Source organism: Perca flavescens, chromosome 15 (assembly GCF_004354835.1).
Source record: "Perca flavescens isolate YP-PL-M2 chromosome 15, PFLA_1.0, whole genome shotgun sequence".
Classification (NCBI taxonomy): Eukaryota; Metazoa; Chordata; class Actinopteri; order Perciformes; family Percidae; genus Perca; species Perca flavescens.
The window spans coordinates 18,651,363-18,721,458 of NC_041345.1; the positions used below are offsets into that span (position 1 = coordinate 18,651,363).

At 39.3% G+C, this 70,096-nt stretch overlaps 1 protein-coding gene across 1 annotated transcript; it reads right to left on the minus strand.

The window, feature by feature from the left end:
• Positions 1–1,601: 1,601 nt before the first annotated feature.
• On the minus strand, positions 1,602–53,020 carry LOC114569463 (alpha-2,8-sialyltransferase 8E). Its single transcript, XM_028599278.1, has 7 exons — positions 52,773–53,020; positions 25,930–26,004; positions 25,721–25,795; positions 16,491–16,635; positions 2,427–2,539; positions 2,217–2,309; positions 1,602–2,143 (listed from the first exon to the last, which is right to left on the minus strand). Exons 1-7 carry the CDS (start codon positions 53,018–53,020, stop codon positions 1,681–1,683), a joined length of 1,212 nt encoding a protein of 403 aa, XP_028455079.1. The 3' UTR covers positions 1,602–1,680.
• Between the last annotated feature and the right edge of the window lie 17,076 nt (positions 53,021–70,096).

Below are 70,096 nucleotides of genomic sequence, written 5' to 3' on the forward strand. Positions count from 1 at the left end.
GATGTCATCAGAGACAGTGTACATAGGCTACCATTATGAATTGGGGGACAGAGAAAGAGTAGGACAACATAGGACTTTAGGAGACTTTAGTAGGACTTTGCAAGGCTTCCCCGGTTAGTTTTTTCACAGAGTCTGTTAAAGTATCATCCAGATGTTTGCATGTGTGGTCCACTCTGTAACTGTGGGATGCCCTGCAGCAGAAAACGCAGGAGAAACCTAGTGAAGTGGAAGGTGCAGTAATGGTAGCACAGCTGCACTGAATATGGCAATAGAAATATCGAACTATGAGGCCAAATAAAACAGAAAGATTACTATAAGAATTGATAGAGTGCTGTGCAAAACTATGCTACTAAATCAGTGGATCATGAAGTGTTCAAGCCAAATATGCGGTTTGCAAAGAAATACTGCATTATAATGATTTAATTGGCAGGTTTTGAAACACTTAATATCTCAAAGACACTAAATCATGAAAGCTCAGACGTCTAGAAAAAAACTTTTGAATTTCACTCTAGCCACTAATTACAAACAAATCAGTTTTCCCGATAAATATTTGTTCACTTTAACTTCATTTTTCCTCTCACCTCGTGCTGTTCATGAAAAAATTAAATCACAAACATTCACATGATACTAAAACAAGTTTGGTCATCTACATAATATGCATTATTTCTCTGTATAACAAAAATCACTGTTAAGACTTTATAAGTATGAAAGGAAAAATTCCCAGGTACACAAGAAGTGTTGATGCAAAGCAAAAGATCCCATAGTCAGTTATATCATCAGTAATTGATTAACACCATAGCTTTATTTGGACATTTTCAAAGCCTTTCATTTTAAAATCCTACATCAGAATGCTCTGATATTATCCGAGTGACAGTTTGGGGTGGTGTAATATCACTCTGAAGTGAAATGAGTCTGGCTAAACAGTAGGGTTTCGTTTTTCAACGTCAACCCTCAGAAAGGCCTAACAAGGGATAACTCCGTCCAGATTCCAGTGGAATATTTGTGGTAATAAATGCAGTTTAAGATACACTAAAGATTGTTTACATAATGTTTTATACAGCCTTATGATAGTTGCATCTTCATTTCACTACAATGGGACACTCAGCGTTCACTGTTAGTCCAAGCATCCATCTTGTTTGAACGCACTTTATCCGTGTCATCAGCCAGTGGTGGACATAAGCTGTTTAAGCAGCAGGGGCAAAATAAAGGGCATCTTGTTGACTTATAACAGTAAAAGACTTCATGTTAAGGTCTGAACGGAACCCATTTAGGCTATCCATGAGCATTAATATATAGAGGCAGGAAAAAGTACTTTAAACCAGCCTTTATTAATTATTATTGCAGAGATGGGGAACAGGACCTACCTTTTGTCTTCTGCATTCACCTTACCCATGTCTCCTGTTCTTTCGAAACTTTCCCCTAATGGGATTCTTCAAGGCTTTTTTTCCCCCTTTCTCAGGATATATTGAGGCTACAAAATTAGTTGAGTTTGCTTCTGTTGCAATTTGTTCTACCTTTTTTCATAAAATGACTGGACTAGCAAGCAAGAAGGTACTTTTGCAGCTTCTTTATTTTAACATGGTAGTATCATCAGCCAAAAGAATCATTCAAAAGTATATGAAAGATTTCACAAGTTACTGGGCTACAAACAAGGCACTTTGCTCCTGTCCTGTCAGCTGGTCAACAATCTCCCAGGTGAAGCCTGAGCACCCCCTGACTGTGCAGCCGCAACAAGAGGTCAAACTCAGCCGGCATGGCGTGGAATTTTGCTTTAGTTTGTCTGTCATCGTAGTAGTGGTTAGTCAGGGCATAGAGTCCATCTGGGTGATTACTGAAGGGCCAGAACCCGTACAGATGCACGTTGGCACAGTGTTCCAGCGCCAGGCTGGCCATCATTATGCCGGTGCTGAGCCGTACTGCTCGTAGGCCTTGGGAGCGCCAGAAGAGGGCCAGACTCTGGAGGTACTCAGGGTTAAAAAAGATGGGCCTGGTGGGGCTTTCAAAGTCCTCAATGCTGTAGACGGCCCGCATGCACACAGGAGTGTTGTGGCCAATGGAGAAGGCGGGAAGGAGCAGCAAGGAGTTGCCGTAGCAACGCAGACTCTCCACGAACTGACGACGATGCCCCATTAGAGCCCCATACCTGAAGATGAAAAATATTTAATAAACAATGTGAAGGAACGTTTTAAGGTGCAGTGATTCATCATCTTGCTCACTTCTCTATGAAGATGCTTGGGTTTGCTGTCACAAGGTCTGTCTTGATGCCCACATGTTTCTCATAGCTTTTTTCCAAAGGAGGTAGGTTGCACCTGAAAAAGCAACAAAGACAAAATAGAGATTGTTTTATGGAATTTTAACAAAGATGAGTTAAAATTAGTTATGTGTTAACAGCCGTTTTAATTTTCGACACTGGACACCTTTCTTACCTGATAACAAATTGAGCGGAATCGATCATCTTTCCACAGCCGCTGTCTGTCAGGATCCCTCCGTTCCCAACAACAGCACACGTGTCCCATGTTTTATTTGGGAACGGATGCTCCTGGAATCAACACCAACAAGAATGGCATAACAAATGACTTAACAACAAGAACAACATATACCGAATATAATGTAGGGGGCGCGGGGCACAAAGTAACGCAGGGTTAAATGTTAGATGGTTGCACAGGGTAGAACTGGATGTGCTTCAGGGCATGTAATGACATTGCCATTAAACGTGTTCCCGCCAATTTGGAATTCTGTTTACTTCCGCTGTCTCCGTGAAAGAGAAGAAATTGTGTTTTGGCGTCATGTAAGTATTTTTTTTGGTCAGAAGTATTTTTCGATTTCTAAAGTGTGTGAAAGTCAGTGTATCTAATCTTATATTGCCTTGATCACAGTCCTCTTGGCTAAAACATTGTACCATTTTAAAAGATGTGACCATCGCTTAGCAAGTGCTAGCCAGTCCTGAGGTAAACGCGTCACAGTGGGGCTAGTTGTAACGCGGTGTTACAACTAAGCCGCACCTATAATTATACTACAAAAGGAGCCATTTTTAACTCACAAAGTCTTTTATTTGCATTAACGTTTCAAAATCAATATTTTGAAAGTATTGAAGTACAGCGCGAACAACTATGTATTGCATTTCTTTTGTCCTCAGAATGAGAATTGTTTTATTATTTTTTACATTTTTTTTTAATAGATCCATAAATTAAACTATTATATTATGCATAGTTTAGTAAAGAAGTGTTTTATACAGTTTTATTAGGTGTATAGCACAATGCTATTGAATTATTTGTGTTAAATCCAACTTTTTAACAAGTGTTACAACTACCCTCTATCTGTTACAACTAACTCCGCATATAGGGCAGGTTGTAACATTTCACCTATCGCCACTCTCGGTGGAATTGTTCAAGAACGGTAGGTCCTATAAACAAACTTTCAGTGCACATTTGTAACAGAGATATGTATGTTGCTTGTATAAAAATATGAGCAGCAAAACTCGAATGGTTTGAGAAATATTTAGCCAAAACCAAAAAGTGTTTCTTTGTGCCCCTGTCAACGTATGTTGAAAACAGTATATTGAAAAAAAGTCATATTATAGTATGTCGACGAAAGTGATAAAAAAGGCATAAAGCATTTTGAAAAAAGTCACAGTATAGCGTCGGAAAAAATGATAAAATAAAGTCATATTATTGTGTGTGGGGAAAAAAAATATGTCGAAAAAACTTATGAAAATGTCATAGTATAGCACGTGTGCTCACGTGAAACTTTCATGTGTGCACATGAAAGTTTCATGTGAGCACACAAAACTTTTGGGTGAGCACATGAAAGTATATTGATGGGCCATGACAGTGAACGCTAGAGAAATGACTACAGTACAGGAGTTAGTTGCACTATATTTTAATCTACGTCTTCATTATAAAGACATTTCTGCTTTGCGTCGTCATGACATGAATTTCAAAACTCAGCACCAAAATGATTTATTATTTTTATTCAGGAATTCAACTGCCACGTAAACCCGTAAATACAAATAAATCTTTAAAATCATGAACTCAATGTCATTATGAAACACATAAAACAAACACAAAGTGTTGGTCTGTACAGTTGTGCTGTTATAGTTATATGTAATTTGCTGCTAGCATGCAGCCTGACGTCTGATGGGACGCCAGCCTAGAGCCTCCATTTCAACATGAATGAATGAAAAATAGCAATGTGTGTTATCAAAATTCGCTGTTCTGTTCTATCAGACTATAACTACTCGAGAGTCTGCTCTTTAGACAATTAGGGCAGGATTTGGGATTCGGGACAATTGCCTGGATTTCGGGTCACCCTAGACTCTTAGACAAATTGAAGCCTTTTGGCATCTATATAAACTCATCTTTAGCCGCCATCCTTTCGAACCGGAGTTCTTTGCTGCAGTGCTGCTGAGTGTGGCGCTGTTCATAACAGCACGAAATGGGTTTCAAAGTGGCGCACATGAAAACAAACCTAAAGTTTAGTTTCATGTGCTCACGTGAAACTTTCATGTGAGCACATAAAACTAAACTTTAGGTTTTGCGTGCGCACATGAAAGTTTCACGTGCGCACATGAAAGTTTCACGTGAGCACATGAAAGTTTCGTGTGAGCACATAAACTAAACTTTAGTTGTTTTTTTGCTCATGTCCCCTTAGGGGCTCCGTAGTATAGTATGTCAAAAAAGATTTTTAAAAGTCATAGTGTAGTAAGTAAAAAAAAGTCATAGTATATGTCGAAAAAGTAATAGTTTAGTATGTTGAAATAAGTCATAGTACAGTGTATCAAATAAAGTCAGTATGTAGCCTATAGTACGTTGAAAAAAGTTATAAAAACGTCATACAATAGTAAGTTGAAAAAAGTCAAAGTATAAAATGTTGAAAAAAGTAAAAAAAAAAAGACTTAGTATAGTATGTCGGAAAAAATCATGAAAAGTCATAGTATGTCGGAAAAAAACTCATATGTCGAATAAACTGAAAATGTATATGGCGTGTTGAAAGAGATCATAAAGTCATAGTTTGTCAAAAAAAGTCGAAAAAGTCATAAAAATGACAGTATAGTGTTTTGAAAAAAGATGTTGAAAATATTAATAGTATAGTATATTGAAAAAAGTAGTACACTATGTCAAAAAAAATGAGAAAAACGCCATAGTATAGTATGTCGAAATAATTCATAGTATAGTAAGTCGAAGAAAAGTGATAAAAACGTTTTTCATGTAGAAAAAAGTCATAGTATGTGAAATGTCGAGAATTAAATCGAAATGTCGAAAATAAAGTCAACATGACGAGAATAAAGTTGAAATACTTTATCAAAAATAAAGTCGAACTGTCGAGAATATAGTCAACATGACAAGAATAAAGTTGAAATACCATTTCGACAATAATGTTGAAATGTTGAGATTAAAGTTTAAATGACGAAAATAAATTCAACTCCATTATCTATATATAGGCTATGGGTTACATCCTTGGAGTGCCACGCTCCCCTGAGCTCCACTCCTTCGGGATCAAACCATTTGATCAATTGTCTTATTTTGTCTTGTTATACAACATATCCTCTCTGTATTGAGCGTAGATGTAACCATTAATACCCTTGCATCTGTCCATTACAAGCTATTTCAGTTTGCGCGAATACGGCCACCTCTTCCAAGTTTGTGTGGTTTCTCCTTCTGAACAGACGCAATTTTCAGCACAATCTCTTCAAAGACTGTGTTTATGCGCTAAAAGAGAAAGAATTTCCTTGTTATTAAAACTGATTCTGAAGGATAATTTCACAAGTTCATATAGGCCTTCCCAAGACACAATAATTTTGTAGAAGACTAGTAGTAGTTTGGTTTAGTCTCAAAAGTCCAACTTGATTCTTGAAATATCAAGTTTTTTCTCTTTTATACTCGACATTTTGACTTTATTTTCAAAAAAGTATTTCAACTTTATTCTTGTCATGTTGACTTTATTCTTGACATTTTGACTTTATTCTCAAAAAAGTATTTCAACTTTATTCTCGTCATGTTGACTTTATTCCCGACATTTCGATTTAATTCTCAACATTTAGACTTTATTCTCGAAATGCAAAATAAATAAAAAATCTTCCTCCTTATTTTTTTCCCCTTGATGTGGCCCTCATGCTCCGTCGTACAAAGAAGTCATAGTATGTCAGAGTATAGTATGTCGAAAAAAGTCATAGTATAGTATTTTGAAAAAAAGTCATAGTATCGGGTGTCGAAAAAAAACAATAAAAAGTCAAAGTATAGTATCTTGAAAAAGATTTAAAAAAAGTCATAGTATAGTAAGATGAAAAAAATCATAAAAAAGACAGTATAGTATGTTAAAATAAGTCATAAAATGTCATAGTATAGTATGTTGAAAAAAGTTATAAAAAAGTCATAGTGTGGTATGTCAAAAAAGTTTTAGTATAGCATGTCAAAAAAGTCATAGTATGTCATGAAAAGTTATAAAAAAGTCATAATATGTGCAAATCAGACATAAAAAGGATATTTCCTCTATTGTCCAAATAAAATGCATGAAGAAAACAATTTTGAAAAATGTCATAGTAAAGTATGTTGAAAAAAGTCATAGTATATTATGTCAAAAATAGTCATAAAAATGTCATAATATAGTATGATGAAAAACGTTATGAACAAGTCATAGTGTAGTATGTCAAAATAAGGAAAGAGGCCGACTCATTAGCTCAATGGGTAGGTGTGTACCATTAAAGCTCAATTCTAGCCACAGCTGTTAAGGTTCACCATGCAGAATCTCTTTCCTCTATTGTCCAAATAAAATGCCTAAAGAAAATCTTTTTAAAAAATGTCATAAAAATGTCATAGTATAATGTTAGAGTATAGTATGTCATAAAAAGTTATTAAAAAGTCATAGTTTAGTATGTCAATAAAAGTCATAAAAAAGTCAGTTTAGTATGTTGAAAAAAATCATAAAACGTCATATATAGTATGTCGGAAAATGTCATAGTATAGTGTGTTGGCAAATAGTCATAGTATGGTATCTCGAAAAAAGTCATAGTATAGTATGTCGAAATAAGTCATAAAAATGTCATAGTATACTACGTCAAAAAAAGTTATTAAAAAGTCATAGTATAGTATGTCAAAGTAAGGAAACAGGACACCCCATTAGCTCAATGGGTAGGCGTGTACCATTAAGGCTCAATTCTAATCACAGCTGCCAGGGTTTGATTCCAGCCCTGGACACCCTGCTGAATGTCTTTCCTCTACTGACCAAATGAAATGCATAAAGAAAATCTTTTTGAAAAATGTCATAGTATGTTAGTATGTTAAAAAAACGTCACAAAAATGTCCTAGTACTATGTCAAAAATGTTATAGTATAGTATTTCATAAAGCTATTATAAAGTCAGAGTATAGTAAGTCGAAAAAAGAAAAAAGAAATCATAAAAGTCATAGTACAGTATGTTGAAAAAGTCATTCAAATGTCAAAGTATAGTATGTTGCAAAAGGTCCTAGTATATTATGTCGAAAATAGTCATTAAAATGTCATAGTTACAGTGTGTCAAAAAAGTCATAGTTTAGTATGTTGAAAAAAATCATAAAAAGTAGGGCTGTCAAACGTTACATTTTTTAAACGTGATTAATTGCTGAATTTCTATAGTTAATCGCGATTAATCGCATGTTTTATCACATGATTAAAATTCTATTATTTTGCATTTCAGAAGATACACTGGTAAGAATTGCTTTCCATTGTTAATATGTACTTAAAAACATTAAGTACATATTAACAATGGAAAGCAATTATTACCAGTGTATCTTGATTGGGAATCAAATGAATGCAAAGAAAGTTACTTTATGAACTTGACTTTAAGATTTGTATTAGTTTATTATTTATTTACTGTAAACAAAAGAAGAAAAAAGAAAAAACGAAGGGTACTAAACAACAGTCAGGCACTTGTTTATTGTTAAGGCCATGGTCAAAATTAAAGATTTAATAATAATGTAATAACTATAACAATAACACCAGTAAATTGCTGTTGAACGACAAAAACAACCACCAGATGGGAAAATGGTATTTTACAATTACTGTGAATGCACCTGTTGTAAGTGACCGCACTGTCTGTGTTGTTTAATTCCCACTAGAATCAACCTGAGTCACGTTAACTGTAGGCCTACTATGCTTAGCTCGTAGGTGGTAGCTCAAGCTTGACGTGCTTCGGTGATATTTTAATTCGGCTTTACACAATGTGCATATGGCTTTCAACTTGTCTACGAGCCGTCTGGGAGTTTTGGAAAATAAAAAGCGCCATTCAGAATTGTGTTGCTGCTGCATTTCTCCATCATGCCTGCAGCCAGCAGCAGTAGGATGTGTTAGGAGAACGTATGGAAGCTTGATGATAAGTAAAGGTGCAGCAAAGGGTCAAAACAGTAGCCTGTTAGGCACGACGTAAAGCTGAGCAAAGTGAAAATAAATTAATAAATGGCGGCATGCGATTAAAAACAATGTACGCGTTATGCTCGGCCCTTAATTGCAACGCGATTAACGCTTAATACTGACAGCCCTAATAAAAAGTCGGAAAAAATAGTAAAAAGTTGTAGTGTGGTATGTCGAAAAAAGGTCATAGTATAGTATATCAGAAAAAGTCAGAGTATAGTATGTCAAAAAAAAGTAATAAAAAAGCTATAGTATAGAATGTCAAAAAAGTCAATATATAGTATGTTGAAATAAGTCATAGTATAGTGTGTCGGGAAAAAAATCATAAAACGTCATATAATGTTGGAAAAAAAGTCGTAAAAAGGTCATAGTATAGAATGTTGAAAAAAGTTATGAAAAAGTCATAGTACAGTATCTCAAAAAAAAAAAAGAAAAAAGGACACCCCATTAGCTCTATGGGTAGGTGTGTACCATTAAGACTCCATTCTAATCACAACTGCCAGGGTTTAATTCCAGCCCTGGACGGACTAATGTTTTATAAAAATGTCATAAAAAGTTATGGTACAGTCTGTCGAAAAAAGTACTTACTATACCGTAAATTGCGCTGTAGCGAAGCGGTACTTGTGCTATGATATGGCTGAGTGTAGACTGCGATATTCCCACTGCTGATGCTATGACTGTTTGAAATGATCCTGATGCCAATATTTGTAATGTAGTGAGAAGTTTAACAACTGCTGGAATGGGATGTGAACGCTGAGTGGGTGATTCAATGTCCTCTTTGATTTCTTCCAGTAACTCTAATATTGCATGGCTGCTTGATCTGTAACGCTAAATGATGTTGTGTTCACTGACCAAATGTGATTCTTATGTTAAAAACATTTTCAGCCTCGCCTATGTCTTCGTCTTCGCTCAAATTACTGTTGCCATTTCACCAGCGGCATAAAGGTCTACGAGGAAACTCGATTGCGGCTGGTTTAGACCTGCTTTTAAGAGGCGGAGAATTTCCCCCGCAGAATAGAGACGCGCTCTTACTGACAGTCTTTGTAAATACCACGGAATATATAATTAGGTGCACTTTGCGCTTATCCTCCCACCTTTTTGGGTGGAACTCCCACTTTCCCCCGTCCCTCCCACGAACGCATATTGAAAGCACAACTTGTCTCTTCTCGCTCATGTGGCAGACAATCTGCGATTTTACCCAAGTGCGCCCTGTTTGTAAATAGCCCGCATCGGTTACGTCCATCTTTGCGACCAATTAGCGCCTGGAAACAGGCGCTAATTGATTCAGGCTTGATAAATCTAGCCCAAATAAGTCATAGTTATAGTATGTTGAAAAAAGTCATTGTATATCCATCCATCCATCCATCCATCTTCGTCCGCTTATCCGGTGTCGGGTCGCGGGGGGAGCAGTTCCAGCAGGGGACCCCAAACTTCCCTTTCCCGAGCAACATTAACCAGCTCCGACTGGGGGATCCCGAGGCGTTCCCAGGAAAGGTTGGAGATATAATCCCTCCACCTAGTCCTGGGTCTTCCCCGAGGCCTCCTCCCAGCTGGACGTGCCTGGAACACCTCCCTAGGGAGGCGCCCAGGGGGCATCCTTACCAGATGCCCGAACCACCTCAACTGGCTCCTTTCGACGCAAAGGAGCAGCGGCTCTACTCCGAGCTCCTCACGGATGACTGAGCTTCTCACCCTATCTCTAAGGGAGACGCCAGCCACCCTCCTGAGGAAACCCATTTCAGCCGCTTGTACCCTGGATCTCGTTCTTTCGGTCATGACCCAGCCTTCATGACCATAGGTGAGGGTAGGAACGAAAACTGACCCGGTAGATCGAGAGCTTTGCCTTCTGGCTAAGCTCTCTTTTAAATCCTAACGGTGCGATAGATTGAATGCAATACCGCACCCGCTGCGCCCGATTCTCCGACCAATCTCCCGCTCCATTGTCCCCTCACTCGCGAACACAACCCCAAGGTACTTGAACTCCTTCACTTGGGGTAAGGACTCATTCCCTACCTGGAGAAGGCATTCCATCGGTTTCCTGCTGAGAACCATGGCCTCAGATTTAGAGGTGCTGATCCTCATCCCAACCGCTTCACACTCGGTTGCGAACCGATCCAGTGAGTGCTGAAGGTCGCAGGCCGATGATGCCATCAGGACCACATCATCTGCAAAGAGCAGCGATGAGATCCCCAGCCCACCAAACTGCAACCCCTCCCCACCCCGACTACGCCTCGATATCCTGTCCATAAATACTACAAACAGGATTGGTGACAAAGCGCAGCCCTGGCGGAGGCCAACCCTCACCTGAAACGAGTCCGACTTACTACCGAGCACCCGGACACAGCTCTCGCTTTGGTTGTACAGAGATTGGATGGCCCTGAGATGACCCCCTCACCCCATACTCCCGCAGCACCTCCCACAGTATCTCCCGGGGACCCGGTCATACGCCTTCTCCAAATCCACAAAACACATGTAGACCCGGTTGGGCATACTCCCAGGCTCCCTCCAGGATCCTTGCGAGAGAAGAGCTGGTCCGTTGTTCCACGACCAGGACGGAATCCGCATTGTTCCTCCTCAACCCGAGGTTCGACTATCGGCCGAACCCTCCTTTCCAGCACCTTGGAGTAGACTTTACCAGGGAGGCTGAGAAGTGTGATACCCCTATAATTGGCACACACCCTCTGGTCCCCTTTTTTAAGGGGAACCACCACCCCAGTCTGCCACTCCTTTGGCACCGTCCCAGACTTCCACGCAATGTTGAAAAGGCGTGTCAACCAGGACAGCCCCTCCACACCCAGAGCCTTGAGCATTTCTGGACGGATCTCATCAATCCCCGGGGCTTTGCCACTGTGTAGTTGTTTGACTACATCAGTGACTTCCGCCCGGGAAATCGACGACAATCCCGACATTATCCTCCAGCTCTGCCTCTAACATAGAGGGCGTATTAGTCGGATTCAGGAGTTCCTCAAAGTGCTCCTTCCACCGCCCTATTACCTCCTCAGTTGAGGTCAACAGTGTCCCATCCTTACTGTACACAGCTTGGATGGTTCCCCGCTTCCCCCTCCTGAGGTGGCGAACAGTTTTCCAGAAGCACTTTGGTGCCGACCGAAAGTCCTTCTCCATGTCTTCTCCAAACTTCTCCCACACCCGCTGCTTTGCCTCTTTCACGGCAGAGGCTGCAGCCCTTCGGGCCCTTCGGTACCCTGCAACTGCCTCCGGAGTCCTCCGGGATAACATATCCCGGAAAGACTCCTTCTTCAGTCGGACGGCTTCCCTGACCACCGGTGTCCACCACGGTGTTCGTGGGTTACCGCCCCTGAGGCACCTAAGACCCTAAGACCACAGCTCCTCGCCGCAGCTTCAGCAATGGAAACTTTGAACATTGTCCACTCGGGTTCAATGCCCCCAGCCTCCACAGGGATGCACGAAAAGCTCCGCCCGGAGGTGTGAGTTGAAAGTCTGTTGGACAGGGCCTCCTCCAGACGTTCCCAATTTACCCGCACTACACGTTTGGGCTTACCAGGTCTGTCCAGAGTCTTCCCCCACCCTCTGACCCAACTCATCACCAGATGGTGATCGGTTGACAGCTCTGCCCCTCTCTTCACCCGAAAGTGTCCAAAACATACGGCCTCAGATCAGATGAAACGATTATGAAATCGATCATTGACCTTGACCTAGGGTGCTCTGGTACCAGGTACACTTATGAGCATCCCTATGTTCGAACATGGTGTTCGTTATAGACAATCCATGACTAGCACAGAAGTCCAACAACAAACACCCACTCTGGTTTAGATCAGGGAGGCCGTTCCTCCCAATCACGCCTCTCAGGTGTCTCCATCATTGCCCACGTGTGCGTTGAAGTCCCCAGCAGAACAATGGAGTCCCCACTGGAGCCCCATGCAGGACTCCAGTCAAGGTCTCAAGAAGGCCGAATACTCCGAACTCCTGTTTGGTGCATATGCACAAACAACAGTCAGAGTTTTCCCCCCACAACCCGCAGGCGTGGGGAGGCGACCCTCTCGTCCCACCGGGTAAACTCCAACACAGCGGCGCCAGCCGGGGCTTGTGAGTATCCCCACACCCGCCCGGCGCCTCACACCCTGGGCAACTCCGGAGAAGAAAAGAGTCCACCCCTATCCAGGAGTATGGTTCCAGAACCAAGACTGTGCGTGAGGTAAGCCCCACCAGATCTAACCGGTAGCGCCCACCTCCCGCACCAGTTCCGCTCCTTCCCCCACAGAGAGGTGACGTTCCACGTCCCCAGAGCCAGCGTCTGCCGCCCGGGTCTGGTCCGTCGAGGCCCCTGACCTTCACTGCCACCCATGTGGCATCGCACCCGACCCCAACGGTTCCTCCCACAGGTGGTGGGCCCATGGGATGGAGAGGGAGTTGCCACGTAGCTTGTTCGGGCTGTGCCCGGCCGGGCTCCGTGGCAAACCCGGCCACCAGGCGCTCGCCGACGAGCCCGCCGTCTGGGCCTGGCTCCAGACGGGGGCCCCGGGCTTCCTCCGGGCAGGGTCACTCCATCTCTGCTTAGCTTTTGCATTCGGGTTTTTGAACCATTCTTTGTCTGGCCCCTCACCTGAGACCACTTTGCCTTGGGAGACCCTACCAGGAGCACAAAGCTCCAGACAACACAGCCCTCAGGTTCACAGAGACACACAAACCTCTCCACCACGATAAGGTGATGGTTCACGGAGAGGTATAGTATTTTGAAAATAGTCATAAAAATGTCATAGTATATTATGTCGAAAAAAGTTATGAAAAAGTCATAGTAAAGTATGTCGAAAAAAGCCTCAGATACAGGACACCCCAGCAGCTCAGTGGGTGGGTGTTTACCATTAAGGCTCAATTCTAATCAGCAGCTACCAGGGTTCTATTCCAGCCCTGGACCTCATGCTTAAAGTCTTTCCACTATTGTCCAAATAAAATGCCTGAAGATAATCTCTTACAAAAATGTCATAGTACATAGTATGTCAAAAAATGTAATAAAAATGTCATAGTATATAGTTTGTCAAAAAAAAGTCATAGTATAGTATGCAGAGGTGGTTAGAGTAGCCAAAAATTTTACTCAAGTAAAAGTACTGTTACTTCAGAATAATATGACTCAAGTAAAAGTAAAATAATTACTTACTTAAAAAAGTAATTGGTGAAAAAACTACTCAAGTACTAAGTAACTGTTGAGTAACTTCTGATGTATTTTTTAACACAAGCATTCCATCAGATTGACAAAAATACAAAATAATCACCTTTAGGCAATCCAATCAATCAAAAAATTAATTAATTAATTGCAAAATAGCTTAAATTAAAATAATCCAGGTAAATTCAAGTACTTAAAAATAAAATCAATAAAATAATAATACATAAAAATAAATAAGCACAAGTAACACAAATTTCCAAACCTATACTTTTTTTTACTGCAGGCAGAACTAGAACAAGGTAATGTAGCTGCTGTTTGGCACTTTTACTAAGGTAAACATGCTTTCAATATGAGGCCAGAGACCTGGACTACAAAGCAAGATTTGGGGTTAACGAGGTAACTTCAGGTTCAACCCAGGGTTTTCTGTATCACGAAGGTGGATCACTTGTTACCGGGTTCAATCGCCGTGGTCATTTATGCTGGACACCTAACCTGGTCGGGAGCAGGTTAAGTTGGAGACCAGAGATCAACTGGTGTAAAAGCACCGCCTACTGACCAATCAATAGTCGATTGATAACGGCGGCACCGTTCTTAGAAGATCAGGCGGACCTCGGTGCGCAGAGAGAGAGAGAGAGAGAGAGAGAGAGAGAGAGAGAGAGAGAGAGAGAGAGGGGCGCTCATACAAAAAACATTTATAAACCGACAGCCCCGTTAACATTCCCTGATGGGTATATTTATATTACATACACGTCATTGACATTTTAAAAGGCTTTTTAGAACAAAGAACGACTTTAAAAAAATCTAACACCAAGTAGTGTGTATTTTCTTAGCCTCCCCTTTCGAATGCAACATTCAAATTACTAGACAAAACATTATATCCTGAGAAAAGTGGATTTTGAGAGGTATAGCTCCAGAGCTGTGTCTGGGTTCTCGGCAGTAAGTCGGACTCGTTTCAGGTGAGGGTTGGCCTCCGCCAGGGCTGCAGTTTGTCACCAATCCTGTTTGTAATATTTATGGACAGGATATCAAGGCGTAGTAGGGGTGGGGAGGGGCTGCAGTTCGGTGGGCTGGGGATCTCATCGCTGCTCTTTGCAGATGGTGAGGTCCTGATGGCATCATCGGCCTGTGACCTTCAGCACTCACTGGATTGGTTCGCAGCCGAATATGAAGCGGCTGGGATGAGGATCAGCACCTCTAAATCTGAGGCCATGGTTCTCAGCAGGAAACAGATGGAGTGCCTACTCCAGGTAGGGAATGAGTCCTTACCCCAAGTGAAGGAGTTCAAGTACCTTGGGGTTTTGTTCACGAATGAGACAATGGAGTGGGAGATTGGTCGGAGAATCGGCGCAGTGGGTGTAGTATTACATTCAATTTATCGCACCGTTGTGACAAAAAGAGAGCTGAGCCAGAAGGCAAAGTTCTCGATCTACCGGTCAGTTTTCGTTCCTACCCTCACCTATGGTCATGAAGGCTGGGTCATGACCGAAAGAACGAGATCCAGGGTACAAGCGGCCAAAATGGGTTTTCTCAGGAGGGTGGCTGGCGTCTCCCTTAAAGATAGGGTGAGAAGCTCAGTCATCCGTGAGGAGAGCTGCTGCTCCTTTGCGTCGAAAGGAGCCAGTTGAGGTGGTTCGGGCATCTGGATTTATTACAGTAAAGATATTACATATTGGACCTTTAAAGCTCCCTTCTAATCACAGATTCCCTGGTTCAATTCCAGCACCAGACACCCTGGTAAATGTTTTTCTGTTTATGACCAAATAAAATGCCTGGTTTAAAAATGTCATAGTATAATATGTTGGAAAAAATCATAAAAATGTCATAGTATAATATGTTGGAAAAAATCATAAAAAGTCATAGTATGGCATGTCAAAAAAAGTCAGGGCATAGTAAAAAAGTCATAAAAATGTCATTGTATAGTATGTCAAAAAAGTCAGAATATAGTATTTAAAAAAAGTCATAGTATAGTATGTAGAAAAAAAGTCATAATATAGTATGTCGATTTAAAAAAGTCGTGGCATGGTATGTCTAAAAAAGTGCAGAATGTCAAAAACTCATAATATAGTAAGTCCAAATAAATTATAAAAAAAATAGAAACGCCATAGCATATTATGTCGAAAACACTGTTAAAAGTAATAAAATGGAAATTAAAAACCACACACAACCAAAACAATAAATAAAATGGATGTAAACAAAATTGCACTTCAAAAAATATGAAACATTAGGCTCAGACATAAAGAGTGATACATTCCTTAACAGGCAAAACTGCCAGTTTGGACCTTTGTAAACAAAAAGTGCAAAAGAGATGAAGCAGATGCCTCAACAGGCCATGTGCAAAAAGCTTTCACAAAATAATTTAATTAAGTGAAAGTGAATTGCAGTGTATGTCTACATCAGGGTGTGCACCAAAGGACAGGAGAGAGACCAATTCCATCTTTTTTTTTTTATTCCCCCAACTCTCAACTAGCATTTTCTCTGGCTATACTCCTCACGCGGCTCTTTTGCTGCACTCTGGGGTAGGCTACGCCAGGAGTCCCGCCTCCCCACACAGGGACCATGCGGCTGACAAGTGACTGACATGAGGGTTCACTCCTCGTTACGCTAACCGTCATGGGTCACAGATGCACCTGAGTGGTCATCCAGTCTCTTTGGTAGAGAGAGAAAACACACTCTTAATTGGAAAAGTATTGTTATTGTGAGGAGGGTGGAAGGTGCGTGTCTTATAGGTGTTGTTGCACTGTGCACATCCTCCAAGATTGCTCCAATGACTTTCAATGTAAAGGAAAATGTCCTTTAACATTTTGATATTTTAATGTTTTTTGTAGCTAAACGTATGCAGAAGTTAGAGAAGACCAAAAAATGTACGGAAGAAGAAAGTTGAATTGTGTGCTGCTCAATCAGCATTCACACACACAATTCACACAATAATAAAGAATAGGATGACACAATGAATGCAAAACAACATACTTTTGCAAAGGTGCTGAAAATCTCTGGGGTAACCTGGAGGGTCCTCTTCTTTTCTCCGTCATATACAAGCTTTGATCCCACTGGAGTGTTGGCCTGGGTAATCATGGCCTTGTCAAAACCATGGCACTTGCTGTTCAGCTGAGTTCTGGGGAACCACAAGGACTTTGTTAAATAACATACAAGATGGTCAGGAGTGTTGGTAAACAGAAGGCTTCATAATTTGCCAAAATCATTAAAGCTACATTTTGTAAGAATTTCTCCCATCTAGCGGAGAAATTGTATATGACAACCAACTGAATATTACTTTCTAGCCCCTCCCATTCTGAGCGTGTTTTAACTCCTACGGTGGCCGTATTATTCCAAGAAGTACGACTTCGTCCGTGAGTGTTCCTTCCATAATAATAGTTTTACGTTTTCATTATTTTGGTACCATTTCATTGCTAACATCAGCTATCAGGTTCCCAAACAAATGCAAGCTAATGTTAGTAAAGTATCAGTGCAATCGTTATTCTGTATATTGTACGAGATTAATAGTGTAAGGCAATGTTTACAGCGTAGGCTACATATTTTTCTCCGTGAGCAGAGTCAGAGATCAGTTGATGTGACGGAGGTGCGAGGTAAAGCTAAAGTCTTTGGTCTAGTTGCTTTGCCTGTCGTGTTGTCGTTTTAATTTTCTTTTTAACTTCCTTGGCGACTCTGTTACATGTCCTCGAGAATAGGCGTGATCCTCCATCTTCAACAGGCTTTCAAATCTGCCAGCAGTCGCTAATAATCTCCCCCTTGCATTTCTCACGATGCCACTGAGTGTAAAAGCGTGAAAGGTGGAGGTATTCCCTCTTTGGCTAATGTATTTTAAAGATGGAGACGCAACATGGCTGCCGCCATTCGAGCCACTCGCTCGTATGTATTCTGAATGATTCTGAATGGCAGATTCTACGCTTACAAGAATACTTTGATTAGTTGGTGGAAGTAATTACACATGAATGAGCACATATTTGTGAAAGAACAAAGGAGTTTTTGCTAAGAATCAACTCAAAACATTACACAATGGAGCTTTTAGAGTTAAATAAATAGGCAATTTGTTTAGGTTATAAATAAATGTTTTTTAAGGATTTTAATTCCATAAAAAAAACCAGGTGTGTGAAAGCAGTCTTGGATCCTTCAGGTGAACTCCCTCTGTTTTACCATAACTCACATGACCTCAAGATGTGTTATATTTTGACCATGTGGTTAACAAAAGATACATGGTATAGGCTACTGTAATTATTTGGAGGGGATTAGGTAGGCCTACTCATCATCGGACTCATACTGTAACTTTTGAGTCAAATTGAGGCGCTCGAGAGCAACGACGTGTAACACGCTTTTTCCGTGAGCTCTGCATGAAGATGACAGCTGACTAAGGTGTATCCCTAACATCTTATGTCATAGTTGCTGCAGTCTCTTTTTCCTTTTTTATTATTTTCTTGAACGCCTGCGCCCATGTCCAGCAAACAAAGGCCTAAGTCTGCAGCTAAAACCTCGGACTCTACTGTGGCGGGGCCACCCATGGACACGATGGCCGTTGCTAATGGAGGCCATCAAAGCCTCCGAACAAACGGTCATGGCCAAAATAGAAGACACTGTGACTACACTGTTGACAGACCTGCACGCAAAGATAGAGAACCTCTCTAAAGAGCTGCATGGAGAAATAGCCATAGTTTGCTCTGAAACACGGGAAACTTTGGAGCGTAAGCTACAGGCTACATCAATACGTAGCCTGGAAGACAGCGCTAACCACTACTCCGACCAGGTCGTTGAGCTAGAGTCACAGCTCTCTTCGCTGTCCTCCCAAGTCATGCAACTAACATCCAAGACGGAAGATCTAGAGTCAACGCAACGCAGAGATAATTGCTGTGTTATCGGTGTGGACGAAAGCTTCAGGGATATTCGCATGGAAAGATCAGTGGCTAAGCTACTACAAGATTCACTGGGACTGGACTACACTCCGACACTTGACCGTGCTCACAAAAGCCTACAGCCTAAACCCAAGCAGGCGGATCCCCCGCGACCAATTGTTGTGAAGTTTCACTGCTTTCAAGAAAAGATGGACGTTTTGAGGAAAGCATTTCGCCAGTGCCCAATCCTGCATAACAACAAACAGATCTACATTTATCCAGACTACACCGCTACCGTGAGGAAGCGCCATGCTGCCTTCAAAGGAGCAAGGGAGCTGCTGAGACACTGCCCCAACACTCGGTTTGGCCTTTTGTTACCCCGCTATTTGTTTTTGAGAATCACTGCCCCGGATGGAGAACGAAGATCGTTTGACTGCCCTGATGAAGCTAAGCAGTACATTATCGAACACCTACAAACTGAGGATACAGGTAACCGATAGACTGTAAAGTTCACTCTCACATACTTATTAAACATGTAATCCCATAAAATGTCAAGTACTGCCAGTTTACCTCTCAGCTGAACAGCAAACTAAGACGTGACAGCGTTGAATGTGTGCATTAACCATTATGTCAGTATCTATTCAGACAGGGGGTTTACTTGTAATCAGAGTGCAATGGTCAATAATTAAGGTATTAAGGTGCAGACAGACTGTTTTTTCTTTTCACCCTTTTCCATTTCCACCATTTAATTTCTTTTCCTTCATTGATTTATGAAACATTATACGAACCTCACTCAGAGTGGACTTTTTTTTCTTCTATTTACTTAACTAGATTTTCACTTATTCCTTCAGTTCTTGTTTGTGTATAGCACTACGTAAAGTAACCAACTCGGAATTCTCAATCTTAGAGGATCATTATCTCTCTACACTGTTTTCTTCGTGCATAGTTATTGTACGGTTTAGATAGACACCAAGTGTTCTTGTTCGATGGTATGCTCAACAGGCAATGGAGCAACCTACATGGGTGGGCTAATAGCCCTCAAGGAAGGGTACCAAGAGTTTTTTGTTAACTGTTTTCCAACTTTTCAGAGTTGTATTTTAAGTTTGCTTGTACTGTATGTTTGTATTATCAGATCCAACTATTTTTTCAAGGGCTTGAGAACAAAAAATATCTTTACAAATCCAATATAACATGACATCACAGAGACCCTGGCTCTGTCTCTTTCATCTCCTGGAACATTAGAGGCATGGGCAAAGCAGTTAAATGCAACAAGATTTTTTGTCAATCTGAGATCATTTGGCTCAGATATTATACAGACACACCTGAAAGTCAATTATTATAATTAAATCATCACAAGACTAAGAAATAATTGGATCGGCCAGGTTTAACCACAACTCAAGGGGTGTGGCAATCTTCTGTAGGAAGGGAGTCCAATCAATAATACCAGAACAATCCAAGACCCCAATGGCAGATTTGTCATATTAATTGGCAAGCTTTACAACTCTCCAACTATCCTGGTTAATATTTACAGTCCAAATTGGGATGACCCTCAATTTTTCACTAAAGTGATTGCATCCTTACCTGATGTTAACTCCCATCAGCTCATTATAGCTTGAGACCTGAACTGCGTACTATGTCCACAATTAGACAGATCCAATCCCAAGCTGGACATCCAACTGTCCAAATCTGGAGGTGTCCTTGATTCTTTCATACACTTCTATAGTCTTGTAGATCCATGGAGGAAACTAAATCCAGACGCAAAACAATTCTTTTTTCTCACCTGTTCACAAAAGTTACACAAGGATAAACTATTTTCTTATTAATAATAATCTCCTTCCACATGTTACCAATTCACATTACCATAGTATTGTAGTGTCAGATCACTCTCCTGTGCAGTTAAACATTCACTTTCCAGAAAACATCCTACCACTACAAACATGGTAACTTGACGCCTCTCTATTATTATGCACCGAATTTTAAAAATTTGTGGCTGAACAAATAGACCTTTTCTTGAAATAAATGACCGTCATAATTTCATACGTGGCACATAAGAATAGAGAACGCAATAAACTCCTTTTAGACACTGAGCGGTCTATAACAGACATTGACAAAAAATGCGCAATATATCCCACACCAGAATTACATAAAGAGCGTATCTTATTACAAATGGAATTTAATAACCTTTCTACTCATCAGGCAGTAAGAAATTTGTTTAGAACCAAGCAAAAAATCTACGAACACGGTGGGAAAGCAGGTTGAATACTCACACACATCAACTGACAGACAGCTAGCAATTCCCAAATTACAGAGATTAACGTTGGTCCGGGTGTAACCACAGGTGACCCAAAATTTATAAACAGCCAATTCAAAAACTATTACGCAAATCTATACCTGTTAGAGACGGCTACGAATACAAATAAAATGTGATCCTCTTTGGACTCTCTTGATGCCCCCACTCTTAGTCCAGACATTCGACTCTCCCTTGATCAACCTCTCACCATCAACAAGATATCATAGAACCTCTTGCCACTGCAATCAGGGACAATGAAGGGATCAAGGGCATCACGAGAGGAAACACAACCCATAAGACTGCGCTCTACGTGGACAACTTGCTCCTTTTTGTCGCCAACCCAAGCCGATCTATACTTCACCTCCTGCAGCTACTACAGGAATTTGGGAGTTACTCTGGCTATAAACTAAACTTATCAAAAAGTATACTCTTCCCTATAAATGATATTAGCAGAACACTAGACTAGACAAGCCGGGAACTATATTCTCAGACAGGCTTGCTGCGACCATATCACTCCGCCAAAGTAGTATATTCTTCCGCCTAAGAATATAGTTCCTGGTTTGTTTAGGGATAGAAGGTGGCTGTGTCTCATGTTTTTTGTACACGCTGTGACTCTACAAATCACAACATGTAAATAGGAACATGTTGGCGTTATTTTGTCACTTATTCGGAGCAGTAGGATTGCTGGAACCATTCACCTGCATGTTCTGTGCTGGCCTGATGCCGCTGGAGCCGTCAGACAGCCTTACAGCATGCACGGAGATGAGAAGGGTATGTATCGACTTATCTAACTCTGGGGGTTACGGTGAATAAGCTAAATTCCGAATATGTCGGCATGTTCCTTTAAGTACCTAGGTGTACATGTAACCAGCTCATGTAAAACACTTGAGAAGGCTAACTTTGATAATTTACTAGAACACACAAAAAAGGATCTGGAGAGGCATTAACGCCCTCAAGATGACAATGCTACCTAGATTCCTGTATTTGTTTGTAAAAATTCCTGTCTGGCTCCCGGCCGCCTTTCAGGAGATGGATCCAGGAGGTGCTATCTTTACTTCAGCTAGAAAAGATTAGACATACACTGAAAGGTTTGTGTGACACATTCAATAGAGTGTGGACTCCCTTCATTGAATATGTGAAGGAGTTGAATCTCTAACAGCTCATGTTATCTAAGCGCTCTCTTTAGTCAACTGTCTGACTAGCCCATTGATATACCTCTGTAGAATTGGATCTTGTTTATTTATTTTTATTTATTATTTTATTTTGGGAGGGTGTATGGGGAGGGCGAAGGGGAGGGCATCAATGTGGGACGATGTTTAGAGTTTGTATGTTTGTATATGTATGTATGTATGCTCATTTCTGTATGGTTGAAAACGCCTAAAATAAAGTTATACATTTTTTATTTTAATTATATAAGAAACTTGTTGATTTATGTGCCCCTCTTGAGCATGGCTTCATGTACTAATCCTGGACCTGGCTTGTAGACAAAAAAAAAAAAAATCACCAAGGTGCTCGTCCGCCATAGTGCCATGAATTGCGCAATGGTCAAATCAAATATGGCCGCCATTGGCTATGATGAAAATCTATCTTTGTTGTTTCTGAATGTTTATACACATATAATACCTCTAATACCTTTATTTTTTGACTAATTATGGTATGTGGAATTAATTTCTACCATTGATATGACCATATTGGGTGATTTTGACCTTGAAAGGTCCTGGTCATGGTCATTTTTCTATTCTGAAGAATCTCAAAAGACTTTCTTTTCTCTCATCTCTCATCTTGGAGTGTCACTGTCAAAGACAGTGATTAAAGCACACATCCTGACTGGAGATGACTGTATGAGCAAGGTGGGGGCTATACATGCTGCTATGGCTTCTGACCCAGTCCGATACTTAGCCAACTTTGGAGAGGCAGACACCTTGACAGAGCAAGATGCAGCATTGGCTGAGAAGTATTTGGTGCGTGTCTGGGCTGGGGCCAGGTCAAATACAACAGCTAAGACATTTGATGACTTCAGGGTAGAAATTGACACCAGTGGAAGTGCTGGAATTGATGCTCTCCCTCCCACAAGAAGTGGGATCAGAGGCCACATCCAACAAGGGGCTTTTTTGGTTCTTACGGCATGCCACTTGCTTGCAACAGCCAAGGATCCCAAAGCAACACTAGAGTCAACGGAACATGGATGGAAGGAGCACTTTGGCACACTCCTGCCAGCAAAATGTCTGAAGCCCTTACCACCAAATCCATATGGTGCACTTTTAGTTAATTTGGTATGATGTCATTTGTATCACTTTTATTGCTACATAGTTTTATTTGCACCCAATTGTTTTATTTTATATGATTGTACAAACACCCAATTAAAATAAAAGTTCAAAGGGGATGTTTATAATTGTTACGTTTCTTCTCTTCATGTCTTGTTATAATTAAAACAAATCATTGTGGAAAAAAATTCAATGAAAAGTGACTATAAAGAAAGAAATCTTGAAAAATGATGTTGACATTCATATTTCAATGACAAGATGATTCTTAATGTTAAAAACAATATTAGCAATGAATGTTAAATGTCAGATTTAGTAGAATTAGACTTATTGCATCTGTTTTTTATTCATAATAATGGCCAAGGTATGGCCAAGGTTTTCAGAATAGGCAAATGACCTTGACCATGACCTTTTAAGGTAAAAAAAAAGAACAATCACCCAATATGGTCATAACAATATCAGCGATTAATTTCACATACCATATTAAGTCTACATGGAGGTATTACATGTGTATATACATTCAGAAACAAAGAAGTTGGATTTTCCCAAGGGGGTAAGCTTTGCTTCAGAACTCGAACCTCCGATGGTGCCATTTTGTTGCTACAAAGGTATCACCTCTTGTTTGCATTCCACTGACCGCCTTTTTTTTTACGTCACTTGACTGCGAATAACTTTACATCTGAAGCGTTTAAAGACTCTATTTGTCCGTTGTTTATTTCTAAAGAAACACGACAATGTATAAAAGGCTCCATTACCTTGTACCTCACGTTATGGCTCCGTAGCAGACGTTTTTGTAAAAATAGGCTAACGATTGTGTCATAACCAAGTGACTTACTGTCGCACAGTAGAGGAATTACCGTATAGTACAGGAGAAGCTTGCAGGCAGTTTCGACTTACATTAGCTGTTTAGGTTTAATTACTAATGTTAACTAGCATGTTAGTTAGCAATAATTAGCCTGTGCTTATGTTATCTCCTTACATATACCTGGACTCTCCGTCTCTGTAAGATTGGGAATGATTGAGATTTCTCTTGGCACAGCAACCAGAAGACTTACAACTTTCAGACACGTTGCTCACGTCACATTTACGTTGTCTCTGTCAGTTGGAGGCTGCGCAGTAAAGCAAGAGATCACCGGAAAATTGCTTCTAATAGTCTTCACTGGTCTCCGTCCAGAGCAACGGGGTCTATTGGTCCATTATATATATGTCAATGGATTTTCCTCATCATCCAATGGCGGCCATATTTGATCTGACTATAACGTAATTCGTGGCACTATGGCGGAAGAGCACCTCTGTGTTTTTTCATTTCTAGGGACCCACTAACTCCCGAGAGAGAAATTCCCCCAACACCAAATTGCGAATGGGTCTTCAGGCCAGGTACTGGATTATACAGTACAGTAATTGAACTACCTTTTAAATCATACTCGTTGTACATCTTTGGACAATGTACATGTTTTCAATAAGCCTTTTTATGTTATTTTAAATTGTTTTACATGTACTGTAAATCAGTTTTTGTTTGCTGTGTCTGTTTTTGTGATTCTGTGTAACTTGTGTACTGTTGCTCCAGGGCTCCCTTGTAAAAGAGATTTGACTAATTCAAATTCAAATTCAAAGTAGCTTTATTAGCATGACTGTAGGTACAGTGTTGCCAAAGCACAAGCAAAACAGCATAAAATTTTTTATAGTAACAATTTTAACATAAGGAACATTGACAGCATTAAGGAAAAAAGTAGCATGTAACATGAAAAAATACATGTACACATTCACTTTCTTTCTTTTTTCCGTACACACACACAATTGCATGTACACATATACATACATAGATAGTCTATGCATTTAATACATTGGGCTAATACAGACATTAGGTCGGGCATTGTGGCAAAGTGTCCGACTCCCTGTCCCTCATGTCATGGCACGCTGCAACGTATTTGGCAGCCAGCGGAGCAGCCAGTCCTTCTCCTAGCAGCTGGGCCACTTTATCACAGTCTTTAAGTGAGCTAAAATTTGCAATTTTGTTTAAAAATTGTAGAAAATATCCTTTTCTTATCTGTTCAAACTTTGGACAGTATAGGAGAAAGTGCATCTCTGTCTCAACCTCACCAGTCGTACAGTGACCACAGAGCCGCTGCTCTCTTGGAAGCCATGCTTGTTTGTAGCGGCCTTTCTCTACGGCGAGGCTGTGGTCACTGAGCCTGTACTTGGTAAGGATTTGTCTCTGCTTTGTATCTCTGACGGTGGAGAGGTACTCTGCCAATTCATAATCTCTTTTTAGTGATAAGTAGCATTCTAGTTTGGATTGAGATTTTGTTTGATCATCCCAATGTTCCAGATAGTTTTTCTTACTTTGATTCATAATTTTTTTGACTTTGATGTGATTTTGGGAAGCAGTGCTGATTCGAGGTGGATTAGTATTAGTTAACTTCAGGACCAGCTGACAGAGGGGACTGGTTTTAGGGCTGACCTCTTGGGTTGTGATTGCTTGAAACTTTATGGTATTTTCTGGACTGGTTTTCAGATGTAGCCAGAATTTTAGTGATCTTTTTTGTACATTTAAAGCCAATGGGAATCTGCCTAATTAGATGACTATCTCAATGGGACATCACCTGGTAAAATAAAGGATAAATAAAATAAATAAATAAAAAAATCTTCGGACTGTGACAATGTATACACAATTCCTGCCTAAATGGACTATGGACACTGAAGATGACAATTATTTGCAATGTGTTTTGCTTTGTTTTGGGGGGTTTTGTTTACAAAATTCAAAATGATATTTTTTTTACTATGAGAGGATGGCGTTTTTTTTACCTGAACTTTTGGTAATTGTCTTCCTGCTTCTTCCAGGGTTGAGAGTAACGCTTTTGTACTTTTTCAATGACCTCCCTGTGACACACACACACACACACACACACACACAGTCAGGTGTGTATTCCCTGTAGCTCTGACATTAATTGATCTGACGAAGGCATAAACAAAAAGGCCACTTAAGGAGAAACAGTGATGGTGTTCACTCTCACCTGCAGCCTTTACAGAGCTCAGAGGGCCGAGGGCGGCTTTTCTTGTGAGAAGGCGGTCTGTGAGGTTCCACATTGCTGTGGGGCGAACACCAGAGAAATGGGACAGTTGAGTAAATACCATTAATAGAACGTGATAAAATTGGCTCTTATCAAATTTGTCTTTGCTTCATATCATAACAAGGAACTATAGTCTAACAGGTTATGGGTGTGGTTGCTCCAGTTGCTCCACCATACCTTTCATGTTTAATTTTTTATGAAACCAAAAAAAAAAAAAAAACATTGTCTTAACACCATTTTTAAAACAAATAAACTTGTCGGTTAAATGAAATTTTCCCAATTAATTTCCAAATTCTCCTCTAGTATCTTAAATCTTAGATTGCTAAGAATTGGGAGAGGAATCAAGAAATTGAAGCACAAATAGACATGGTGCCTTATGAGACGTATTCACACATACAGCTAGGCCTGTCACCATAAAGCTTTTGCTGGACGATAAATTGTCCCAGAAATTATTGCAATAAACGATAATGTTGTTCTGAGACCATTTTCATCTAATATAATGATAATGGCATAATAATGCAGGTACACCTTTTCAAAGATCAATTAACTTTTATTTCTAAAGAATATTTAACACTGGAACTGGAAGACATTTTAAATATCCACAATAAATGAAAAAAACAACCAACACAATAAATTAAATGGATGTAAACAAAATTGCACTTAAACAAATATGAAACAGTAGGCTCAGACATAAAGAGTGATACATTCCTTAACAGGTAAAACTGCCAGTTAGGACCTTTGTAAACAAAAAGTGCAAAAGGCCATATGCAAAAAGCTTTTAAAAAATAATTTCTCCATAATAAAGCATAAAGTTAAAATAAAGCGAAAGTGAATTGCAGTCAGTAGGCCTAGCGGTTTTTGGCACGGGCGAAGCGGGCAGCCGCCCCGGACGGCATTTTTTCATGACACATGGGGGCGGCACGAGAACTTAAAGCCCATGTTGCAAGTTTAATTTTCCAACGAATTTGTGGTAATTGCTTGTTGGTAATAAACATTTAAACTGTTATTCATGTATTTGATGTTGTTAGGTATCACAAAACAGAATATAACACAAAAAAGTAGGTACTATTTTACAGCGGTTTGTCTCTTTCCCCCAATGCATTGCATGACATCACGTTGGGGAGACAACAGGCGAAAGCCCCGTCTCGGTTCACTGTCCCGGTCACGGTTTCTGCCACTGATCTGGCAAAATATGGCTTTTGGTCTCGACCGAGTCAATGTGTCTTTATTATGTGTATAATAATATTGGGGGGGAAGTGAAAGGCAGCTTGGACGGGGATGCTGTTCGGCTTTTCACAAGTTTAAACAGCTAGCTAACGATACGCCGACGTTTGCTAACGTTAGCCCGCAACAGCATTAGCTTAGACTGCTAGTTAAATACTGGTATTACAACCTGATTACAACTGCCTTCAAAGCTGCGTCCACCTTGTCAACACAAGACATGTGGCGTTAGTGCTCCTTTTGTATCATATTTTTATTGAATGAAATATTAAGCTTCGCTCCTGTTGAGAATATCTAAAAAACGTGTTCGTTCTGATTTCTGGAGGAAGGAGGAGAGGCTGGGGTCGAATTGAAAGTTAAATTAAAGCTGCGAGCAGCGATGGACGGGCCCTTGCGCCTCTGCGCGCGTCAGGGTTACCGGCGGACTCCGCTCCTTGCGACCTGCATTTGCGCGCCACTCAAGCGCCGCAAATCGTCACCAATGAAAAGGGAACTCCCCGCCGAGTTCAACGATACCTCACACAAGACTCTATGTCATACGGTTAGCTGTGAAAAGGGGCGTGACTAAAGCATAGGGGCGGGTCAAACCATCACCAATTAAAAAGGAAGTCTCTGCTGATTTCAATTATACCTCACACAAGACTCTACCTTAGATGGGTCAGCATGTATGAAAGGGGCGTGGCTTAAACATAGGGGGCGGGTCAAACCATCACCAATGAAGAAGGAAGTCTCTGCTGAGTTCAATGATACCTCACACAAGTGTTTACATCAATCGGGCCATTAATAATAAAAGGGGCGTGACTTGAACAAAGGGGGCGGGCCAAACCATCACCAATGAAGAAGGAAGTCTGTGCTGAGTTCAATGATACCTCACATAAGACTCTACCTTAAACAGGTCAAAAGTTATGAAAGGGGCGTGGCTTAACCATAGGGGTCGGGTCAAACCATCACCAATGAAGAATGAAGTCTCTGCTGAGTTCAATGACACCTCACACAAGACTCTACCTTAACGGTTCAAATGTTATGAAAGGGGGCGTGGCCTGCATAAGTGGGCGTGGTCATATTATAGGGGGCGGCTCAGTATTACACGTAGACCACACATTCTGAGTTTCATGCAAATCGGATGATATTTGTCATATAAGGCAGATTTCCTGTTGCCAGCAGGGGGCGCTATGACCAAAAGTCAATTTTGGCCTGTAGGTGTCCTCAGGCTTGGACCCTTGTCAATCGTGAGAAATTTCGGGCAGATACGACAACGTACACTCAAGTTACAACAACTTCTTTGTTCATCGCTAAACACTCAAAATGGCCGCCACGCCACGCCCACACCGTCTGACGAAAATGTTTTCTTTTAATAACTTTTCATCGTTAACGTGATGAGATGGTACCGACGGATCGGGTACTGACAGAGGAGTTCGTCAAAGTACGACATGTGGAAATGGCCAAAATCGCATTAATTTCGAACATTTAATTCAAAATGGCGGACTTCCTGTTGGGTTTAGGGTATGGCTCTAATGAAGTTTTTTGTACATCTTGACATGTTACATATGTGTACCAAGTTTCGTGAGTCTACGTTAAACGCACTGCAGGGGCTCAATTTTCTTAACTTTCGAGGGGGTGCTAGCGAGCCATTTTTGTGCGCCTAGTCCCGAAACCCTTAAAATACGTAAATTTTCACCAGACTTGATGCGACCGCCAAATTTGGTGAGTTTTTGAATATATTAAGCCCCTAAAAAAGCCAATTAATTTGACGGGAAAAGAAACAATAATAATTCCTTCAGTTTCAATAGGGCCTTCGCCGCTGTCGGTGCTCGGGCCCTAACAAGAGGTTTAATAAAACAACATGAAAACGACAGTCAAAACACAATCAAACATGAAACATAAAATCCTGCAAGCAGCAGACTGCAAAACATGCTTCCCTGTCGGGTCACAGTTAGCAGCCATGCGACATGACAAAACAAATACACTGTAAACAGCGGACTGCAGCAGTTTCCCCTTGCGGGGTCACAGGCTGTAGTCCCGAAATCACCTCAGTTTCCGAATTATATTCCTGTAGAATTGTGGGTCTCTGATTAAGGACACACCTCGGTTTACCCCAGGTCACAGACTAAGGTTGATTATCATGTAGTGCCGATTCTACAGCAATATGCATTTTCTTTGTTCTAATCACATCTGGCCTAGCAGGGAGTGGCTCTCGTTGTTTAAACAATAAGTCTTCTAAAGCATTTACATTCATGCTAAATAGCAGCCATGACTTAATCAATTCTTTAGAAGCTTGAGAAGGTGTGAGCCAGACAAATGCTGATTAGGCTTAATCAGTATTGAAACATTCCTTCACTCGGTCACACAACAGTTTACATTTTTAAGTTACATGTTTTTACCTAAAAGTATATTGTACTAAACATAAGCATGTTTTTAACTTTTTTATCTTCAACACAGGCTATAGTTAGCCTGTACGTATGCTAGCGCGATTAGCTAACGTTGCGTAGCCAGCCAGCAACTTCGGCAATCGGCAGTAGTTTCGGCGAGCTAACCGCGACAGTATGTTGCCCACAATCAACTTCTGCTGCTAAAAGCAGTCAATCTGCAGTGATGTTTTGAAATGGAGACACATGGATGTGTTAGCTGTTGAGGTTAGCTCGCCGAACCTGCTTGCTGGCTATGCAACGTTAGCTAATGTCCGCTAGCATACGTACAGGCTAACTATAGCCAGTTAGCTTTGTGTGTAACTAACTAACTAACTAACTAACTAACTAACTAACAAAAACCATCGCGTAGGAGCGAAGTTTAACGTTTAATTCAATAAAGTTATGGTACAAAAGGAGCACTAACGCCACAAGTCTTATGTTGACAACGTGGACGCAGATATAGGAAACTCCGAAGGCAGTTGTAATATTTACCTAGCCGGCTATACTAGGCTAACGCTGTTGCGCTAACGTTAGCGAAACGTCAGCGTAGCGTTAGCTAGCTGTCTAAACTTGTGAAAAGCTGAACAGCATCCCCGTCCAAGTTATAAATAAACACCAGACAAATATGTTGCTAGTAGGCTACCATCAAAACGTGAGATATCTAATCATGATATCAATCATATCTATGTGTTTACAACCATCGGGGGATTTCACAGGTGGGACTGGCAAGTTAGCACATAGCTAGCATGATGCCTTGTATTTTTTAGATCTAGATAAGTTTAGCGGTACTTATCTGAACTAACGACATGATCACTGTCACTAGATATAAATAAAACGTTGACTTTCACTTGGTGCTATTCACGGACAGTAAAAAACCCTCTTCCTCATCCCAGTCAGTCAGCATAGTTCTAGTACCAGGCTGATACACGTCTCCCCAACGTGACGTCATCACCGAATTGCGGGAAAAAAAACACTAATACCAAAAACGACAAAAACCTGACAAAAACTGGCCTTTAAGACTATTTGGAGACATTTTTAACAATGATATACATTAAGTGCTATATGTACCTATTAATCAACAGTGGTGGTTAACCTGCAACATGGGCTTTAAAAAAAACTGTATTATCTGTCATTTCACCGTGTGGGGAATTGGCAAATTGGCACCCCTGCTTGCTGAGAAGGTACCGTGCTGCACAGAGAAGCTGTGAGAAGGGGAGGGGGGAGCGGGGGACATTTCACCTCTGGGTCGAACGGGTTGCTGGGCATAGGCACCGATACCATTGGTGCTCCACTAATACTGAGCACCCACGAAGCTGATCGCGGTTATGTGTCACTTTTCATCTCCAATCCTATCCTGAGTTGAAAGAGCCTACTTTAGGCTATGGCTTTATTATCGAGTTGATAGGTGTGTGTGTGTAATCCGTTCATTCATTATTTGGTTTTCAAACCAAAACAGAAAAAACAAAACATTTTATGTTTTCTTTGTTTTTATGTATTAAAAACCAGAACAGAAAAACAGAAAAACCAAAACACAAAAACCATGTGTTTTTTCTTTGGTTTTTCTGTTTTAAAAACCAGAACGGAAAAACTGAAAAACACAAAAAACAATATATTCTCTTTCTGTTTCTAATGATTATAATAATGGTTGGTCGTCTAGGTGATGTGAGCCCGCCCACTATCAGACCCAGTTTCATCTGCTCCTCCGCGCCCACTCAGACGCAGTTTTATCTCCCACCTGAGAGCAAAGCAGAAAATGGAAACGTTTATTTTATTTCGGGGAAGCCGACGTCTTGGGTTCAAGGCAGAAGACCTAACATCAGAAAAAATCTGAATGATTTTCCAGGTAAGGCTTTTTTATTTAACGTTTGCTAGTTACTTATCTGAATATATTGTTACCTTCTGGCAGTGTAGCTGCTAGCTAGCTTATAGGATTTCTACACCTAGCTAGCTAGCAAGACCAACAAGCTAACAAAATACCCACACGCCATGGCACAATCCTAGGCAAACTTACTGTAAAATAGAACACTTTCCACTTTTCCAAACCAAACCTGAACCTGACCAAATAACACCTAGCTAATTTAATTCCCATAAGGATATTGAATCATTTTATTCTAGCTACCTACCTCACCTTTTCATACATATATGAAAATATCACAGATTCATGTCCCCCAGGTATTGATCCTGATAGCACTATACAAGTGGATGAATCTGAAAATGTTTTCTGCAGGATAACATGTAGTACTAGTATTATTCCAGTAACATGTAGTACTAGTGCTATTCCAGTAACATGTAGTACTAGTACTATTCCAATTATAATCAACAACAGACCATACAAAGTGGTGAAGCCCCTAAGTAATGACTGCAAACATAGTCAATTTAACATCCAGTTCACGCCAGCCACAGCCTGTCCCCAAAGAAAATGAGACGGTGTCTGTTCCTCGACTAAGATCAGTTAAATCAAAGGTAACCAAGAGAGGGGCAATACTTAACAACCTAATTGGAATTAAAACTACCACTGCAATGATAGAAAAGGATAGGAACATTAGATTTGGATTACTAAATATCAGATCTCTGTCTTCTAAAACAGTACTAATAAATGAATAATCAAATTGATCTATTCTGTCTTACTGAAACCTGGCTGGGCCATGAAGAATATATTAGTCTAAATGAAGCAACTCCTCCCAATCATATTAATACTCAAATTCCTAGAGGCTCAGGCCGAGGAGGGGGAGTTGCAGCCATATTTGATTCAAGCCTGTTAATTAATCCTAAACCTAAACTAAATTATAACTCTTTTGAAAGCCTTGTTCTTAATCTTCAACATCCAACACGGAAATCAGTACAGCCAATTATATTTGTTGTTGTCTACCAAGCTCCAGGTCCGTATTCTGAATTTTTATCTGAATTCTCAGAGTTTTTATCATGTGTAGTCCTTAAATCAGACAAAGTACTTATTGTAGGTGATTTTAATATCCATGTGGACGTTGACAGCAATAGCCTTAGTATTGCTTTCAACTCACTACTAGATTCTATTGGCTTCAGTCAGAGTGTGCATGAGGCCACGCACTGTTTTAACCACACCCTCGACCTCGTGCTGGCATATGGTATCAAAATTGAAGATGTATTAGTATTCCCGCAAAATCCTTTATTATCAGACCACTTCTTAATACCCGATTATACGAAATTAGATAAAAGCTACTATACTAGATGCCTATCTGACAGTGCTATAGCTAAATTTAAGGAAGACATTCCAACAGCACTAAACTCATTACCTTGTTTTAATACAACAGAGGACCTTTTTGTAAACTTTCGTCCCTCTCAAATCGACAATTGTGTAGATGGTATTACGGAATGCCTACGGACTACTTTAGACTCTGTTGCTCCACTCAAAAAGAAGAAGATGAAGCAAAGGAAACTAGCACCTTGGTATAACTCCCAAACTCGTAAATTAAAGCAAAACTTGCGAAAACTTGAAAGCAAATGGCGCTCCACCAAAATGGAAGAGTCTCGTTTAGACTGGCAAGAAAGTCTCAAAACCTATAGGAAGGCCCTAAGAAAGGCCAGATCAGACTATTACTCATCATTAATAGAAGAAAACAAGAACAACCCAAGGTTTCTTTTCAGCACTGTAGCCAGGCTGACAGATAGTCACAGCTCTACTGAGCCATCTATTCCTCTAGCTCTGAGTAGTGATGACTACATGAGCTTCTTTAATGATAAAATTATAACAATTAGAGATAAAATTCATCACCTTTTGCCCTCAACTTCTAATGGTTCACCTTTCAACGCAGGACTGCTAGAAAGAACGACTAGACCTGACATATACTTAGACTGTTTTTATCCTATAGACCTTCAACAACTAATGGTAAAGGTATATTCAGCAAAGCCATCTACCTGTCTCTTAGACCCCATCCCAACGAGGCTACTCAAAGAAGCGTTACCCGTGGTAAACACTTCATTACTAGACATGATCAATATGTCTCTATTAACAGGTCATGTACCGCAGTCATTTAAAGTAGCTGTGATAAAACCTCTTCTGAAAAAACCCACCCTCGATCCTGAGGTCTTAGCAAACTATAGACCTATATCTAACCTTCCCTTTCTCTCCAAGATCCTTGAGAAAGTAGTTGCTAATCAGTTATGTGATTTTCTCCATAGCAACAGCTTATTTGAAGACTTTCAATCAGGATTTAGAAAGCATCATAGCACAGAGACGGCACTGGTGAAAATTACTAACGACGTTCTAACTGCTGCAGACAAAGGACTTGTCTCCATACTTGTTTTATTAGATCTTAGTGCTGCTTTTGACACTATTGACCATACAATCCTGTTACAGAGATTAGAACACTTAGTCGGAATTAAAGGAATTGCACTAAGCTGGTTTAAGTCTTATTTTTCTGATTGATCTCAATTTGTTAATGTTAATGATAAATCCTCTAAGTACGCAAAAGTTAAACATGGCGTTCCACAAGGCTCAGTGCTTGGGCCAATTTTATTCTCCTTTATATATGCTTTCTCTTGGTAATATCATTAGGAAACACTCAATTAACTATCACTGCTATGCGGACGACACCCAATTATACTTATCAATCAAACCAGACGAAACAAGTCAGTTAGCTAAACTTCAAGCATGTATTAAAGATATAAAATCCTGGATGAGCTATAATTTTCTGATGTTAAACTGTAAAAAAAAATGAAGTTATTGTGCTGGGCCCTAAACACCTCCGAACTTCATTATCTAAAGATATAGCTACTCTGGATGGTGTTGTCCTGGCCTCCAGCACTACTGTCAAAAATCTAGAAGTTATTTTTGATCAGGATATATCCTTTAACGCCCATCTAAAACAATCATCGAGAACAGCCTTTTTTCATCTTCGTAACATTGCCAAAATTAGGAATATCCTGTCTCAAAGCGATGCTGAAAAACTAGTCCATGCATTTGTTACTTCCAGGCTGGACTATTGTAATTCCCTACTGTCATGTTGCTCAAATAAGTCCCTTAAGACTTTCCAGCTGATCCAAAATGCTGCAGCACGTGTTCTGACGAGAACTAAGAAAAGAGATCATATTTCTCCTGTTTTAGCTACTCTGCATTGGCTTCCTGTGAAATTCAGGATTGACTTTAAAGTCCTTCTCCTGACCTACAAAGCCCTAAATGGTCAAGCACCATCCTATCTAGAACAGCTCTTAGTACCTTATTGCCCCACTAGAGCACTGCGCTCCCAGAATGCAGAGCTACTTGTGGTTCCTAGAGTCTCCAAAAGTAGAATGGGAGCCAGAGCCTTCAGCTATCAGGCTCCTCTCCTGTGGAACCAGCTCCCAGTCTGGGTTAGGGGGGCAGACACCATCACCACTAATCTATTTAAGTACTTTGAACGTTCGGATTTACAGTGTACTCAGAACAATAAAGTTGCACTAATTTACTATTACTAAGTTCATTGAACTTACTTTTTTCAAGGCAATGAGTTTCCATACATTTTTTAAGTAAAGTCAACTTGTTAAAATTAACAGTGCAGGACTTTATCATTATTAGTATGTTATTACTCAATTATATCAAGTTGTCTTAAGTTATGTTTTTAAGTTAATGAAGAACATGTTACACCAACTTGAAAAAATGAAGTTAGTAGAAATGTTTCTAAAACTTTGAGTATACACTACTAATCTATTTAAGTACTTTCAACGTTCGGATTTACAGTGTGTAAACTGAACCAGAAAACAAGTCAGTAACATTAAGTAGTGCTCACTTAAAAAATGTGAGCTAATTAAGTATTTACTTAAAAAAAGCAAGCTTGATTAACTTAAAAACCATGAGCTAATTAAGTGTCATTTACTTAAAATAAACAAGTTGTCTTCACTTAACAAGTATAAGCTTATTGAGTGTTACTTACTCAGAATAAACAAGCTGTGTTCACTTAAAAAAATTAAATTTATTAAGTATTGTTTACTCAGAACAATTAAGCTGCACTAATTTACCATTACTAAGTTCATTGAACTTACTTTTTTCAAGGCAATGAGTTTTCATAAATTTTTTAAGTAAAGTCAACTTGTTAAAATTAACAGTGTACTGAGGAACGAGAAGTGAATTACCTGTATGTGTGAAAACAGCTTTATCTCACGCATCCGTTTAGTGGTTGTTGAATATATAACATTATTATATAGGGGAGAGCCGGGACAGTTGAAACACGTTTTAACTAAACGTAATTTACAAAGCGATCGTATCGCACTGAAAGCTAATATTTTGTCACTAGCAACCTACACCTGTCTTCTGTCAAATACAGTTGCATTTTCAGCTTTGAACAAAACCATTCAGGAATTATTACAGCAAAAGTGGGGTGTGCGTAATATTTCATTTGTCCCTCCTGGTCGGGACGCATGAAACAGCATAGGGGGACGGATGAAACATACAGTTTAAGCCATATAAACTTCCCACAGCTTCAATATTTTACTATATATCATGAATGGTACTCCCAAAAGGTGTTATTTTAGATAGATTGTTGCTGGGCTATACGTCTTTGTGAATATCTTTTAACAACTTATTGCCGTCACCTTGAAGCGTGTATGAAGCGGTTTTTGAAATATCTTGCACTGTGGGTGATTCTGCCATTTTTATAGCTAGAACAGTACGTTTTCTCATTTAAATCATGTTTCTATTGTGGAAAATGTTGTTTCACAGGTTTGTTCAATATATAGCATAATATCATTTTTTCACTCTTTCACAGAGGGCGCCCCCCCAATACAATGATAGGGAAAACACTCAAACCAATATTTACATAAAATTGGCATGAATAATCATAATGGTATACATGCCCGTGTGTGTGTGAGATCTTGTCATTTGTCATCTGCAGATTAATTTTAAGTGGGGGGGGGGATCGATTTAAATCATGAATCAGATTCTTTGTGAAAAAATCATTTTTATTTTATTTATTTATCATATTTATTTGAGGCCATATCGCCCAGCCCTAGTTCCTACTAACACAGAGTATGTTAGTATTGTTTGGCCCTGAAGCCCAAGTAGTTGGGTGAAGTCACTACCTTAATAAATCAAAAAGCAAAAGGCTATGAATCTGAACAAATTTAGGTATTGCCCTTCTCTAGCTGACCATCCCCAAAATGCACCAGAATACAGGAAATCACATCTACCAAATTCAAAATTGTCTGGGGAATACCCCAGACCCCCCCCATCTTTGCATCCAAATTCCCAAATAGAATAGGGGAGGGTCCTTATGCATGTATGTATGTATATGTGCCCCGGGGGGACAGTAGTTCATAAACCTCACTGCATTCATTTATAATGTAACATTATAGCGTGACATTTGTGTCAATAATCGTCAAGCACAGGTGACTCCGCATGGTGGGACGGGGGGGCCCCCCAATCAAATTCTGCTTAGGGCCCCCAAAAGGCTCGGGCCGGCACTGCCCCCCTTAATCATTGTGCTTTACTGGAAAAATGTATTTAGTGCCATACATGGTCCACATGCAAATAATAATAATAATAATTTTAACTGAGACACACACACACACACACACACACACACACACACACACACACACACACACACACCAACTACCACCACACCACATAGGTAAAATGAGAAAACTACATCATAAAACTAACATCAACAGAGATGTAAGTGGAAAGAATACCAGATATTATCCTCTGCCACCACAGCACCAAAACAATTACAATGAAAATGTAACTAAACAGCAAAGCAGCAGAATTCCCTGGATTCACAGTTCAACAGCAAGCTGGTAATCACTTTTATCTTTATAAACCAACAGGTATCCTACGGCATCTGCAGCAGTGCAGAACACCTGGTTTTACTGAGGCAAAATCACAACATCACTACCAGTGGTGGAAGAAGTATTCAGATCTTTTACTTCAGTAAAAGTACTAATACCATACTGTCCTGCATTGAAAATGTTACTTAAGTAAAAGTATGTAAGTATCATCAGGAAAATGTACTTGAAATATTAAAAGTGAAAGTACTGAATGTCGAAAAATCCTCATATTTCTTAAACAAACCAAACAGTACTGTCAATCAACTAGTGTTTAATGGTCTATTCATCTCAGCTGACTTGTAGGCCGTTATATTGTTGGCTAGTTTAGTTTAATCAAACATCACATTTTATAAATTACATGTGTTTTGTGTGCAGAAATCTTAATGTGTAAAGTAACTAGTAACTAAAGCTGTAACAGATGAATGTAGTGGAGTAACTAAAGTAACTAGTAACTAAAGCTGTAACAGATGAATGTAGTGGAGTAACTAACGTAACTAGTAACTAAAGCTGTAACAGATGAATGTAGTGGAGTAACTAAAGTAACTAGTAACTAAAGCTGTAACCGATGAATGTAGTGGAGTAACTAAAGTAACTAGTAACTAAAGCTGTAACAGATCAATGTACTGGAGTAACTAACGTAACTAGTAACTAAAGCTGTAATAGATCAATGTAGAGGAGTAACTAACGTAACTAGTAACTAAAGCTGTACCAGATCAATGTAGTGGAGTAAAAATTACAATATTTCTCTCTGAAATGTAGCGGAGTAGAAGTAGAAAGTGGCATGAAAAGAAAAGACTCAAGTACCTCACTTGGACACAAGTACAGTACTAGAGTACATGTACTTAGTTACATTCCACCACTGATCATTACTGAGACACAAACCACTGTGCAATACACTAAACTGTGAATAAAATAAAAATAAAAAAAAACAGCAGCAGCAGCACATAACTCTGTTATTAACAACAATAATGAAACAGCAGCACAACATGTAGGCTACATATTGTTGCATAATCATCACGCCTTTAGAATTTCTTTTTAGAATTCACATGCAGGATCTGAGTTATAGGTAGTAGAAGGGACGGACTGGGACCATCATGGGGTCCTTTCCATAAAATCATCTCTCAATGCAAATCAAACCAGTTATTAGGCTAACTGAAATAAAACCATGCCAATCTCTAGGTATGGTGAAGGGTATGTGATGATGTGGGGGTATGGTGAAGGGTATGTGATGATGTGGGGGGGGGGCTTTTAATTCAAAGGCCAAGGGAACTTTATCAGGATGCATAGTACTCTTGATCCATGAAATAACTGGCCTTTCAAAATAATAATCTGCCTGCCTCTATGGCAATTTAACATAGGGGTGTACTGTCCCCTGTATTTTAAGGAAGAACATTTATTTATTTACGATACATTATTCATTCACAAAGATAATTGGTGTACTTAAAGATTGGATTTTTTTAATTAAGGATTAAGATCAATTTCCAAAAGATGATTTTTTTATTCCTCTTTTTAGTCATATTTAGCATGGGTGTCCTAATTTTTTCACATGACTGTAAGCTGACATAAGAGGACCATTTTCCTTTACATGTATCTCTCAGTTATATTTAAAAGACAGAAAAGGGCATCGTTGGAATAACTAAAGTCTTTGTTGACGACACGGTCAAAAATAACTGATGTGTCAGGATAGGCCACTGCAAAATCGTCTTCGGCCTGGTTCCTGTCTTCCTCTGTTCAAAACGGGTCCACACCAAAGATCGGCTCCCTGGTGAGTGAGGATCCAAAGTCCTGCTCGTACCTGTTTGCCACAACAGTTGCAATGGGTAGAAGGGCCTCAGATATTTTTGCTGGGCATCCTCCTGCAGCTAGGACATTAGGTATTCCTCGGCCTAATAAAGAAAAAAAATGAGAGGATTCATTCACAACGTGTTCTTGGCATACCTGGAATCCTATGTGCATTCCATGTCTGCACAACCCTGTTTACGCCAATCTGGCTTAATTGGCCCACAAAGTTTGAGACACAGAATTTTATGGTGTTGTCCTGCATGCTAATGGCCTCTTGGTCAACCAACAGCACTAAGGCCTCCTTTAGAGGGTAGTTGACTCTTTGGTTGATTTCCGGCCAAATCCGTTCCACTCTTAAGTTCTGTTATGAACATGACATATAGGGAAAATATGTGAAGAGGCTGAGATGCAGCTCAATTGCAGCTCAGTTGCAGTCTACAAGAAGCTGATATTATTTTACTTTTATTTTTCTAAATGACATCACCAGGTAGGTTATCAGGTTGGAACTAAAATGCACAGACTGTTGCCTTGAATTTGTAACAGAATTACACTTGCCGTGGACGATGTGGACTGGATGTAGGGCTGCAGGTTGAGATTATGTCTGTGCCCAGACAGGATTTCCTGCATGTACAGTGATAAATAAAACTCCTTCCCATGGTCAACCCTCACTTGGTCCCACATCCCATGGGTCAATACTGCATGTCTAAAAAGTAATAACATGCATCAATATATAGCCTATGACACGTCCAGATGGTGGTATTGAACAATGAATCACACTAAATGAAATGTTGAACATCTAGCACAGAGACATTCACTTGGATGAGCCTTACAAGACAGTATGGCAATATTATTTGCTTTCAGGTTGCCTACTCACTTGTCATCATATATGCATAAGTTGTTCTTCACTGGCATGGTAGAATTTGCCACAAATTTGCTACTGAAGCCATCCACTGCAACTACATGTGTCACGCCAAACATTCCCAGCTTTTCGTTCTGGTCCATATGCAGTTTATGACCCATGTTTTCAGCGTGGTAGGGGATGGGGTTCAGATTACGGGCACCCTTAATAAAAAAAGAAGTTAAGATATAGGCCTCCACTTCAATACGTTTTTTAAAATGTTAATTTCCGAACATATAACATTACTTACGTTTCTTCGCATTTTGTTGTATGGCTGATGAACGTCTCTTAAAATGTTCCCAACTCTGGTTTCTCCCGCATGCACACCAATCGCGGACAGGTACCCTGTCATAAATTTTTGTCCAAAGGATGGACCCGTCTGTTGAAGTAGATTAACTTTAGATTGATATTCTATGGCATTCAGTCTGAATCAGAACAATCAAGGTAGGCCTAGCTACTGTGTGTGGGTTGGTGTGTGAGGGGGGTTAGCGTCTAGCTAACTTGGCCTTACAAAAGTCACGGGCATTGTTTTCTACTGAATTCTCGTCTAAATTAATCATATAAAGACGAGAAAGTGAGGGCTACAATATACATGTGAGTGTAAGTTTGAGACCAAATGCGTGTGTCTCATAGGCTACTATTTTATTCTATTTTATTATTTTTATTTAAGTTCTTATACTCAATGGCAAGCTATACAGCCATAGCAACCAATGTAAACAAACCTAGCAACTGATAAAGTTGATGTAGGCAGCTGCATGGAGATGGCTAGCAAGCGAGAACATGTCAAATACCCCAAAACCAGCCTTAATAATAATTCAACATAATAGCCACAAAGTAAAGAATACATAGGCCTCGTGTGTGTGTTTTTCCACATCAATCTGGTTTTCGACCAAACTTTTCGACCACCACTGCTCTTCTAAAATTCACAAACGACATATTGTCCTCATCAGACAATAATATGCTGACAGGTGCTATATTTATTGATCTTACCAAAGCTTTTGATATGGTTGACCATTATCTTCTCTTAGACAAATTACATGCTATTGGTCTTTCTTCAGACTCTTTATTATTTTTTAATTCTTTTCTTCATCATAGAAGTCAATGTGTTGCTTTTCAAGGCACCCAGTCTGGCTTTAAAATCATTGATAAAGGTGTTCCACCAGGTTCATCCTTAGGCCCGCTCTTATTCTCGATCTTTATTAATGATTTTCCGCAAATGTGTACTGACAGTTTAATTCACTTATATGCAGATGACACCGTAATATATTCATCCAGTTCTGATATTTCACAAATCCAATTATCTCTTCAATTGGACTTTAATCTAGTTCAAAAATGGTTTTATTCTAACAAACTCCTATTGAATAGAAAAAAATCATACGCTATGTTGTTTTGCACTAGACCTAATTCTTTGCCTATATCTAAATGCTGGTCAGTTAGTTTTCTTGATAAAACAGTTTTAACAATAGTTGAAGAGTACAAATATCTTGGTCTTTGGCTTGATAACCAGCTCTCCTTCAAACCTCATATAAATTCAATCTGCAAGAAAATATATGGCCAATTGAAGTCACTTTATCACTCTGTAGATTGTTTTTCACAACAGGTTCAAAAAAGAATTATAACTCATTTGATACTTCCAATAATTGATTATGCCGATATCATATACGGGAATACCACAGATTCAAATCTTCGTCCTATTTCTGTACTTTACAATAGTCTTTGCAGATTTGTGCTTAGATGTCCTTATAGAACTCATCATTGCCAAATGTATGAGTCTTTGAACTGGCTGGCTCCCAAGTCAAGAATGCAATTCCACTGGTTACTACTTATTTTTAAGTGTATTCATTTCCATTTCCCTCCTTATTTGAAATGTCTTTTAGTTCCTTTTAATACACAGTACAATTTAAGGCATATGAATCAGCTCTTCTTTTATGTACCCAGAATTAACAAAGAAGTAGGTCGTCGTGCATTTAAATTTAAAGCACCATCAGACTGGAACAATCTCTCTCGTTCGCTCAGATCTATAACTTCCTTTTATGTTTTCAAATGATCTCTTTTTACCTATTTTCAAACATCCTGTTCCTGTTTCTGATCCTTCTTGTTTTTCTCATATACTGTATATGTTTGCAGTTATGTACCTGCATGTGATAGTGAAGTGCATAAATATATTTATACCTTGTTTCTGTAACTGCATTTTCACAGATGGCTCACTGATTGACTTTGATTTTGGTATGGGCTAAAGGAAGGGATTAGGTTTGTGGGAGCATTGTTAGTGAGTGTGTGTATATGAATGTGAATGTTGTTGTATTTAAATGTTTGTTATTGTCTAGTGTTGTATTTACTTTAATGATGATTCTCCATCTTGATGTTTTCTTTTGTATCTTAAAGGACCCCCTCGAAAATGAGATGGTGCATCTCAAGGGGTTATCCTTGAAAATAAAATAAAAATAAATACCTGGTTGATTGCAGACATAACTGCTAACTCCAACTCCTCGTTTGAGATGACGTTCCTCCTCCTCAAATTGTGCTCTGCGCAAAACCGCCTCACGGTCATGACCGAGCACCGTGAGGCACCGACGCGCTGTAGGGCGGTGGAGATTTGTTCGTGTGTTTTCCCACTCTCAAATAATTTGTGTATGTACTCTGTGTACATCTCTAGAGCCATCCTTTATCGCTACTCGCTAGCTTCTAGCTACTGAAATAATTGCTGTGCAGTCTGGTAACGTTAACGTTAGTCTAGAGTGGCCCGCGAAATTACAAATCCCACTATCGTCACCCCAAGACCTGCCCTACGAAGCAGCTTGATTGCTTGGTTAGGCATTTGACCTCAAGTGGTTAAGGTTAGGATTGCGGATTGGTCAGGGGGTTACGTTACCTTGCGTAGGCATGGACGCCTGGCCAATAAATGCCAGAGCCATATCAAAGGGCGGTTTTTCCGTTCTGGTTTTTAAAACAGAAAAACCAAAGAAAAAACACATGGTTTTTGTGTTTTTGTTTTTGTGTTCTGGTTTTTAATACATAAAAACGAAGAAAACATAAAATCTTTTGGTTTTTCTGTTTTGGTTTGAAAACCGAATAATGAATGAACATTCACGGATTATTTTGGTTTTTTGAAATTCCTTTTTTTATTTCTCCGTTTGAATTTATACATTAAAAGAAAGACAGGCTGGCCACGTGACCCGGAAGTAATAGTAAATAATGCCTAAAAAAATAAAATCCAAGCTTTTAGAACGGTCATAATATGCAGCACTAACGTTATACCAGAGTAACGTTAGAATAAAAAAAATCAATCAATAAATAGGCTTATATAACCTGGACCGAAAGAAATATGTTAGCAACAGTAGTTTATTACAGTGATTTAATATCGTGCCTTCCACGTACACATCACCAGTCACGTTTAATGAGCGCATGCATTGTTTGGTTAAATACAGTTGGTTTAGTTAACCTAGAACTTATTGTGTGTGCAGAGTTGTTACTGTTAGCACCATATTATATAATTATATAATATATATATATATATATATATATATATATATATATATATATATATATATATATATATATATATATATATAAATTAATATTTAATGTGGTTTCCACCGTAATGGACCAAACTGTTCCCCCTTTCTACCAGCAGGGTAGGAAGGTAAATATGGTGCAAAAGGTGAGAGCTTGTAGAATACAATGTGAGAACTTGCAGAACAAAAAATCTGATCTTGTATGTTAAATTTGCACTTATATATCACACACGTGATCTGAATTTGAAGTCGCAGAAAAAATATTCACAAATGTGTAGATTGATATTTGCATGAACACAATGACAGATGCAAACTTGTAATGCAACATTTCCTTGTGTACTTTATTTCTTTTTACTCAGGTTCATTTTCCATCACAACCACAACTCAGTGATTACAACCTATCACTGCAACTTCACATATGTGCTCTCTCGCATCACAAAGTGGCAAATCTGCACCTCGACTTTTGCAACACTTCTTGCGATACATAGGATAAGATAAGATAGGAGATCCCATAGGAGAAATTTGTCTTGGGCACTCGAGAGAACAAGATGGCGACACATCACGCATAACACACAATAAACATACAATTAACCAACTTACAACATAGTCATAACATTTCCTCATGCTTCAATAAACATTTGGTGCAAAACTAATTTGTAACTGGACTGTGTCTGTGGAGCTCTGAGCCAATGGAACGGGGAAAGCAGGGTTTCTATCGCCAGATGAGGGACAACTCTGTCCGGCTTAAGAGCTAGCATGGAAGCTTAGTGGAATAGCAAGCTAGCGTTAGCCAACCAACCAACCAGCCTGCTTCTAAATAAATACCTTTTTATTATCTTAACACTTTTTAACAGTGTTAAGAATTAACTAAAAGACGTGTTCGTTCTGATTTCTGGAGGAGGAAGGAGAGGCTGTGGTCGAATTGAAAGTTAAGCAAAAAGTTTAATGAACTGCATGAAAACGACAAGACAAAACACAATCAAACATAAAACACTAAAACACTGCAGCTGACAGCGGACTGATCTCATGCTTCTCCTTGCGGAGTTACAGAAGAAAAGTCATGTGACATGACAAACAAATACACTGTAAACAGCAGACTCCAATTGCTTCCTCTTGCGGGGTCACAGATTGAAGTCCCAACATCACCTCAGTTTCCGAATTATATTCCTGTGGAATTGTGGGTCTGTGATTAAAGACACACCTCTGATTTTAGGTTTACCCCAGGTCACAGACAAAGGTCGTTTCACATGGTAGTGCCGATTCTGTCTAATCACGTCTGGCCCTGCAGGGAGTGGCTCCCCAAAACCAGAAACAATAGTTACCTTTCCTGTGGGGACAATGAGTCTTCTTCATATGCTAAATGTCAGACATGACCTGATCAATTCTTTTGAAGCTACAGACGGTGTGAGCCAGACCAATGCTAATCAGTGTAGTTATTTGATTAGATCTAGCAAGTACATTGTTTTTAAAACACAAGCCGGGTTTTCACTTTTTAACTTCAACAACAGTCAAACTGAAACACTGGCGGTGAGCTCCAGGTCCTGCAGCCGCAGACGGACTGTCACCAGTGGGGATTGGCCAGCGTAGCAACGTTACTATTGCCAGAAAGCTTTGCTGCCGACCTCGACCTGCAGTCGGAGCTCCAGCGGGACACGGAGAGCCCCGCACCCAGTAGCTTTTTAATTAAACGTAATTTACAAAGCGATCATATCGCACTGAAAGCTAAATATTTTGCCACTAGCAACCTACACCTGTCCTCTGTCAAATACAGTTGCATTTTCAGCTTTGAACAAAACCGTTCAGGAATTATTACAGCAGAAGTGGGGCGTGCGTAATGTTTCATTAAATCCCCCTCTGGTCGGGACGATTGAAACAGCATAGGGGGACGAATGAAACATACAATTTAAGCCATATAAACTTCCCACAACTTCAATATTTTACTACATATTATGAATGGTACTCCCAAAAGGTGTTATTTAGATAGATTGTTGCTGGGCTATACGTCTTCGTGAATATCTTAACAACTCATTGCCGTCACCTTGTAGGCTATGAAGCGCGTTTTTTGAAATATCAAGCACTGTGGATAATTCTGCCATTTTTATAGCTAGAACAGTTTACGTTTTCCCATTTATATCATGTTTCTATTGTGGAAAATGTCGTTTCACTAGGTTTTTACGTGGGTTAGGTCACTGCACATCCAAATAAAGTGCCCTTAACAACCCATCAGTCTAGGATAACGGCCTAGGATAACGGGAAAACTCACCGACGTATAGCCCAGCAACAATCTATCTAAAATAATACCTTTTGGGAGGACCATTCATGATATGTAGTAAAATATTGAAGTTGTGGGAAGTTTATATGGCTTAACTGTATGTTTCATTCCCCCCCCCACCATGCTGTTCAATCGTCCCGACCAGGAGGGACAAATGAAACATTAGGCTACGCACGCCACACTTGCTGTAATAATTCCTGAACGGTATTGTTCAAAGCTGAAAAGGCAACTGTATTTGACAGAGGACAGGTATGTTGCTAGTGACAAAATATTAGCTTTCAGTGCGATATGATCGCTTTGTAAATTACGTTTATTTAAAAAGTATTTAAACTGTCTCGGCTCTCCCCTATAGTGCTAACAGTAACAACTCTGCACACACAATAAGTTCTTAGGTTAACTATTACTGCATGCGCTCATTAAACGTGACTGGTGATGTGTACGTGGAAGGCACGATATTAAATCACTGTAATAAACTACTGTTGCATTTCTTTCGGTCCAGGTTATATAAGGGTCTGTGTACGTTTTGATAGTTTGTTTTTTCGTTTGAATCACAAAACAAAATAACGAGAAACCAGCTGTTTTTCGTTTGTCGTTTCAAACCAAAAACAAAGAAACGGTAAAAAAAGAGCCGTTCTCCGTTTTTGGTTTCTGAATCCAAAAACGAAAAACGACTAAACCAAATTCAAATAACGGTCCGATTTTGGTTTTTTGAAATTCCTTTTTTTTATTTCTCCGTTTGAATATCTACATCAAAAGAAAGACAGGCTGGCCACATGACCCGGAAGTAATAGTAAATAAAGCCTATAAAAATAAAATCCAAGCTTTTAGAACGGTCATAATATGCAGCACTAACGTTATACCAGAGTAACGTTAGAATAAAAAAAATCAATCAATAAATAGGCTTATATAACCTGGACCGAAAGAAATATGTTAGCAACAGCAGTTTATTACAGTGATTTAATGTTGTGCTATCCACGTACACATCACCAGTCACGTTTAATGAGCGCATGCATTGGTTCAATACAGTTGGTAATAGTTAACCTAAAACTTATTGTGTGTGCAGAGTTGTTACTGTTAGCACTATATTATATAATTAAATTCATATTTAATGTGGTTTCCACCGTAATGACCAAACTGTTCCCCTTTGTGCTATTTAGAATATTTATTTATTTGGCACACACATATATATATATATATATATACAGTACAGGCCGAAAGTTTGGACACACCTTCTCATTCAATGTGTTTCTTCATTTTCATGACTATTTACATTGTAGATTCTCATTGAAGGCATCAAAACTATGAATGAACACATATGGAATTATGTACTTAACAAAAAAGTGTGAAATAACTGAAAATATGTCTTATATTTTAGATTCTTCAAAGTAGCCACCCTTTGCTTTTTTTGATAACTTTGCAAACCCTTGGTGTTCTCTCAATGAGCTTCATGAGGTAGTCACCTAAAATGATTTTCACTTCACAGGTGTGCTTTGTCAGGGTTAATTAGTGGAATTTTTTCCCTTATTAATAAAAATAATATATATATATATATATATATATATGTATATGTATATATATACATATATATATATTATAACAACAACATAATTGCACAAATCCTTCATTAGAACATTTGAAAAACATTTGAGAGGGGGGCGCTCAAAGGGGGTCTCGCCCGGGGTGTAATTCAATGTAGAACCGCCTCTGATTGCAGTCTATGTCCACAGCTTTGTCCACAGTCTATGTAGCAACAGCACAGAGTTTAGTTAATACTGTTTTACAACAAATGCGACATACCGACTCAGGTTAAGTGGTTCACCACGGTCATTCGGTTTGAATCCGAAGTGCTCCTATACTGCAGCTGTCGCATTTTTATTCCTCCAACTCTCAACTAGCATTTTCTCTGGCTATACTCCTCACGCCAAAGTCATTTCACACTCAAAGTGACAGGAAGTGACACACTTACTTGTTGTCAACCATGTACCAGATGAAAGTGGTCAGCAGGCTCCCCAAACAGAAGAGAGTGATCACCAAAAATGATGACTTTAAGAGCTGTCCCTTCATACCTCTCCCCACCTGCTATCCTCACTGCACTTCACCTGTTAGCCCCCTCGCCTTCTGTTCTCCACACTCTCTCTCTTTGGCCTCTCTGCTGTTTTCTTTTTTCTTTAACCTCTTCCTCATCCCCGTGCGTGCCTGTCTGGTTTTATACAGTGTTGCTCTGCCTCCTTGGGTAAACGAGAGCACGCCTCCTCAGGTATTAATCTGTCTTCTGCTTGTTGTTTGAGTAAGTCCTGTCTTCTGTGTACCTCTACTTTCTTTCCTCTCTTCCTGTTTGTGTCCACCTGAGACAAATCTAATATTTGTGTTGCTCCACATCCTTTAATCCTTATCATGTCCCATTGTTTTTTTATTTTTTATTTGAAAGTGTTTTGAAAATGTAAGGAACAGACGAGAAAAAAACAAAAAACAAATCAATATAAACAAATAACAAGACAATAAACTCTATTGTAACCCAGATGATGTAAATAGTTACAGATCATAATTTTGATAAGAAAAGTTCATAGTAATTAAGTTGTCATTGTTAAAAACATCATTTTGATTAAGAGATATTTTTACTGTCTTAAATTACCATTTAGCGATTTTATTTTGAAACTTCACGATGCACGTTTTATTTATTTATTTATTTATTTATTTATTTTCCAAAAGCTTTATTTAACAAATTCAGGCCATTACAATTTTCGTTTGACAATTAATACATGGAGTAGGCCTACCAAAAACAGACTAGGTATCCAATAACAAAGAAACAGCTGAATTATAAAAAAAAGACAGAAAAGTAAAAAAATAAATAAATAGAGGTCTAGTCCACAACCAATACTTGTATGATCTGTAGCACATTCCCTGCTTGTTTAGTTTTTATACATTTCAAAGATTCTTATAAATACGTAACTCATTCATGAACACAGAATAAAGGTCTCACCTTCAAAAATCTGCATTTGTGGATGAATTGTTTAGCTAAAATAATCAAGGAGTTATACATCTGGTCCATTTTTTTGTCCTCCATTAACAGTCCCAATTTAATGTCCCCATAACTCAAAGACGGTGCTTCTGAATCCTTTTCAGAAATTCAAATTCTGATCAGATCCCAAAAAGGTTTGATTACATTACACTCAAAAAATAAATGCTCTAAGGTTTCTAAATCTGAAACACAAAAAGTACAATTATTCTCGTCAATGTTAAATCTTTGTTTAAGAAACCAATTACATGGATATATATCATTTAACACTTTAAAATGGGTTTCTTTTGCTTTCTGTGAAACAGGAAGAGTGAGATATCTGGTTCTTATTCTCCTTACAATCTCTTCAGGATAGACTTAAAGTAAGTTCTTTCTTTTCAACAGTAGGAAATAATACAGATGTAAGGGCACCCCTTATAAATTTGTTTGTGCATTTTGCCACCTTAAAATCCCGTTCCTCTATACACAGAGGATATACATAATTCATCATACTCCAAAAAAGTCCCACTTAAATCCATCAAATGTAGAATAGACCAGACACCTCTCTCAACCCAATCCCCATAACATAACGATTTACCTTTATAAAGGATGCACCGATTATTCCATATTGGGGAACTATGTGGAGTAAAATTGTGTTTATAAATCATTTTCCAGTACAAGAGGACCTGCTCATGGAATCTAGACAGGTTGACAGTTTGGTAACATTAAAATCCCATCTTAAAAGAAGTCTATCCCACCACATTTGTCAAAAATCTTAGAAGGAATGTAATACCAGAAATCATCACTATCTTGAATAAATTTTTGTAGCCAGTTTTATCACTCCGTTCATTGCTTCATAGTCGATCACATTTAAACCCCCTTCTTCTAAGGTTTTCACTGCATCACCTTTTCTCAGATAATGATGTCTGTTTTTCCAAATAAAATTGACATTAGTTTGATTCATTAATTTAATTAGATTATCCGGGATGGCAAGAGAGAATGCAGAGTACATAACTCTAGAAAGTGATTCAATTTTAGTAATTAAAACTCGACCAAAAATAAACAAATCCCTCTGTAACCAAGAATTAAGTATAGCTTTGCTTTTCTTTATACCAACCTCAATATTTAGTTCTTCTCTAATTTTCCTATCTTTTGTTATTACTACCCCTCATGTATAGCCATTAGTTCACATTTCTTAAGATTTAAACATAAACCTTACCTGACGCTTTGGAGAATCTCTCAATTCTCTTAATCACCAGGGGGATCTGTTCAGACTTCTTGAGGAATAAGGTATCTGCCAGCTGAGAAATAAATAAGCGATTACCTAGCACATTTAAAGGTTCTATATCTGGGCTGTTTATTATGTGTATTGCCAACAGTTCTGCCACTAAAATAAATAAAAACGGCGAACAGGGGCAACCCTGTCAAATACCTCTTTTAACCTCAAACCTTCTAGTTGTTCCCTGGTGGAGAGAAACTGAGCTATTACTGTCCTTATATAACATATTTATGACCTTAATAAATTCTGAGCCAAAACCAAAATACTCTAAAGATCTCAGAATAAATGCATGTTCCACTGATTGACATGCTTTGTAAAAATCTAAAAACAGAATAAAACCCCTATCGTCAATCCAGTTGTTATCATCTAGTAGGTCAAGGACCTCACAATGTTATTGTGAATGGATTTTTCTTTGAGAAACCCCGATTGAGTTGTGCTTATTATCTGTTCTATACCATCTTTCAACCTATTAGCCATAACCTTAGTAAATAATTTGTAATCCACAATTAATAAAGTAATTGGTCTCAGGTTATCAATGTATCTTTTGTCCTTACCAGCTTTAGGTAATAGAATAATAATACCTTGTTTCATAGTTGCTAGTAAATTTTTGTTTTTAATACATTCCTTTAGGGCAGTAAATAATAATTCTTTTATATCTTACCAGAAAAATTTGAAGTTAATCCATCCTGACCCGGGGACTTTCCTACTGACATTTTCTTTAAAGCTATATCCAATTCTTTCATGCTAATCTCAGCATCACATCGTGCTTTGAACCCCTCCTCAATTTGAGGTATATGTTGTTTAACGCTTTCCAGAAATGATAATGACTCCTCCTCTGAATAAGATGAAGAGTACAGTTTAGAGAAGAAATCATATATGTTTTCATAAATTGCTTGTGTGTCAGAGCATTCTGTATTATTGATCATCAAAACATTTATTTTGTTTCTTTCTTGTCTCCTTCTTTCAAGACCGAAAAAAAAAGAAGTATTCTTTTCCCCTTGTTCTATCCATTTAGCCCTGGATCTGACATAAGCCCCTTCTGCTCTCTGGACAAATCTAACCTGGCTTGTAAACTTACTAACATTGTTGTATCTTCTTCTGATAGATCAGCTTTTCTACTAAATTCATTAATTTCTTGAACTAGTTTCCATTCATTCTCTCTTTGTTGTTGTCCTCTAATTTTACTATACTTTAACGACAGACATCTAACCTTGTATTTAAAGTATTCCCATTTCTTACAGCATGTATCTACCTCCACATCGCCCTTAATGTCCCCTATTAAGGCCTTTACTTCCTCAACATATTCTTCTACATTCAATAAGTCCGCATTAAACTTCCAATAATTCTTCCTAAATTTATGATCGCTTCCTGGTTTCATTGTAATGCCAATTACACAGTGATCTGTTAAAGGAGCAGCAGATATCAAAACATCTGTCACAGCACTTAATATTTCTGAAGTGACCAACCAAAACTCTATTCTCGATCTTGATCTCCCATTAGGTTTTATCCAAGAAAACTGTCTCATAAAAGGTTTTTTTTCCCTCCAAATGTCAATGAGTGAATTAACCTGTATGAATTCCTTCAGAACAGTAGTCATTGTAAATTGAGGGACACCTATCGGACCACTCATCCGGTACCATATTAAAATCCCCACCTATTAGTGCAAACCTTATACCATACATTTTGTTATAATCTGCAATAATTTCATTCAGCATTCCCAGAGTTCTTTTGTTTTGGCTAATCATATTGAACCCATAGATATTAAATAAAATTGCAAATGCCCCTTCTAATTTAACTACTACAGCTATCCAATGACCATCTTTATCCACTTTAGATGTGACTACCTCTCCCGGAAATCCACACAGACATATTGCCACACCCCCAGACCGGTTGCTGCCATGAGAAAAAAATATCTTGTCTCCCCACTTTTTTTTCCAAAAAGATGTGTCCTCTTCACATGAATGAGTCTCTTGTAAAAATATGCAATGTGCTTTAAGTCCCTTACAAAACAAAAAAATAGCTTTACGTTTTACCATGTCCTTTAGACCTCTTACATTTAAAGATAGAAAAGAAATCTCTGATTAAGAAAGAACATAAACTAAAGTTGTTGTTTTTTTAACCAAAGTATAGAACTAACCTCTTTTTAGGTGCCCTCTCTGCCCAGAGGTTCATAAACCATTTAATCCCCCCTCTCTTGTATAAAGTCTCTTATATCACCTGTTGAGTCTCATGTCTGTTCTTTTAAATCTTCTGCCCATTAATGAATCCAAAGGGCCCCCGAAAGTAAGCCTTCTTCCCGGCCCTCCTCGCTTCTTGTATCTGCGGCCATAAAGCTTCTCTTGCCTGTTTCTCAGCCGTAGTTAAATCTTCAGAGAAACGAACCCCCGCTTCCTTGCACGCTTCCGACTCCTTCGTCATCCTCCAGATCCCATCTCTGTGTTGCCATTTCACAAACTGGATAATCACCTGTCGTGTTCTCTTCTCCTTTCTCCCCACTCGATGAGTTATGTTTACCATCTCCTCCATCTTCTGTGCCCGGAGCGGAGCCACCTTCTTCCGCAGGTTAATCACCTCCTCTCTTGTGTTTTCATTTGTCACTTCTTTCATTCCTTTTATTCTCAAGTTCCACCTCTGTACCTTTCATGTTCTGCCGTTCTTCCTTTGAGGTCCGCGTTCTCTTTTTCCAGCAGTGTCATTCTCTCTTCTAACTTAATCACTTTACTTTTACATTCTTTGAGTTCTGCTGCATTGAACTCCAGAGCTTTTGCCAAGCTGCCAATCATGACCGTATTCTCTTTGATCTGAGCCTTTATATCTCCTAGCTGTTTCTCCAGTTTATCAAATCTGGTGCCCAGTGTGTTTATCGCAGCCAGAATTGCAGCCATTGAATCCTCCTCATTAGGCCTTACATACTTCCGAACCGGGTGGGAACTTTCCTTGGATGAACAGTCCTCCAACTCTTCAAAGTGCCGCTTGTCATTGCATAGTCATGCTGTAGCAGCGCCGCCGGTGCTTTAGCCATTTGGCTAATATTAGCTTCATTGTTTGTCATCATTTCCTGACATGTATCGCTGGAAACTTTTCCTTTACTTTTCTTCGGCATTTAAACTTGTACTCAACCACTTTTTGGAGGAGAAACTATCAGTATTTTGAACTTTTGAGGAACTTGAACGAGAGCTCCAAAAGGCTTGACCACCTATTCCGCCATCTTGCCTGCCCCCCTTCACGATGCACGTTAGCTGCATCCTTTGCTGTGAAACAGTAAGAGAGAAAAGGAAAACAAGCGCAAGCGCTATATTAGTTGTTTTCTGGAGGAGCTGAACTTTGAAAAGTGATTAATAAGTTAATGAAGACACTGAAGTTTTTTTTTTGTTGCAACCCTGTCTCGGTATAAGCTAGCCTGTTCATCCACAGCCTGAATCACTCATTTCATATTTCGGTTGAATTTATGCTAAGAAATACCCTGATAAGAGATGAAAGATGTGTAATCGTATTGTACTTTTACTACGAGTGGTAGATTTAAAGTTATCAAGTGAATGAAAAGATATTTCGTTTGAAATAAGCTTCACTTTTGTTTTGAAAGGTTAAAACTGATTCTAAGTTATGTTTTCATGTGTGAAATGCATATGAGGTACTAATTTGGAGCATTATCCCAATGCCTTATATTAAACTAATTATCTTTTGGTACAATTGTAAGCTTGTTGCAGTTGTGATTTGAAATACTTATTTGAATTCAAGGTATTCTATCTGATTACTTTGTATTGGTTAACTGAATGGTATTCACTACTTTTCAGCATGTAGAAGTATATGCAGTTCTGTATATATTTATTTTTACAAACTGAAGTTAATGTTGTACAACATGCGAACATGGGAGCATTTGATATATGACTATAAAAGCAACCTGCATTAGGGAAAGGAGTTATGAAACTTAACAAAAGGTTATAACCTGGTTGTGAGTGCAGGTCAAGTTTTGTGGGATCTAGAAGTCCTGGAAGAAGATTCATCGATCTCAATAGATGGCGAGCCAACCCAGTTTGATTTTGTCACTGAATCCTGTCCATTGAAGGAGCCGGATGCCCTATCTGCTTTGTGGTAGGATGGTACCAGTCACTCCACTGGTCATCACTCTTCGGATATCCACACACTGACTATTGACTTAACTAACTTGACTTTAAAGCGAGGATTGGAAAAGGAACTTTCAATTGAACTCAAGAAAACACAACAAGTCAACCTAAAGGACAATTTATTTTATTTTAAAGGGGCCCATTTTATTTTTTTACATGTGTAAATTTATTTGCACCTGTTTCAGTTACGCATTTGGTTCCTTAAGCTTAATTAACTTTAACCTGGTGTGTGTCTGCTTATTGCATTATAACTCCCCTCCTCACAAACCTAGAGCAAAGGTGTACTTACCCAGGAGTGGGTTACACTATGCAATTCAGTGATTGTAAAATCTACCAGTTTAACAATTGCGATTGCGATCTCCCTCCCTCATACCCAAAATCAATTTCAAATTTATATCAATTATTTACAAAAAAGAGGAACATAAACGAGGAAAGACAACATTTTATGAACTCAAAATAAAAAACAATAAATTAATAAAAAAAAAACAACATTAATAATTAAAGCTGCAAGCAGCGTTGGACTGGCGCTTGCTCCTCTGCATGCTCTGGATTTCCTGTTGCCAGCGGGGGGTGCTATGACCAAAAGTTAATTTTGGCATGTAGATGTCCTCAGGCCTGGACCCTTGTCAAACATGAGAAATTTCGGGCAGATATGACAATGTACACTAAAGTTACAACAACTTCTTCGTTCATCTATAAATGCTCAAAATGGCCGCCATGCCCACACCGTTTGACAAAAAGTTTTTCTTTTAATAACTTTTCATCTTTAAGGTGTTGAGATGGTACAGACCAAATTTAAAGTCCGTCGGATGAAATCTCTAGGAGGGGTTCGTTAAAGTACAACATGTGGAAATGGCCAAAATCGCACTAATTTCGAACTTTCAATTCAAAATGGCGGACTTCCTGTTGGGTTTAGGGTATGGCTCTAATGAGCTTTTTTGTACGTCTTGACATGCTTCATATGTGTACCAAGTTTTGTTAGTCTACGTTAAACGTAATGCAGGGGCTGAATTATTTTACTTTGTAGGGGGCGCTAGAGGGGCATTTTTGGCCGCCTATTCCCGAAACCCTTAAAATACGTAAATTTTCACCAGGCTTGATCTGACCGCCAATATTGGTGAGTTTTCGAGTATATTAAGCCCCTCAAAAAAGCGATTAATTTGCCGAAAGAAGGAATAATAATTCCTTCAGTTTCAATAGGGCCTTCACCGCTGTCAGTGCTCAGGCCCAAATAATAATTCCTTCAGTTTCAATAGGGCCTTCGCCGCTGTTGGCGCTCGCGCCCTAATAACTAGAAAATTCCACAAGAAATTTTGACCGTGTCCCTACTACTTGGTGCACATCCGAATAACACTGGCTAACAGTAAATCTGCTGTTTGACATGTCCTGCAAAGAGAGGACAACACAACCTACAGTAAAGAGTCTCCATGAAAGGAGGTGTGTGTGTCAGAACTTGTTGCATTGGTGATTTCCGCGGGAGTAGAGGAGGGAGGGGGAGACAGTATCTTTAATGGGTCAAACATGTCCATTTAATGATAATTATACCTCATAAGTTTGTTCTGTAATTCAAAAACCGTGGGTCCAAACAGCAAAAATATTATCATCACAAGAGAGATAAAAATCTGGCGAACGCATTGATGTGGTTTGTGGTGTCAAATATATGCGACCATAGAGTGTTAATATTAATGGACATAGCATGTGTGACATCACCCATTGGTTTGTGGAGATCTGATATGAGTCGTCAAGTTTGCCGTTACGGCCGCAGCTATCGTGGTTGTAGATGTGACGATTTTAGACGAGAGGGAGGAGTGAAGGAGGAGCTATAGACTGTTGGGCGCTATCTGACTGTGACGTTAGCTGAGAGTTGGCAACGCTGCTTACACTCTACGTTACACACTTTCACAGGCAATCTGGATGCAACTGCTGCTGAAAGCTAGCCTTTAGCTTTGCTAGGTTTTAAATATATCTTTGTCCCATAGTTATATTATATATAAGACAGGCCACGGACTGTTAATCACATCATAGCCACGCCCTAAAACACCCCCTTTTTTATTGTTGATTTTAAAATCAACGAGACCATTATTCAAAAAATGAACATCATTCTATATTGCAGACGACTTAAAACTACCGATTGAGACAATAAGCTCATTATGAAAATGTTTACTGAGGTAATAAACCAAGTTAGAAGTGGGTCACTTTCTCAGACTTCTACAGAAACCGACCTCCTTTTGCAACCGCATTTGTCGTCCCCTGCTAGCCTAGAAATCTAGACTCCCCCTAGTGGCAGCAAATTTATTTGGCAGCCAGGGGGGGTCTAGGCTAACCTGACTCCGCCAGATGGATTGCTTCGCATTTGCTCGGCATATCCATCTGGGAACTTTCCGTTGGAGAACTTTTGGGAAGGGGCGGAAATACTGGTTAGCTGATTGGATGAACCATCTGTTTATCAACTATGTTGGTGATAGACGGGCCAAATCAACCAATCAGATCCACGAAGCATATGAAAATACAACCACAAGCCCGCCCCTGCTGCTGCAGGCAAAGCATAGCTCGTTAGCTCAGCATGCAAGCAACATGTCGGTAAAGGAGATTTGCTGTTTGTGTAACGAGAATTTAGGAATAAAAGGCACCATTTCAGGTTCCCGGACCATATTCCAAAAGAAGGATCCAAGAGAAAAAAAGCATTAGCGAGCGGCTAACAGAATTAGGACTACCACTGTCTGAAAATACTGGTTAGCTGATTGGATAAACCATCTGTCTATCACCACCTAACCCACCTCAAAACCAACGCTGATTGGCCCGGTCGTTTGGCTAATGGCTCCAGATTTTCTCTGCCTCAAGATGCCAGACTGATCTGCGAGTGGAAAACTGGAGCTTGCGAGATCAGGACGGTCTCACGAGGCTAGGTCTAGGCACTCTCCGTTGACTTTCAAGATGCAAAAACCAAATTTTGGTCATGCCAATCACATTGTGTATAGAGTCGGTGGGCGGGGCTTATGGCTGCTGCTGCTGAGAACAGCGGACTTCTGGAAGACTTGGAGTTAAGCTTTTCTTTGATAAAAGAACAAAGAACGGCACAGAAATCATTCTTAAAAAAGGAAGATGTGTTCTGAGTTTTGCCGACCGGATACGGCAAAAGTTTAATCTATCAACTAGCTCCGCTACCTTCTTCGTTGCTCTGCCTGGTTGTAGCGCTATCCTATTATGTGCAGAGGGAATTTGAAAGACAATCGTCCCGCCCCTCGGATTGAGCTCCGTCAATGGTGAGTTCCCAGACCCTACATCTGGATGTGAGTCTGGCTTGTCAGGCTAGTCCCCGGCTGGAATTCAGATAGAATGCAGGTTTAAGGCACTTCCGCATTTGCAGTACTTTGCGAACCGGATGCTTTGTCCATTAATATTAACGGTCTATGATATGGACACAACAAATCAGTCTATGTATGCGACACAGAGCAGGTAACAAACAGGGAACCTTCCAGATATTTGTTTTCATTGTTTCTATCGGCAGTTGGTATGAACAGAGCCAAAAGTTTAGGTCCGGTGGATTCCATAGTAGTATGTCTGCGACCGGCACAAAATTTCCTACATTTTGACCAACCATGATATACAAAGAGTGAAAATTGTAGGGGAGAGAGCAATTTGTTTAGAAACATTAGAATCGTACTGCATCTTCACCCTCTGTCCTCCCCTCTGGCTCTTAACATTCCGTCCCCATACACACACATTGGAAAATATGAAACTGTCTGAAAACTGGACGATATATGAACTATGATTTGATAGAAACCGCGCTTGATATCAGGATGCCCATTCAGCCCAATAAAGACCAAAGTACTGTCTTCAGTTTAAACTTTTAATTATTTTTCTACATTAAAGTATGGCGATAGAGTATGGACCCAAAGAGTGGTTGTATGTTAAGCGATTCCCCGAAGATTTATCATTAAAGTCTATGGGAATTTTTTTTTTTTTTTTTGCAGATTTCGTGAAAAACGCACAGCAAATCTCTTAGAAAAGTCATAGCACACCATTCCCAATCATTAGACACATTTTGTGTGCCTGTGTTGGCAATGCTCCATGACAAACTGCAGCTTTTCACACACAAACACCTGAATTTCTGTGTGATGTTGAACTTTAATCTCACCTATCAAAATATGTCTACGGAGCTCAAGTTACAGCACTTTATGACACATTATTAAAATTAGAAACATGCATTCTGTCTTTGTGCTGCTACAATACCTGAGTTTGTTCTCTGGAGCTCAATATAGTTTTATGTGATCATAAAAAATGAGGATTTACTGTAGCACGTTGAACTCCATGGATCTTATAAACTGGTAAATGATTTACTGACACAGAGCAGTTAACAAACATGGAACCGTCTGCATCCTTCCAGATATTTTTTTTCATTGTTTCTATCAGCAGTTGGTATGAACAGAGCCAAAATAAACTGTGATTTGGTAGAAACAATGCTTGATATCAGAATGCCCATTCAGCCCAATTAAGGCCAAAGTCTTGTCTTCGGTTAAGACTTTTAATTCTTTTTCTACATTAAAGTATGGCGAATCAGTATGGCCCCAAAGAGGGGTTGTTTTGAGCTATGTTGAGCGATTTCCCGAAGATTTCCCATTAATGTTTATGGGAAATCTTGCGCCGTTTTTTGCCGATTTCGTGAAAACCATAAAACTCATAGCACACCATTCCTGATCATTACACGTTTTGATGTATTTTGTGTGCATGTGTTTGCAACGCTCTGTGACAAACTGCAGCTTTTCACAAACAAATTTCTGTGTGACTGAACTTTAATCTCCTTTATCAAAATATGTCTGCGGAGCTCAAGTTACAGCACTTTGAGACAATATTGAACACTAAAAACATGCACGTTGTACTTCCTTCTGTCTTCTGCTAAAACACCCTAACACACCTTGTTCTCTGGAGATCAATGAAGCTTTATCTAGTCATAAAAAAGGAGGATTTACTGCAGCACGATGAACTCCATGGACCTCGTAAACTAATTTACTGATTTATTGATGTTTCATCTTAAATACAAGACTACAATACAAATACAAACTAAACAATAACTAACAGGTCCAACATCAGCAGTGGTGTAAAGTAACTATTACATTTAAGTACTGCACTTAAAGAACATTTCATTTCAAAGTTTGCTGTACTTTCAGTATTTCCATTGTGTTGTTTTCTACTTTTACTGCACTACATTTATCTCACAGTTATAGTTACTAGTTACTCTACAGAGGGGGATCAACAAAGACTTTGTGAAATCTGATACGTTGTAGTTTAAATGAAAGTTAAAAACAAAGAGTTGATGAATTGTAATAAATAACCAGAAAATTCTGCAAGAAATTTTGACAGTGTGCCTACTACTTGGTGCACATCCAAATAACACTGGCTAACAGTAAATCTACTGTTTGACACGGCCCAAAGTAAAGAGTTTCCATGTTAGGAGAATTTTCGAGAAACTATTCAAACTTTAAAATGTTCCAAATCTTTCATACATTCAGAGTAGTATTCAACTTTCAAATCACATTAATACTTTTTAAAATATTCAACCTTCTTTAAGACTACTAACCCACCAGACTCCATTTAAAAAACAGTACTTTTAGCATGTATAGAACCAACACATATTTTCACATGTAAATCAGTAAACTATGTGTTTATTTCAACCAACACTAGAGATGTGATGGTTGCAAAAGTGTAGTGAAGATGAAAAACGGCTCGTTTTGTTTGGTTTCTGTTGACTTTGAATGAAGTGTGTTTTCCGATGCTAAAATGACTTTTTATTTACATGGAGTCTGGTGGGTTTAGGGACACTAGCCTGTTTTAACAGTGAAGTGTTAAGTGTCTTAACCCTTCAGAGATAGACCTTTTTAAAACCTATTTAACGGTAGGGTTCCACACAGCGAAATTTCGCTTTGCTCTCATTGAGGTTGAATGGAGACGAAATTCGCGCTGGTTGAGGCGAGATGAGAGCGGAGCGAAATAAAGTTGACGAAAGTTTAACTTTACTCAAATGAGGACCACTGGAGAACCAATCAGGTCCGCGTGTTTGTGTTTGGAGGCGGGAGTTACAAAAAAAGTCTGACAAAGATGGCGGAGGTTATCAGCAAATTTATATGTGATTAAAATGTTTCTACACCAACACTGGTACGTGTATCAACATGAATTGGGATTTATATGACACACAAACTTAGTCAGGGTACATACACCACTAAATAGACCACTGTATATGTTAGTTTAAACACTCAAACTTTTCAGCTAGCTGACAGGCTGATCGCTAGCATGTTCGGACATTGGATTTCATTGTAGCCTAGCCAGGCAGCTAGCTAGCTAGCTAGGCTACTTGTGCATTTGTTTGATTACATGTTTTGTTGGCGAACATTGACGCTTGTAGCAACACGGATTGTTGTTTATATGTCACATGAACACACCACCAAATAGACCACTGTAGATAGTTTAAACACTCAAAATTATTCAGCTAGCCGACAGGTGAACCGCTAGCATGTTCGGACATTGCATTTCATTGTAAGCATAGCAAGGCAGCTAGGCTACATAGCCAGGTCACAAGAGCATTTATGAGCTAACATTTTACCGATGGTTTGCTGCTGTGCATTTTTACCGCCCTCTGTCTTCTGACAGCCTGGGACATTTAAAAAAATGTTGCGGTCTTGCGTGTTGTTTTCGCGACCACGCCCCCGAGGCAAACTTTCGTTGGCCGAAATTTGCGTGGTGTTTCGCTGTGTGGAACCCTACCGTAAGACATTTCTGTTTACCAAACACAGTTATGAAGTAGCTAGCGCTAAACCAACCAGACTCCATTTAAAAAACAGTACTTTTAGCGTTTATAAAGCCAACATATTTTCACATGTAAATCCGTAAACTATTTGTTTATTTCAACCAAAACTAGAGTTGTGATGGTTGTAAAAGTGTAGAGAAGACCCAAAACGTCTTTTAATAGTTTTATTTCTATCGACTTTGACTGAAGTGTGTTTTACAATGCTAAAATGTCTGTTTATTTACATGGAGTCTGGTGGGTTTAGTAAACGCAATTTTGCGGATGAATTTATGTTTAAAAAAGGATATTACTCTTTAACAGAAAGGTCGACCTCCTTAGAAATCCTTTCCATAATGTCTTCAGACACTTAATATGAATTCAATTTTGTTTAAAGATAAAACATGTTCCACGGTTATTTCAGGATGTCGTAAAAAAAAACTACACTACACACAATCCTAAGCATAACAGCAACATCTGTCTGTGTGTGTGTGTGTGTGTGTGTGTGTGTGTGTGTGTGTGTGTGTGTGTGTGTGTGTGTGTGTGTGTGTGTGTGTGTGTGTGAGAATGTGTGTGCCTTAGTAGTTTGAAAACCCCTGTGCTAGAGTCTTGTCTCAAATAAACAACTGTTGGTGTTGAGGCTTGAAGTCAGTTAGGAGTCAGTCAGTTGGTCAGTTAGTCCATCATGACATCATGTTAGCTGACAAATAACACTTCTTCTCCTTCAGTCCTCTCCTACTCCTCTCATCATCACAAGAGAGATAAATGTCTGGCAAATGCATTGATGTGGTTTTATGTTTTCTTGTCCTCTCCTTTTCTTCTCCTCCTCCTGTGAAAGTACGTGTTGCTAAAGTGATTTGACAATGGTTGAGTAAAGGCCATCGTCACCAAAGGTATATAGTTAATATCGTTAGTAACAGCTGATCTGAGCTAACCTTTACTCTGCTGTTTGACATGTCCTGTGAAGGGAAGACAACACGGCCTACAGTAAAGAGTCTCCATGACAGGAGGTGTGTGTATCAGAACTTGTTGCTATGGTGATTTCCACAGTGAAGAATCCAGATATTTTTTTTCATTGTTTTTATCGGCAGTTGGTATGAACAGAGCCAAAAGTTTAAGTCCGGTGGATTCCATAGTTACATGTCTGTGACCGGCACAAGATTTCCTATATTTTGACCAACCATATCCTCCACATTGGAAAATCTGAAACGGTCTGAAAACTTGACGATACATAAACTGTGATTTAGTAGAAACCGTGCTTGATATCAGAATACCCATTCAGTCCAATAAATGCCAAATTCTTGTCTTTGATTTAAACTTTTATTATTTTTTTACATTACAGTTTTTCTTGATTGCTTTGATCAGCAGTCAATCAAATTCCACATTTTTCAAAACAGTTAACACACAGGCTGAAACAGTGGCACTCACGGTCAAAATGACACATTTTGTTTGCATAAGGCTCTATCCGTGCCAAAACATTTAAAATATACAACAAAAGCAAGTTTTGCCATCAAACAACACAACTTGCAAACAAGTGTATGATCTCTTCCAATCAACCATTACACAGTGGACAGCAAAATACAAAATACAGCACTCAGTGCAAATCAGTGCACCATTGCTTATCATGTTTTGCTAGCTTGCATGTATGGTCAATGCTGTCCTTTTGTCTGTATGGACAGTTTTCAACTTTACGTAACTTAAACTTTTACTAGTGTCTATATATAGTTAAGTAATGACTATTCTATTTTTGATATATTGTGTTGCCTGTTGTACTTGAATAGATATAGAATTTGCACTGATGCTATCTTGCACTATGATGCCATTGCACCTTTCTGCATTTTTTCCACACCGCTCCTTTAAACATGCTACAACCAAACTTTACTGTAATAGCCAGGTTCATTATATTCAGATTTTAACCTTTGTGGGATTTTTTGGGGGATTTGCTAAACTATCCATTTTTGGAAAGGTTATTGTCAGAAAATCAATGTTTGCATTTGCCCAGATGTCTATATGGTGGCCATATTGAAGTTTAAAAAATGGCGCTCCAATGGTGCTAGTTACACTTTACCATATTAACCCTTCGATGAATGAGTAGGTAAAACATGACCCGTGTGGTTGTTTTCTGGCAATATCTTTGTAATGAAAAGTTATCATTATTAGTTCTTCAAAAAATAAAGATTTTTTTTATATCACTCATTAAAACATTTCATATTTATTGTGGAAATGATTACAAAGACATGCACATTGCAAACCTACTAGAATGGGTGCTGAGAGTGATCCACACACAAAGTAATTCCTGTCGAAAGATTTTATTTGCAGTGATGTTTCGAACCAATGGCTCTTCCTCAGACTTGCTATATCAGAAGTGTCATCCCTTAAAGGTCCCATGACATGGTGCTCTTTGGATGTTTTTATAAATGCCTTAGTGGTCCCCTACTACTGTATCTGAGGTCTCTTTATATAGACCTTAGTGGTCCCCTAATACTGTATCTGAAGTCTCTTTTATATAGACCTTAGTGGTCCCCTAATACTGTATCTGAAGTCTCTTTTATATAGACCTTAGTGGTCCCCTAATACTGTATCTGAAGTCTCTTTTATATAGACCTTAGTGGTCCCCTAATACTGTATCTGAAGTCTCTTTTATATAGACCTTAGTGGTCCCCTAATACTGTATCTGAAGTCTCTTTTATATAGACCTTAGTGGTCCCTTAATACTGTATCTGAAGTCTCTTTTATATAGACCTTAGTGGTCCCCTAATACTGTATCTGAAGTCTCTTTTATATAGACCTTAGTGGTCCCCTAATACTGTATCTGAAGTCTCTTTTATATAGACCTTAGTGGTCCCTTAATACTGTATCTGAAGTCTCTTTTATATAGACCTTAGTGGTCCCCTAACACTGTATCTGAAGTCTCTTTTATATAGACCTTAGTGGTCCCCTAACACTGTATCTGAAGTCTCTTTTATATAGACCTTAGTGGTCCCCTAATACTGTATCTGAAGTCTCTTTTATATAGACCTTATTGGGCACATGCACACGCAGCGACCGGCAGTGAAAAGTTTGGCGTTCTCATGTCCTCGTGTCTTATGTCCCTTATTTTCGTTTTGTGTCTTAAAGTTTATTCAAATTTGTTTATTTAGGGGACTATACACCTGTCCAGGGGCCTGCGTAAAAAAGGATCTATTTTACCTCATTGCCCTGTTGACTTTATGGCGCGTTTGTGACTCTAATGACTTTGACGGGCAAAGTCGGTTGCACTACTCAAGAGAGGTGCTGCTGCAGTTAAACTGTGTGCGTTCGATGCGTGTGGTGGATTTTATTCCACAGCCTCCGGATTTTATTTTGAGACAACCACACGTAAAATCGGAGAAACCGAGGGGAAGGAGAAGGAAACGGGGAAAACGAGGTGGCGTAAAGTTACGCCTGAGGAAACAGCGTCTGTCCCGGATTCCTCTGCCCTTGGTGATCATGGGGAATGTTCAGTCCTTGAGGAACAAAACGGATGAACTTCAGGGGTATGTCCGATTTCAGAAGGATTTTAAAAACTGCGGCATCTTGGCTTTTACTGAGACATGGCTCAATGAGCAGGACCCAGACACAGACCTGCGTATCGATGGATTTGGAACACCATTTCGTTTGGATCGTGATGCTGAGGTGACAGGGAAAAAACAAGGCGGCGGGTTAGGTTTGTATGTTAACAAACAATATTGCAGTGCTGTGACTGTTCAAGAACGTATTTGCACTTCGAATGTCAAACTTTTAACAGTCCGTTTTATTTGCCTCGTGAGTTTCCACAAATTTGTATGACTGTGGTGTATCCATCCAAAGGCAGATGCCGTCTCTGCTGCTAGTACAATTTTTGAGGTGGTACAAAAACTACAGTCGATATCACCGGAAGCGTCGAGTTTTTTATTGGGTGATTTTAACCATGTGTTACTGAAAAAAGCACTTCCACATTACTATCAATACGTCACTTGCCCAACCAGACGGAATAAAACACTTGATCTGTGTTATGGGTCAGTAAAGGACGCCTTCAAATCACTTCCACTATCTCCTTTGGGCTCGGCCGATCACAACTGTGTGTTTTTACTGCCCACCTACAAGACTGTCTTAAGGAGAGAGAAAGTGCAAACAAAGGATGTAAAGGTTTGGACTGAGGAATCTGTGCTCTTTTCACAAGAGTGTTATGATTGCACGGACTGGAATTTGTTTAGAGAAAGCTGTGGTGATGACTTGGATGAACTCACTAATGTGACCTGTTCATATGTTTCTTTTTGTAGAGATTTGATAATTCCTAGTAAGACAGTCAAAATCTACCCAAATAACAAACCATGGGTGACCAAATCTGTTAAATCCAGCATAGAATATAAGAGACGGGTCTTTAAACTAGATGAATTTACTGATTTACATAAACAAGCAGCCACTAGGGGGTTGAAAGTAGAAATCCTAAAGGCAAAAAAGAATTATAAAGCGAGATTAGAGAGTCAGATGGTTGCTAATAAATTGGGTTCGGCCTGGTCCAGTATGAAAGTTATATTAGGGTGTGGAAGTTCAAAGCACAATAATCAAGTTATTTTGGATGGCTATAATTTGAAATTTTAATTTGCAAATGCCTTGAATGTTTTTTACAGTCGTTTTGATACATCTGTTTTTAGTGAGGAAATCCAGGACTTGTGTTACAGGCTTGAGGATAGCCAGCATTTCTGTATAGACCAAAAGGAGGTGCAAAGGGCCTTTTCTTCACTTAGAGTAAATAAGAGTTATGGGCCTGATAACATTTGTGGCTGGGTACTCAAGTCTTGTGCAAAAGAGTTGAGTCCTGTTTTTCACTACATTTTTAACAAGTCCTTGAGAGTACAGCATGTTTCAAAGGTGTGGAAGGATGCAATGATTGTCCCGGTTCCGAAAGCCAGATGTCCAAAGACGTTAAATGATTTAAGACCAGTAGCTCTTACATCTGTTTTAATGAAAATTTTAGAAAGATTTGTGAGATCTGAAATATATGACTGAGTGTTTATTAGACCCAATGCAGTTCGCTTATAGATCAAAAAGAGGTGTGGAGGATGCAACGGCCACCCTGATAAATCTGCTTTTGAAACATTTGGAGGGGAAGGGATCTCATGCAAGGCTTCTATTTGTAGATTTTTCCTCGGCATTTAATACAATTCAACCTCACATCCTAGTAAATAGACTTTTAGAACAGTTCAAACTGAGTAATAATTTAGTCGGAGATAAATGGATTTAGATGGATTTTTTTGAGTGAACACAAAGAGTGAAAATAAATAACACAATCTCTGCTCAAGTTACTTCCTCCACTGGTTCACTACAAGGATGTGTACTTTCTCCACTACTGTTTATTCTTTACACAAATATGTGCCAAAGTCATTTGGAAAATCGTGTTGTTTTGAAGTATGCAGACGATACTGTAATTGTCAGTCTGCTTCAGAATAATGAGAATAGTCATGGACCTATTATTAATGACTTTGTTGAGTGGTGTGTACTGAAGACTAAGGACATGGTTATTGATTTCAGAAAGAATGTCTCTATGCCTGAAGTCACATCCATTAAGGGTGAACCAGTGGAGTGTGTGCAGTCTTACAAATACCTTGGGACAATCATTGATTCAAACCTGAGTTTTGAAGCAAACTGTGAAACGGTGTGTAGAAAGGGGCATCAACGTCTGTTCTTTTTAAGGAAACTGTGCAAATTTCAAATTGAGAAAACATTGTTGAGTATGTTTTATCGTGTTTTTAATTGAATCCGTACTCTCTTTTTCTCTGGTGTCTTGGTACAGGAACTTAACTTTAAAGAGCCGGAACTCTATTAACCAGATTGTGAAATGGTCCAGTAGGTTGATTGGGGAACCACTACTGAACCCAGCTTCGCTGTATACTAGGCAGGTACAGCGCATGGGTATTTTAATCATGAGTGACCAGCTTCATCCGCTGTATTATGAGTTCCAGTATCTGCCGTCAAATCGACGGCTTAGAGTACAGCGTTGTACAACAAAATGATATAAAAATAGCTTTGTCCCAGTAGTGATTAATTTTATGAATAGCAATAAGATGGGAAAATTGTCTTAGTGTGATTTTAGTGTTTTGTTCTGTGTGTATGGTGTTTGTTGTTTATATGTTTGAGAAATAGCCTGAACTTGCTCTCTGGAACTTAATTTACCTACGGGTACAAATAAATGAACCTGAACCTGAACCTGAACCAGAACCTGAAGTATCTGAAGTCTCTTTTATATAGACCTTATTGGTCCCCTAATACTATATCTGAAGTCTCTTTTATATAGACCTTATTGGTCCCCTAATACTGTATCTGAAGTCTCTTTTATATAGACCTTATTGGTCCCCTAATACTGTATCTGAAGTCTCTTATAGACCTTATTGGTCCCCTAATACTGTATCTGAAGTCTCTTTTATATAGACCTTAGTGGTCCCCTAATACTGTATCTGAAGTCTCTTTTATATAGGCCTTAGGGTTAGAATTACAGCCACTAGAGCCAGTCCCACAATGAGCTTTCCTTAGTATGTGCCATTTTTGTGTCTGTAGCTATTGAGGAGGAGAGAGGGGGGCAAGGTGAAGGATGGGGATGTGGCCTTGACCAACTGCCACTTTGTTCGTTTGAAAGCCATGATGTCTCTCTCTCTCATGGGTGGGCCAAATTCTCTGGGAGGGCAAAGCAGAGAAAGGGGAGGTAACCTTGCTCCTTATGACCTCATAATGAGAAGATTCCAGATCGGTCCATCTGAGCTTTCATTTTCTCAAAGGCAGAGCAGGATACCCAGGGCTCGGTTTACGTCACTGGGGGACCATAGGCAGGCTGGGGGAATGCATATTAATGTTAAAAAACTAAATAAAGTGAAATTTTCATGCCATGGGACCTTTTTAAGAATATTGTTTATGTTATAACACATGTATAGTAAGTATTATCTTCATTTTACCTCAGAAAATATGTTACACATTTCAACAACATATTTATACATGTATGACTACAGCTAAATAAGCTATCTAATATTACTGCATAGTGTGTGTCATATATGACTTTTGCTCCTCAGACTTCTGATATACTGGGATAGTTGTGGTGGAAGATTGCACTGGTGGACGGTATGGTGCTTGTGCAGAAGCTGAGCAAAAAACAGCAACTGTATTGACAGTCAAGGATCTGAGTGGCTGCTTCAATGACAGACTGATGCAACTAACACGTGACTATGATATCCTTGTGTTAGACACATATAGGGCAGATTCTCTAAAGAGTGCAACTAGAGATAAACGAAGACAAGGAAAAGCTTCTATTCAGTTTCAAGTCAGAGATGACACCAACATCAAACACATCCCAATGAGCAGGTTCCTCTCCCATGACAAGACTAAGAGTGATCTGATTGAATATATTGCTGCCAAAACTCTGGAGTACAACAAGGGATCCTCCAAGCTGATCATCACATCTGCTTCTGGGCTCACTAGGAGCAACAAAGACCTTGTCTTTGAAGAACACAACCACAAAGAAGCAGACACACTGCTGATCCACCAGGCTGAGCTCTAGGTAAAGAAAGAGCAAAGGCTTTGCCAGCCTTCCAAGCATTCACTGGGCCTGATAACACAGGAAGGTTCTCCCGCACAGGCAAGGCAACCTGGCTACAGGTCTACCTCAAAGCAGATGAAGATATTGTCAAAGCTCTGCAGATGCTTTTGGAGCAGATGTGACAGAAGGAATGCTGTTAGCCCTGAAATCCTTTATATGTGCAGCTTACTCACCCAAGGGGATCAACATCAAGGCAATCCCTCAACTGCGATGGCATCTCTTCTGCAAACATAGGGCAGAAAGTGACAAGCTCCTTCCAACACTTGGAGCTCTGAAGCAGCACATCTTGGTAGTCCATGTCCAAATAAGAGTATGGGCACAGGTAGCCATTGCTCTGCAGGATCCACAGCTGGATCCTCTGGAAAACGGATACTTCAAACACTCGGATAGCATGCTCAAACCAGTGACCACAGAGGTCCTCCCAGCCCCAAAGGCCATCCTTGAGTTGGTTTAATGCAAGTGTAAATCTGCTCTTCTGGGAGGTGCTCCTGCAGAGCTAAGGACTTAGCCTGTACTGACACGTGTCAGTGCAGCAGCCAGTGCCAGAACGATGACGATTCCCAAGCTGTGATGTATGAAAGCGATGATGATTATGATGATGTATAGAAACTGTCTAATTAAAAAGGTTGCTTAATCATAATGTGGTCTAAATATGCATGTTGATAGTTCCAGAACATCCACATTAGCTAATTTTATACTCGTCAATAAAAGGAACTCAGAGTTATCTGACCAACTGCTTGTGATGTGTAGTTTTTTTTTTTACCCATATTGTGGATATATTTTAATGGGATGATAAAAAAACATGGTTTTTGAGGAACATGGAATATTAAATGCTAACAACTTTTCATTACAATGATATTGCAAGAAAACAACCACACCAGGTCATTTTTGACGCACTTATGCATCTATGGGTGAATGTGGTAAAGTCTTGTAGCTTTGTAACTAGCACCATTGGATTCCCTGACCCTGATAATGTGGGTTTAGCAGTTAAAATCAACATTCCACCTCATTCAGAAGCTGAGATATCACAAATTAAAGTTTTACGGAGGCCATTTAAAAAAATATGGCCGCCACATAGACATCTGGGCAAATGCAAACATTAATTTTCTGACTCCTTATACAATAACCTTTCCAAAAATGTATAGTTTATCAAATCCCCAAAACATTCCCACAAAAATATATAGTGAACTTGACTATAAGGGCACATTTGTATTTATGTAGTATGTGTGCTTGGATGTCATATGTCATATGTCTGTGTGCCTATGTGGATGTATGTTGTGTATAAGCTATTGGACACCTTAATTTCCTTCGGGATAAATAAAGTATCTCTATCTATCTGTTTCTCAACTTTTATTGCCAATTCTGGATTATGGCTGACCTGGCTGACCCTACCAGATAGAAGGCATTTTCATTGGTTACAATTAATTTTTTAAATGTATTTATATGGACTATCCTTCTTATTTAAAACAATATC

Bases quoted from the DNA above. Each gene is read 5' to 3' on its own strand.
- LOC114569463 (XM_028599278.1), bottom strand. From the start codon at position 53,020: ATGGCTGCAATTCTGGCTGCGATAAACACACTGGGCACCAGATTTGAT. The intron at 26,005-52,772 runs GTACAGAGGTGG...TTCGCCCCACAG, and splicing joins AGAACGGCAGAACATGAAAG to CAATGTGGAACCTCACAGAC. The intron at 2,540-16,490 runs GTATGTTGTTTT...TGTTGATTCCAG, and splicing joins TTTTCAGCACCTTTGCAAAA to GAGCATCCGTTCCCAAATAA.